The 52,847-nt window shown below is 35.7% G+C and overlaps 1 protein-coding gene across 3 annotated transcripts; it reads left to right on the forward strand.

Moving 5' to 3' along the window:
- Window positions 1-5,223: 5,223 nt before the first annotated feature.
- LOC576560 (neurexin-4) lies at window positions 5,224-51,276 on the forward strand. Of its 3 annotated transcripts, none has more exons than XM_011678751.2 (30): window positions 5,224-5,666; window positions 6,421-6,558; window positions 10,608-10,714; window positions 11,891-12,057; window positions 14,425-14,579; window positions 15,684-15,906; window positions 16,858-16,942; window positions 17,679-17,818; window positions 18,817-18,917; window positions 21,514-21,747; window positions 24,595-24,715; window positions 25,303-25,494; window positions 26,326-26,421; window positions 27,476-27,615; window positions 28,904-29,083; window positions 29,902-30,124; window positions 31,107-31,202; window positions 32,527-32,666; window positions 33,350-33,595; window positions 34,387-34,542; window positions 35,654-35,827; window positions 37,314-37,448; window positions 38,730-38,969; window positions 39,437-39,522; window positions 40,075-40,213; window positions 40,954-41,096; window positions 42,153-42,249; window positions 43,541-43,699; window positions 44,756-44,823; window positions 46,724-51,276. In XM_011678751.2, exons 1-30 carry the CDS (start codon window positions 5,255-5,257, stop codon window positions 47,036-47,038), a joined length of 4,908 nt encoding a protein of 1,635 aa, XP_011677053.2. In that variant the 5' UTR covers window positions 5,224-5,254; the 3' UTR covers window positions 47,039-51,276. The 3 variants fall into 3 exon arrangements, with proteins under 3 accessions (XP_011677053.2, XP_011677051.2, XP_781951.4); XM_011678749.2 differs by having other exon boundaries at window positions 5,225-5,666; window positions 42,153-42,252; XM_776858.5 differs by having other exon boundaries at window positions 5,225-5,666; window positions 42,153-42,252; window positions 44,756-44,835; window positions 46,724-46,837.
- Window positions 51,277-52,847: the final 1,571 nt, after the last annotated feature.

The following is a 52,847-nucleotide window of genomic DNA, read 5'->3' on the forward strand; positions in this document are numbered from 1 at the left end:
TAGGTATAGTATCATAGAGTTGAACCCCAAAAAACAAAAACAATATGCTTACCTATTTCATGCGCACTTCACTGCCTTTCACATTTTTGAATCTGTGATATGAGCTGGAATAGTTCAAGTGATCAAGTTTGCATCATAGCAAATTATCTGTGGAAAGGCAGGAGGGCATTAAAACATATTTAGAGAAATGATTTTATGTCTGTCTGCCTTTCAGCAGATGCAATTATAGTTGTGTAATTTACCTTGTTTCTGATGTAATGGATTTTTGTCTTGGACAGAGATTTTCAAAAGTGGCTCCTTTGGCATTGACATTTTTTTTACTGAAGAAAAAAAATGATCTAAATAATAAGTGTCAAGTCTGACAGTCACGAGCATTGTATAATAAACTATTATTTTTATTATTATTTTTATCATAATTAAATCATCATCATCATTATCATTATCATCATCATCATCATCATCATCATCATCATCATCATCATTATTATTAATATCATTATTATTATTAATATCATTATTGTCATTATTATCATTATTCTAATTATTATTATTATTATTATTATTATCACTATTACAAATTTTTATTTCTAGCTTGAGTATGCCTGTACCTTTAAGGAAACTACTACTACCACTCGCGTTTTAGCTTATATCATCCTGACATACTGAAAATTTGAGTGATTCTGACACTTATCTAGAAAGCAGACTGGTGATTACTTTTCTTGCACACCTGTCATAATAGATGCAACAGTGCCTTGAGTAGAAAAAAGGAGCTCAGTCTCCACAATTTGAGTGTGTGACTAATGACCATGCTGCACATGAAGTTTCACATGTAGCTGTTTGTAGCTGTTTGTAGCAGCAAAACTAAACAAAATGGAATCCATCATTCATGTTCAAAACATAGTCCTGATGAATAAACAATGCTAGCCTGATTTTGGCATTCGTACAAAAAAGAAGAAACAAAGAACCAATATATCAGCACCTTTGCATGTTTAGTCAAATCTTTCAATTCTGTGTTTATCCCTAATATTCTCCTATCAGTGCGATGTGTTCCCCAACTAAACAAGGGGCATTCCAGGAGGAGGAGAGGAGGGGTTATCTGCACTCCAGTCAGAAGCATTTGTTAGAAAATTTTGATTTCTTTTTTTTGGAGGAAAATTGATCAGCTTTTTTTCTTGCTTGGAAATGTTTGGCTATCTTGTCAGTAAACTTTGTCCTCAATGTGAAATTGCCAACATTGTCTGATTATAAAACCTCTATTTGAATTTGCTATCTTGTTGTGAATATTTTTCTTACCCCCCCCCCTCCAATTGATATTGACACCCTCATTTCTACTGACTCTCTTGTCTGCCAATTGGGTTCCTCCGAGTGAAGTTGACACCCCTATTAACCCATTTTAAATTGAAAACTATTTATGTAAATTAGGTCCCCATCTGAAATTGACACCCTAATTTGTTAGTGACTCTCCTCCTCTTGGCAAATTCAGCCCCCCCCCCATTTGAAATCAACACCCCTTTTCAAAATGCTTTTTCTGTAAGTTCACTCCCTCCATTCAAAAGTGACACCCAAATTGAAGAGGCTATTTGGGTAAATTTATACCCCTATTTGTGAATGACTAGTGATGCCCCTCCAGATACAAAGTCATCTCCTATTGGTCGAGATTTGATGTAACAAGTGCTAAGAGACCCTCTGTCATCATCCCTAACGTTCTCTACACCTTCCAATTAAGCTCCCGACTATCCATCTCCCTCTTTCCCCTAAAGGCCAACAGAGTTTATGCCGTCACTTTTATTTATTTTATTCCCCCTGCCGCCGAGAGAGGCGAGACCGAACTGTATACGCAAACGCAAGCTGGATCGCGATGATTCCGATGCGCTTCACGTGCAGCAGTACTGGAATGAGTTATTGTAGCTGCATGCCACACGTGTGTGTTATGTATGTATAGAAGGCAGTCTCGCTTTACATAATGCACAGGTATTGATGTCTGTTCTATTTTTACTTTCAATCTCGCATATAAAAACATGTGCGTTTTTCAACTCCACCTGGCTTTGCCATCAGCTTCAAACAGAGAAATGTGCGCAATTGGAATATTCATTAAAGGATTTCTCAATTTGAAATATAATTGATTTCATACATAATGATTATTCTTTTTTCTTTAATACAAAGAAGTAAGAAAATGTATGGAATGCAAAAGCCCTGAAAGTCCAAAATTAAACTCTTCTGTTCTTCCTCTGTTCTGTAGAGAAAGATGAAAATCATAATTTTCTGATTAACTGGAAGTAAAGTTAAAAGTTATCAACAATTCTAAAATGTAGGACAGTATATGTCTCTTTGCTCTGCGTACAACTTTAACTGTTTACTGCATCACTAAAACATATTTTACTGATGCAAATCATTGGTCGAGTAAACTATTCAGTCAAGTGAATTAGACAGAATTCTTGTACTGTGTATATTTTAATGAAACATCCGTATTGACTTCAAGAAATTCTAATCTCTATGTGGAGTGGAAAGGCCCCACATAAGTTCAGTTCAGTTCAATTTATTAATTCTTCTCAAGGATAAAAACAGTATTATGATATATACACAAATGGCAAATAAACATAGTAAGAGAAAAAAATGGAAACTACAATTGTTTTAATGAAAACTTGTATGGAGTAGCTAATAAGCTAATTGAACATAGGAAATTACACATTGATACAAGGTACAACATGGAGAATTATTTGATTCCAAACTCTTCAACTAATTCATATCTCATAAATCTGTTTGGAGCCAGAAGGACGTTAGAGAACGTGATTTAACCCCCTCCTGGCTGCAAACAGACAACATCATAATGGAGAGAAAATTTGTTTTTACCTTGCAAATATGTGAATATATTTGTTTTAAATATAAGTTGGAAAATTTTACTATGGCATTACCAAACATTTATGAAATTATGTACTGAAACAGGCTAACAGCAGATTGTCACTTCACATCCAGGAGGCATCAATGCATTCTACATTCAAAGGCTTGAAAGTCTGTGCCCGTGTTGTCAGATTAAATGCCATTTATATTATGCTTTGAATGCAGAGAAAATGTAGATTATATGTGCCTGGATAGTACTTATAGGAATGGGACCTCAGGGAATTACCCTCATAAATAGCTCTTCTCGTTCATACCTATAATGCTCATTTCCACAAATCGATGAGGTACGGTGGAGAAGATCTAATTTGCAGGATATTTTGAAGTTCTTGACCTGTGTAGGGTCATTTACACCACAAGCAAACAACCTGTTTTTTTCTCACGTTCCAAAGTTCTGTCACAAGTTGCTAGGCAACTATAAACACAACAAAAAAACCCACCTCTAGGAGTGTGGTGTTCTGCTGAAACTTATGTGATAAAACAAAAATTGTAACTGGTCGCTCTCAAAATGCTTGTGAATCATTCTGGTTTTTGCTCATGTGACCCCCCCCCCCCCCTCCTCCCTTCCATGCTATTGCGTGAAGAGTGGCGACAAGGCATGCGCAATATACTCACATACAAAAAAAAAAAAAAAAAAACAGTATTAGCAAACTCTGATTGTTTTGTATGTGTTTTCTGCAGTCGTGTAAATGGACCTTGTATTTCTCTCTTTCTCCTTACAACTGCCCCAAGACACACATGTGACCTCTTTGAAACAAAACCTGAGGACAAAAGTCGAGGATACCATATTGGTGATTAGGAAATACCTTGTCTTCTGGCGAGTAATATCTCTTGATTCCTGCTCTAGTTTCGGCGAGAGCAAATTAAAGAGAGGTTTCAGATCTGTAGCGGCAGAAGAAGGCATTATGGCCCAATGGTAGAGCAGGGGTGTTTCAAAAATGGGAAGAAGTGGGTTAGGGACCAATTTGATGCCCTATTGCCAATCGGTAAGGCATTAATCATAATTACAATGTCCTTAGGATAGGCCTATATATGTGTAGGTCCCCCCATTAAAGCATTAAAGCATAATGAGTAAACAGTTAGCAACTAAATTATTTACACCTTTACCAAGTTTTGTAAACTTTTTTATGTGGACAAATAATTGTCCCAATTTATGTTTCTCAAGAGTTTGACAAATTGAAGCTAGAAGTATTCAACAAAGGCCCTAACTTAACAAGCCTACTTTTATTTCTTGAGTTATGAAAAAACACTTAAAACATCAATTTCACAAGGTGTATGAATTTGTTGTACTATATTTCATGCTAAAAGCTTTTTGGAATGTACCTTAAAATAGAAGGCAAAGAGGATCACATTATGTTCCATCAGTGCTTTAATGCTTTTAAGTCGGCATGTGCGGTCTTTAAGCATTCAACCAGCGAAACATCTATTTGTAATGGCTGCTGGCGAAGAGCAATCGTTTTTGCTTGATTCACGTTCAATCTTGTCACTAATGCATCAAATAGCCTTAATATATCCTCCTTGCCTACGGGCACCAAGCTTTCATACTATGGCCCATTGGAGAGTGTAAGTCATGGGGAAACTACGCGATTAAAACCTTCAACGTTTATAATGCCTCTTGGAATTATAATGCATGAGTGTAAATTATGTGTATGTGGAAACAGTCACTTTGTCCCTATTTTCACGAAGTGACGGTAGTGAGGAAAATCGCATACAACTTGCGTGACGATTTTCCTCACTACCGTCACTGCGTGCTTTGTTGAAGAACAATTTTGCATGAAGTAGGGTATAGTGATGCAAAGGGATAGTTAAAGATATGGGAAGAAATGATACTAAACCATTTGATTGAATACTTCTACAAATACTGCATTCCTTGAAGAAAAAGGAGCATACAAAATAGTGTGCATTTGGTGCCTGGTTGTAGAGTATTTTTTGTAGAATAAAAAAGAAATATTTGAAAAGTATGAATTAATTCTCAAATGAGCTCTCTGTAATACTGTTATAAAGCAAAGCCCCCTCTTTCTCCCCAAAGTCCACTTAGGGAAGACAGAGAGAGAGAGAGAGAGATTTTTTTTCTAGGTAGGAGGTTTTTATGTTCAGGTTCATGTTGTCTTTATAAAGAGAGAGAGTGTCTTCCTATATAAGAGTCCTATTTAAAGCAGGTTTGCCTGTATTGCATCAAGCAAACTATGAAAATATTAAATAACAGAAATGAAATCTAAATAAGAATACATTTACATGTAATTCTGCAGTTGGTTATTTGTGATACAAAAGCATCTACAATGTAGGTGTTACAGTTATTTATTGCAACCCTCTAATTTTTTTCTTCTCTTCTTGTTTTATTTCATCAGGTCTCCCATCCATGGATATATCCTCGATGCCACGCAGCTACGACAGGCTGATGGGTTGCATCGCTAACGTCCAATTCAGCTGGACCTCCTCCAGCTCCACCCCTGCTGCCGCCAACCCCATCCAGGTCACCACCAGCCCCCCTCAAGGCACCAACCAGGCCCCCACTGACCCCCCTGCCACCGCCGACACCAACCCCCCTGCCGACACCAACCCCCCTGCCCCTGACACCACCGCCCTCCCTGACATTCAGCCACCGAGCTCAAATGACACCAGCGGGAACGTGACGGCTTCGGGGACCAGTGAGACGAGCGGGTCGCTACCTACTGAAGCCGCTGCGACAGAGAGGAGTGGATCAACAGTCGGCAGCGGCGCTGAAGCAACTCCGACGGAAGCAGGAAATGATGTGCCCATAAGTTACAGAGGTAATAATCATTATTTTGTAAACCTATAATAGGTGCAAAGTCTTTCATCTAATGATATACATTTATGCTTTGAGTTGATTTAAAGGGGTCATTAAATTTCCTTTTTATCCGGTAGATTAAACAAATTATAAGTGATCAAGGCAAGGAAATGATTTCATTTTTAGCTATTATAGGGTTGCCTCTCTAACCCTATTGGGAACGGTCCTGCGGAAATTCATCCAAAGATGATTTTTTCACATTTTCCCCATATTTGATGACCAAACCTTTTTTCCCTCTCATAGTGATATGATATGATTCAACCAATTTATTTCATACCAACATATTTAGCATATATCCTTAAAATTGGTGTATCCTCAATGAATGTACATTATGTAGGGTATATTGCGCATTGATCAATATATTTTGATTTTTTGATGATGGTAAAAAAGAAATGGAAGGGGAAGGGGGGGGGGGGACAGATTAAAGTTAAAGTTGTATAAAGGAAATTTGATGAATTGTTCTCAGTATTAAACTCTCGTCATGAACTGAAGAAGTTGCCAAGCTCCTTGAATATACCGCCTGTTCAGAGCCAGAAGGATGCTAACGCTGTGTTAAATTATAAGTTTAATTAACGCTCTCCTATAGCTACAAAAAGACAATATCTTTAAACAATTTGCTTAGATATCTTAATCATGAATCTTTACTACCCTGTAACTTCATGTTCTGTTTATAATCACTTTTAATGTGATTATTCTCCCTCTCTCTTTTTTATCAGTTCGCGTTGAGGATGGGTGTATCAATGGTTGTGAGACTGTCAACCCCTGTCAGCATGGAGAGTGCATCAATGACTACTCATCCCTGTCCTGCAACTGCTTCATGAGTGGCTACGAAGGAGAGAGATGTGAACATGAAGGTAAGAACATTCTCATCATTTCTTGGTTAACTTGGTATACTTGGTTGTTGAGGCTTGAAGCATCGCTTATGAGCCCATCTTGACAATCACAGCATTAGTGTGGTGATAAAGGGGTATATTTGTTAGGATGGTGATGCTAATGCTTTTCAAGTTTAGATTTAAAGCTGTTAATAGATGATGCTTGGACTGTCGATTGGGGTAGCCCGTTCCAGTTGTTAATAGATCAAAAAGCAAGGGACCTCTGCCTAGCACCTAGCTGTCTTACAATGTGGCTTCTCAATTTTGAAGATATGACCTCTCATAGAGAATAATACATCTCTCTGTATATCTTCTCGTCGAGTCATGATCTTATATAGTTTAATTTGGTCAGCTTTTTGCCTTCGATAGGATTTTTCAAATTGAAACTCAATCCTGCTTTCTATGTATTTGATATTAACATCATTCCTTGCAATGAAAACTATTCTTGCAGACTTCTTTTGGGTGTCTGTGCATATATATTCTAGTGGACATAATAGATCTAGCACAAATCAATTAAATTTCAAAACAAAATTATACCCCCTGTTTGGAAAGGTTTGAAGACAGTTATATATTAAGATTAAGAAAATTTACATGTGCAACATTCATTAGAATACAAGTCAGGGTAATTGCCAATTTAGAGCTTCTGTCTGATTACAGGCTCTGACAGCTCTCTTTTTTAGGCTTCATATTATACAGAATATGTTACTGTTAGGCTCCAAAATTCTTGGGTCTCTTTTCAGGGTAATTGGATGAACCTCAATGGTATCCCTGACAACTAATTAAAATATGTGTTTGGACAAAAAGCAGGCATCATTGTAATTATTTAAATAATACAAATATAGAAAACATCAGTTTAGTCGGGAGTACACATATCAATTAGACCACCTCTACATTCAGTTTTCTATTTTAGTGATGACTTGACAATGTTTCACTACTGTTAGGTACAAAATAGTCCTTAAACCACAAGACATTTAGCGCTGGGGGCTCGGTGCATCATGTGCAGTCTCGCGAGCTCACAGGAAAAAGTTTCCCCTCCAATTATAGTATCTAGATAGGAAACGGGGGTTGAAACAGAGGGCAAAAAGTCCATGAAGATTGGGGGTGAAGATTACAAATCGGAAAAGAGCTTTCGCATTTATAAAAAAATATTCTCCAGAACATTCCCCTTATGATATTTTGTTTTAATACTTGCGTGGGTTCCTCATAAGTTTCAGGTTGTAACCTTCCATTTATAGGCATCCATTTTGGTCTTTATTAGCAAAACAGCTCTTTCTAAGTATTGATATACATGTATCAGATATCACAAGAATTGTATTTCATTTCTTTTTTGATTCATTCCTATAATTTTAGGCAGGGTAAAAAGAGGTTCAAGAATGATTAAAATAATTATACAGGGAAGTTTTTTCTTTTTATGGAACTAAAAAAGAATGTACTATAATTGTTTTCCTTTGATTTAAGTAGGAAAGAGATAAAGAAATTAGGAGGGTCAAATAGTCATATGATAACAGTTTATTGAGGAAATACCTGAATTACAATATATTTGAAAAGGTAAGGGAAATGAGTACAGTTTACTTTTTAGCTCAGGTGGAAATCATATTAGCATAAACTATGACTTGCAAATAGGTTTTGGTATTGCATTCTCATGTCCAGATGCGTTAGAGAACATCTTGCAATTTGGGGGTTTCTAAGTAGGAGAGTACAAAAGAAAATGGCAGGAACAATAGGGATGGTTGCATTGTGTTTTAAAATAGATACTGATCACATTAAAGTGTCTTTAAAGCCTGTCTGCACTAGTTTGGCCAGGAAGGATTAGACCTCCATGCGTGGTCACTGGCAGGTGGTTATCACATCAAATTAGCTCTCAATTATAAGAAAAAAGGGACTATGGGGAACCAATGGGTACCGCTTAGGCATTTGTGGATATATAGAGGGCGCAAGTAGCTACAAGTAGTGCAGTCCCACTTTAAAGTCAGGGAGAGTTGGTTGCAATGTGAACGGTTCCTGCAGGCCTGCGGAACAGAACACGTGAACGGGTAATTAGCGGTTGTCAGCTGACTGTGAGTAAGGGGCCTGGGCGCTCGCTCGTCAGCTGCAGCGTTCTTCTGAGTCAGCTCCAATGGGATTGGCACACGTGATGATTCAATCAGCTACCTGTTCAGGGGCAGCTCCAGGATTTTGTAAAAATATAGAAGGAAGTGGGGAGGGGAGGGGAGGGGAGGGGAGGGGAGGGGAGGGGAGGGGGGGAGGGGAGGGGAGGGGAGGGGAGGGGAGGGGAGGGGAGGGGAGGGGAGGGGAGGGGAGGGGAGGGGAGGGGAGGGGAGGGGAGGGGAGGGGAGGGGAGGGGAGGGGAGGGGAGGGGAGGGGAGGGGAGGGGAGGGGAGGGGAGGGGAGGGGAGGAGGGAAGGGAAGGGAGGGAAGGAAAGGGAAGAGAGGAGGGAAGGGAAGGGGAGGGAGGGAGGGAGGGAGGGAGGGAGGGGAGGGGGGAGGGGAGGGGAGGGAGGGGAGGGAGGGGAGGGAGGGGAGGGAGGGGAGGGGAGGGGAGGGAGAGGGAGGGAGGGAGGGAGGGAGGGAGGGAGGGAGGGAGGGGAGGGGAGGGGAGGGGAGGGGAGGGGAGGGGAGGGGAGGGGAGGGGAGGGGAGGGGAGGGGAGGGGAGGGAGGGGAGGGAGGGGAGGGGAGGGGAGGGGAGGGGAGGGGAGGGGAGGGGAGGGGAGGGGAGGGGAGGGGAGGGGAGGGAGAGAGAGAGGGGAGGGAAGAGGAGGGAGTGGAGGGAATAGGAGAGAGGGTAGGGAAGAGGAGCGAGGAAAGGGAGGGAAGAGGAGAGAGGGGAGAAAGGGGAGGGAGGGGAGGGAGGGAGGGGTTCAATTCTCCCCAATTCTGGCTAGCAAGCATAATGATTAAAACAAATCATCGGGCAAGAACAAATCAAAAGGGGGAGGGGTGTCCAACACACAAGAACAATGACAAGCAATAAAAAAGATGAAAAAAGGGAGGGGGTGGGGTGGCTTTGCTGGATACACTCCGCTGTATGGGGCATGCTGTAGTCTTGTTAGCAACATAATCAGGGAGAGAAGTTGATTGCAGGCAGTACTGTGGATGTAATGTGCCATGTGGGACATAGTTCTCTAGTACTCATAAAGATGTGTAGAGGAGCTAATTTATAAAGCTAATTAAAAAAATTTCCTTTAGGGACCAAGTGGTCTGTACTCATATACAGTGGAGTTGTGCACAGGAGAGATAACTCATTCATTATTTTAAAGCAGAGCTAAGGAAGAGGTGATTATCAATATAAACCTTGACAAACTGAAAAGGGCTGTTCCATTGTGTCCAGTATGGCATATATGACACCTATTACCGGTATCCATTTCTTTCATCCAAAAATTGAAAATTCCTTGATATGACCACTGAATAATTGGTTCTTCCTGTCATTAGTAATATTATTAACTAGTCATAACTTATTTTCTATTTTTTAAAGAAAAAAAGACCAGAAAAGAAAATTATAAAAATTAATAAAATAATGTGTATTTAATTGTTGATTACAGTAATCATGATTTGGGAGGATAAATATTTCTCAAAGAGAGAAAAAGGATGTGTGATAACAAGTGATTTATCACCTTTCTCTTGATGTCATGTGCTACCCCAGATAATTACTGTGCTATTCTGCTGACAGCTATAATCAAACTACATATTATATATCCAATATTGACTCATATTTTGTGTAAATTAATACCTTTTGAGACAGTAGAGATGAAGAAAACAATTGTTATTGAACTTGGATTTTTATTTTCTTTGTGATGACTTCTCAATCTTATAATGGGTGCTATTTTACAACTGTTTTATTTTCGAGGTTCCCCATATATTGCAGGTGGTGATCTACTCTTCCTAAAGTTCTGTACCTGATTATCAAGTCTCAAATACATTCTTAATCTTCTGATGATTATGGTGATGTTTAATATTTAAAAAAAAAATGAATAATGTGTGATTACCAGAGAATTATCAGTTTGTTTCCTTAATTGTCCCTTTTTTTTATCAGGTGCTACCCCAGTTACTTTCGGAGGCTTCCAGTATCTCACCTACACACTGTATCTGGGAAACCAAGAAACTTACAGTGCTCAAGACCTAATCAGTATGAAGTTTAAGGTCAGTGATGTTTAATTTTACGTTTCATTTGCTCCATATTTTCTTACAATGTATAATATGTTATGTGTATACTTTTTAAGGGGTCATTTTCAATAAGCCAATCAGTGCTTTTCATGACCCCACCACTATTATTCATTTGTATTGATTTGTAAATTGTTTTTAAAGTGGAAATAAATTGAATTGAAAACAATTAACCCAGCGGCTTAGAGTAGGTTTACGTGTGATGAAATGATTTTGCTTATAAACCATGAGGCTTAATACGAGTTTACAGTATGATTTAGGATTAAACTGTACATCTGTGTGGAGTTGCCTTCATTTAATATTTGTAATATTTGGTAAAAGTTATGAAAGTAAAATAAACATGTAGATAAGGTATCGAATCTCAAAGAAGGTCTTATTTGACAAATTCTACCCTCCAATATGGACATGTTGTATATAGTTTCATATAGTTTTATGTAATAATTTCAACTAATAAGGAGTCAATGTGCAATTAACCTACTGCAAATATGAGAGCAGTCAGTAGGTAATAGGTTAAGATATAAACATTTAATTTTTTTTAGTCTGGCCCACATGCATATTCAAGCACAATCTAAGGAAAATTTAAAACAAATTTTCTGATGAGTGTTGTATTGAGTTGCATTTGGCAAAGTATTTTGGGGCAAGTACGGGTATGTCGTAAATACAGATTTTTATTGCAGCTCTGTTTGTACCAAGCTTTTTTTCCAGTTTATTCTTATTCAAAATCAAATTCACTTTGATTGAAATCCCATGATACTGGATTCATTTTCAGTAGTTATTTTGATTAATCTGTACTTGAATGGCTTGTGCCAAACTAATGAATGATGTATGAATGTGATGTCTTTAATTGACATTGGTACTGATGAGCTAGCTAATTCAGCATGACATGATGCTTTGTTAGTGGGAAGATGATGATGAAAACATCTGACAGATGTATATCCCAGTTTCCATGTATTTACGAGCAGTCAAGACATTAATTGTACACAATCATCTCATTATTTCATATATGTGGCAAAAGAATAATAATGAGTTGTGAGATTTATTTCTGAAGAAAAAAGATTAACTACTTGAGTTACCATGGGAATGATAGATGTAATCCACCCAGATTGATAAGTATCACCCAATCACGATGATTCTTTAATCCACCTAACCACACAGATCAATCCAACCCACAAATCAGCAGTCTTGTACTATGCAGTGGGAGCTCTACCAACCCAGACCTACCTAGCTGTGTTCATCCAGGCTGGCAAGCTCTCTGTTAATATCAAATACAGCACACAGGACATCTTGGAGTTCTTGGAACTTGGTGTCGTCAATGATAATGTGTAAGTTACTGTCAAAAAAAAAAAAAAAAAGCCCGGCAAGTTGTTGTGATGCTGATATCTTGAAATGATGTAGGTGTTGTTAATTATTATGTGCAGTTATTATACAACATCCTTGAACCCTTTCAACCCCTTCAACTCCTTCAACTTCATCTTTGTGATAAGGTGCATAGCTTAATTAGAAGAAGAAGAAGGAGGAGGAGGAGGAGGAAATGAAGAAGAAGGGGGAAAAGAAGGAGAAGAAAAAGAACTAAGTGGAGGAGAAGAAGAAGAAGGAAAATGAGAACGAGTATGGAAAGAAGAAAAAGATAAAGAAGAAGAAGAAAAAAAGATGGAGAATAGGAATGAGAAAAAGATTGAGAAGATGAAAGATTGAGAAGATGAAAAAAGGAGAAGGAGGAGGAGATGAAGGAGGAGAAGGAGGATAAAGAGAAATAATGAAGAAGAAGAAAAAAGAAGAAAAAAAAAGTTTATCCTAGAGATTGACAGTTATGCATGTTGAGTAGTACTTTTGAAAATACCTGTATAATTTAGGTACAAATATTAACTACATAAAAATGGAACAATCGAAACATACATCAGTCTCATATTATCAAGTTTTAAACATAGTTCATGTACATGGAGTATTATTCCCTTTGAAAATTAATGGGTGCACATGAATTTGAGATGCATCTTGAAACAATTTGCATGTTATTTCTTCAATCTCTCCCGTAACCAACGCATAATTCCTTGAAGAGAAGTAGCGTACGCCGTACACAGGATGTTAGAAGATTAGTGTCATTATAATCATGGTTTAAATGACAAATATTCCAGACTCCTGCAGCTCTCATTCTGAACTGTGAAGGGACATAGATTTCCGTTTCAAATTATTCAGTCTGGTCGACGGTGTATCTTGATCCCGACATCCTGAAAAGAATGCATTGATCTACTTGATAGCGTTTATGTCAAGAGAAAATTACTCTTACTGGTTTTTGCATTGTAAAAAATAATTCATTTATTTGCATTTGTTTCATGAAAAGAAGGTACATTGAAATGAAAAGGATTACATTGAGTGGAAGTTTGTCATTTATTTCTAAATACCAAGAATTCACTAGTGACAAATGACTTGGGGAAATCATTGATTTCAAATTTTGAACATGACTTTGTACAGTCTGTATCACCTGATTATTGAAAATAATATAAACATAATTATAAGTGTAAGTGAGAGTATGGGATATCAGTAGCATGATGTCATATTCAGTGATGCGTTGAATTGTTAAAAAAACCTCAGCAAACTGATATACATTGAGAAATATAATTACCCTAATCAGGTTCATATGAAATTGGGTTTAACAAGGGTGGAGAGAGGGATATGTGCTGTTTGTGCCCCCTTATCTGTCACTGCCCAACCTTCCTTGCCGTTTTTTGTCTTTGTTCAGATGCATTTCACACGTAATTGATTCACTTTTATCTTTCAGTGCAAAAAAATATCCATAGAATTTGTACATATTGAAACAATTAAACATGCAGTTCCATTTTATATATTGCATACTACGCATATATAAATTGGCCAGTAGGAGTGAGAATGTACTTAACCAGTGTAAAGTGTATTTGAATAGAGCATATACTGAAGTAGCCTCAACTACATAGATGATTGGCATAACTATCTAATTACTTGTCTAGCTATCTGATGATGTGCAGGAAAATAGAATCATTGACCATTTCTTGTGTTAGGAAGAGGTCATCTGCATAGGAGGAACATTTGAATTTAGCAAAAAGGAAGGAACATTTGAAATTGAGCAAAAAGGAAGGAACATTTGAAATTGAGCAAAAAAGAAGGAACATTTGAATTTAGCAAAAAGGAAGGAACATTTGAATTTAGCAAAAAGGAAGGAACATTTGAAAATAAAGCAAAAAGGAAGGAACATTTGAATTTAGCAAAAAGAAAGGAACATTTGAATTTAGCAAAAAGGAAGGAATGAGGTTTAAAAGGTCCAAGTCGTGTTGATATACTTAATTAAACATGTACACTATCTAAAAACTAAATGCACAACTACATAGACTAGATATATTTTCTCATCACTCTTAAAAATAAGTTCCTGTAGTTGTTTATCATATGATGAGCCATACTTGTGTGTAGTTGTTTATCATATGATGAGCCATACTTGTGTGTAGTTGTTTATCATATGATGAGCCATACTTGTGTGTGAGCCATGTTACTAAAAGCACTCTTATCACTTAAGCTTTCTTAATCACCTGCATATGAAATCCAATTTGTTTTCTTGAAGGAGTTACATTTAGCAAATATTTTACAATCAATAAACTTCATCTGCAAATTCAGAGATCTAATTAACACCTCTCTTTCATTTTCTCCACCACTTTAACCATCAGCTGGCACTCCGTCTCGGTCGCTCAGAATGAGAGGGTCGTCACGGTGACCTTTGACAACTCCACCATGAACCACACCATCACAGGAAGCAACACTGTTTTCACCTTTGACCCTGTCAGTCATATCGGAGGTGGAGAGGGTCTGGATGGATATCCAGGTAAGCTCATTTGCATATTGTAACCTTTGACCCAATTGGGGGTTAAAGAGGGTTAATCTTACTAAGATGTGAAGCTTGTTATTAGGCAAGTTCAAACTGTGTGGTTCATTTATGTTTTTTAAATCTCCAAGTACATAACACTACTAACATGAGGGACAAAGAAAGAGGACAAAATATACAGTTCCTCATTCTACCCTCAACAATTGCTGTGGTAGATAAAGGAACATACCTTCACTGCTATTATGTAAAAATGTGTAGAACAGGTGAATATGCATGTGACACCTGTTCTTCACATTTTTACATAATAGCAGTGAAGGGATGTTCATTTCTCGTCTACCACAGCAGTTGTTGAGGGTAGAATGAGGAACTGTATATTTTGACCTCTTTCTTTGTCCGTCATGTTCATATTGTAAGCATCAGAAAGTATTATTTTGCTTGATAATTGATGCGATGTATTGCACTATTGGGGTCATGAACTTATGAACCCATGAGGTATACATGTACTTGATGCATCAGTAACATAATGACAAACATGTGATAGCTTTGACTTGCCCATTGAAATAATCTTACACAATCTGCTAATATTCCAAAGTGTCACTTGCCTGTATATTTCAAGTATGTGAATCTCAGCCCAAGTAATGGAAACTTCTGATGAGTGTCATACCCTTAACCCTATCACTTTGATGACACACAATATTGAATGCTTGAGATTATTCACGTATAGTACCTGGATATATTTCTAAATTCCATTTTAATTCAGCTTCATAATCTTTAGATTTTGTGAAGAAGACAACTATAGGCCTATTTAATTTTCTCACATCAAAAACTCGTTTGAAAATCATAATTTTCCCGTAATTTCAAATTTTCAGTTTTATGTAGGTGGCAGCACTAATAAGGCATTTCCTTTCTAGCTGTCTCCTCATTCTCATAAATACTCACTTTCCCCTATATTTTGTTCAGATTACCTTTATGATGTACATTATATGATTATCTTTGTAATGTATGTTATTGTTACTTTATATCTAAGTGATATTGTATGTTATTGTATTTAAATGTTTTTTATGATGAATGAAATCATTTTTTTAATCTATCTATCAATCTAAGGTCTTCCTGTAAGCACCAACGTTGTCGGATGCCTGAAGGAGGTCTATATCAATCGTTTTGACGTGACCAGCGCCCTCCACGCCCAGTCCTCCACCAGGGTCTTCTTCATGGGCGGAGCCCCGTCTTTTGAGTGCCGCGACATCGACATCGTCCCGGTGACCTTCCCGACCCCAGAATCCTACATTCATCTGGAGGGGTGGCATACATCTGACTTGAGCCTAAGGTAGAGTTTAACTTAGTAATTTGTTAAGGTTATTGATGGTAGTATAAAGCTATGTCTAACCCTTGAGCTACTATCATACGCATAACCTTATCAAACTACTTTCGGAGTAAGTCTAGATCAACACGTTGCATTTTAATCTTATTGTAAGCAATAGAAGTTTTGAAGGCTGTAGTTCACCATACACTTTTCTTCAATTAGCAAGGATTCAATTTTTTTTTTATTTACAACAATATAACAAACATGAATTGAGACAAAATCAATGGAAAACATAAAAATATTGCAATAGCAGGTGCATCCGGTCAAGCTGCCCGGGTATGGAAATGGTTAACCTAATAACTATGATCCGTAGACCTGTATCGGTATTGTAATTTTTTTCATTACTCATATTGCCATTTGTTGTTGCTGATATACACTGTACATGTATATGTATGTCCTTGCTCTAGCAATGTAATACATTTAGATTAGATACTTTATTTCTCAATGATATATATCGGCTTGGTTGGATCTGCCAGGAAGAATAGGCTCCCGCCAACATAGCCCTGGGGGCCATCAAGGCATGTACGCAAGTTTTCCTAACACAACAAGCCAGAAGCCCCATCAGGACAGTATATCATTGAGAAATAAAATGTCTAAACAAATTTATATGTGGTCAAATGAATGCTTGGAAAGACAAGTCTTAGATGAGATTGCTGGATTATAAAGTGCAAATTACACTTTATACAGTAGGCTTGAGTCCTGAAAAGGACTGTTTGTGTAATCTTGAAAAAGACTGTTGGTTATCTTTCTTAGCTTATAGTTCTAAGGAGAACTATAGCGCTTGGAGAGGATGGGTGGCGGGAGTGGCTCGATGTTTCAAACAGGTTGACTATCCGTTGTCAGCATCTAAATTGCAGTTTGTTTATTGGTCATTTTATTCATTCATTTGTTTCTTTATTTGTTTGTTTACGACAGATTTGCATTCAGGACAGCTAACGCCTCTGCTCTGATCATGACAGCTCATGTCTATATGAATGACACACACCAAGGAAGGCTAACCGTAAGCATGCAAGCTCTTTACTTTATGCAGATTGATAAGAATGAAAAAAAAAGGAATAAGGGGGAAAAGATGATGATTTAAAAAGTGGATACCAAAAGAGATCAAATAATTTTGAATGTAGCTACATGCACAGGGCTCATTTTGTCTTTTCTAATAATACTTCTATCTGGTAATATAAGATCCCCAAATCTGGGCATCACACATTGTTTTTGTCAAGGGAAGTTAATTGAAATCAATTTTATGTTCTAGTCAGATATCATCTTCATCATTATCTAGGTCTGTTACAGACATTGGTGGTCATGGCCCTCTATTTTTTGTCTATTTGCTATTATTAAAAAGCTGGTATTGCTGTTTTCATTTTTTGTTGCCCATTGCAAATATGTGAGGCGTTGCCTTCCCCTTTCCTCTGTCAACATGCAGACTCTTAAAATTCCAGTATGCAATTCTTGTTTTGGATTTTAATTCACAATGTATTCAGAGACATCCAATCTTGGAAAAAAAATTGCATTATAACTTTCTTCTCCCAGACCTGGGCCCCGACTTACAAAGAATTGATATCAATCATAACTTGTTTGTGATTGATATCAATCGAAGCTTTGTAAATAAGAGATAGGAGACTGCAAAACCTGCAATTGATTGGAGGACTTGCGATTGATTTGGATCGATCCTACCTCTTTGTAATTAGTTTATCATTGTGTTATGTAAAGCTAAAACTGAATTGCTCTCTATTGTACAGTTGGATCTTGAGGATGGTGTTCTGATGGTGAAGCTAGCGACCGATCCTCACATTGCTCTCACTCTCGATTACTCCACATCCGTTGGAGCAAGGCTACACGATGGTTTATGGCATGAAGTCAATCTTACAATGGCAAAGAGGTAGGGACTTATTCATCTAAATAATTAATTTCTCAAACCAATTCTATAGCACACATTTCTGCTAAAGTACATATCCATGAAAAATATTGGTTATGAAAGCACATAAATTAAGCTGGATTTTGATTTGTTTTTGTTACACGATATGCAAACATTTTATCAAAATCATCTCTAAAGTGGATTAGTAGAATAAAATCAAATTAATTTAAAGTTGTTTCTACTGCATAAATGAGTTGTCTAAACATGATTTTGTTAGTGACATCAAGCTAAAATCTTTTGTTTAGATGAATAAACTTACAGCTATGTTTAAATGTATTTGTTTTTTTTAATGGATATTTCTATTTTAAAAAAAGTATTGAGAGAGGGGTTAATCCTAATACCACCAGACCACAAAAATTGATAATGCATAATCTTTTTACAAAAACTGATCATTGTGGAATAAGTGTAATCGAAGCAAATGCTAATATTCATCAAATCCTGATGGTTTTAATTATAAAATGGAATGAAATCTGCTTGTTGATCGTAGCCGGGCCACAATTTAATGATAAGGCACAATCTTTGTAAACAAACTGATCATTGTGGAATAAGTGTGATGAAGCAAATGCCAATATTCATCAAATCTTAACGGTTGTAATTATGAAATGAAATGAAATCTACTTGCTCATCGCAGCAAAGCAGTGTTGGAGCTTCATAATATTGAGAGAGGGGTCAACCCTCCTACCTCCGGACCAAAATATATTGATAATGCACAACATTTTCACCCAAATCAATCATTGTGGACTAAGTGTATGTTAATATTCATCAAATACGGATGGTTGTAAGAATGAAATGAAATGAAATCTACTTGTTAAAAACAGCCAGACCACAATATAATGATATTGCACACTTTATAAACAAATTGATCCTTGTGGAACAAGTTTATTGAAGCAAAGGTTAATATTACTCACCAAATCTTTATGGTTGTAATTATTAAATGAAATTAATTAATTTATTAATCGCAGCAAAGCAGTGTTGGAGCTGGATGGGGAGTCTGCATCGTTCATGTTCACAGAGACTCTAACACCGCGCGGAACAGTATACTTAGGAGGTTGGAACGGCAAGGGTGAGTCTCCAAATTGTTTGGGACATACTACAGTGCGTCCCAGAAAAAACGAAACCGAGAATCATCAACGTTTTATCATAACTTAATCACAATGGGTTGCATCAAATGAAAGAAGAGGATCTAAGCTTGACAAATATGTGTTAGTTATTCATTATAATGTTGATCAAGTTATGATAAAACATTGATAATTCTCGGTTTCATTTTTCCTGGAATGCACTGTATAGTAGAAACATGTATGTAAGGGATGTAGAGAAAAAAATAACAGTACATTTTAGATAATGTCTCCATTTAACCAACACAATAGCAAAGACGAGGAAGCGATTGATTTTGCTTGTAAATATTGCCAGATAATTTCTATGCCATCGCACACATTTCACCTTCTCAAACCAAGTTTTATGATGAAATTGACTGATTATGTTTAAGCCTGTTTCTTAAAGCTTATTTCAAGATATCACTGTATGGTATTTAATTCAATGATTATATTGGTATTATAATCTAATTCCAAACACCCATTATTGTACAATATTGGTGATGTTGTTTACAGTAGTATTTTGTCTAAAATATTTTAGACATCGATTGGTGACACATATATAATTCTGCAGAAGAAGGGGAGCAGTGGAAACTGATGTCATATTTGAATCAAACTTTGTATCCAGTGAGGATGTTTCCTTCTATCTCATTCTATGCAACTTCTCAACTGGCCTTGATTCTCAAAAATCTAACCCTTATCAAAGCTTTTTCGCTCAAAATTGTCTGACACCCGTTTCTCTGCATCTCTACCTTAATCTAAAGAATCCTTATATTTAGGGGAGGGGGGAGGGGGGGGGGTACGAGTTCTCTTCCCTTTCCTACATGTCCCTCTATAAATGCTGTAGCTTTAGGTTTGTCATTCTTTTAAATCTTAGCTTCATTTTCACAAGTCACAACCATTCATATTCTCCAGCTTATCACTTTCGTACAAACCCCCTTCTCAATTGCACTTCATAAATGACGTCGTTCCTTACTCTATGTTATCACTCTAAAATGAATGTTTTCTTGTTTTTCCTTCAGATTTATCATGTCTTGATTACAGTGGAGATTGCAATGAAAATGATATCAGTAACTGGAATAAATATGTACACTCTTTTCCAGAAAATTAAATCAAAACTTTTTTTAAAGAATTTGTGTACATTAAGAATTTATATTGAATTTTTCTTGTTAACAGAAAAAAATTGATAATTTGACAAATATGTGCAGAAAAAACAGCTGACTTGAATATGTTGCAAATAATTGATCTCCATTGTATATTAAGACTTTGTCACTCTATAATTCTTACCTTTATAACATATCTTGTTATTTCACTCATCTATGCATATTTTAACACATGCCTTTCCACTTTTCTATTCCTCTCACCCGGTCATTTCATTTTAGCCATTTTGTTTTCTTTAATGCGCTGTCCCAAAACTAACGCTCTTATATTGAATTTAATACATTTTGCATAAATTTTCGTTATATTAATGCTTGCAATAATAGGATCCGGTATGAAATATTTCAATTTCAGTTAGTTAAGATGAAGAGCTAGATAGAAATTCTCTTTCTGGGCTTTTAAAAAAGACGTTTAGTACTGGTAAAGGAGAAAAATTGGAGACTAACATTTTAAGAGAATGTATTTGGCCAAATTAATGCACGGTGAAATATTTTTCTACGTATCTGGAGCAAATGTATATGTAGTTATACTGTCAATATGTTATCTTTATCTGATGAGCTTACTAATTATGCTCCATACAAACAATCTGAAACTATAACGCAGTTTTAAGTATGATCCTGCCTGCTAAGTCTTCAAAGCTTGCAATTTTATTTCATTTTAAAGAAAGATGCATTAATTTAAGTTGTTATGTCATAGATTAACATGTACAGCAGATAGCCAATGCTTTATTTTATTGCTGTTTTTGCTATAATTTCATTTGATTTGATTTTCTATCATATATCCTGCTGTCAGTACAAATTAATTTCATTCCTATTCATTTCATTCATTTACAAGCATTTACTAATTTCTGTTATTTGTGCTTTGTCTTGTGCTAAACATGCTTTTAGATCCATGTTTCTCTCTCTCTTCTTCTCCATCTTTTAATCCAACTATGTGACTGTATGTGTGTGTATGTGTGTGTGTTTATATCTTTCTTTCTATGTCTTTCTGTCTTGCTCATTATTTTTTTTCCCTGTTCATTTTTTTTGGATAACATTTTTTCCAAAACTCTTTCACTTGCTTTAAACTCTATAATTCTATTTGTTATTCCTTTTTCTTGTGAATTTTAAGATTCTGACACATTCTTCTATTTGCTTCATTCTTTTACCGCTGTCTCGATGTCTAATCTTTGCTTGTTTATAATTCTACATCTTAATTAACCCTGCATCTCAACTCTTCTTCCATTCTCCATCCTGTGAATGACCCTTCAATCTTAACCCTAACCCTGACCTGTGAATGACCCTTCAACCTTAACCCCTGACCCCATGGCTTCCATTACGCTCTTAATCCAATCCCTCACCCCAATTCCCATCCTCTTTGGTTCCTTTCTCCCTCTCTACCTCTCTCTCTCACTCTCTCTCTCCCCGCCAGGATTCGAGGGATGCATGCAGAACATCTACATGCAGGAGGAGATGCTGGTCCCTACCGAGGTCTATGGGACCCTGGTCATGAGGGGGGTGACCCTGGATGGTTGCCCCCTCCCCGGGAACCCCTGCGTGGCCGGCGAGGTTGAGTGCGCCAATGGAGGCACCTGTGTGGAGCAGGACGGGAGACCGGTGTGCCTCTGCACCGACCCCAAGTTCACCGGCGTCCGTTGCCAATTTTGTAAGTGTGTTCTTAAAGGTCGTCTGTACTAGTTTGGCTAGGAGGGATTAGACCACCCAGGGAGGTCACTGACAGGTGGCTATCTCATTAACCCACCTCTCAATTAACATAAGAAAAAGAGGATAATGGGGACCACTGGTCACCGATTAGACATTGTTTTCTATATAGGGGGAGCAAGTAGCTACAAGTAGTACAGTGGGGCTGTAAAGTACTCTGTTTATTTGTCTTCTTGATATATTTTACATTTTGCAATAGGGTGATCTGTCTATGTCAACAGGTGTATGAAAACCATTATTAAATGACTTTTAGGAGTCTTATCTTAAAAATAACTCCTTCATTGTAAGATTGGGCAGATGATATCATTCGAAGAAAATTTATTTTAAATATGTACACCAGCCAGTTCTAAATCATCAATAGACCAAGCTGATCTCAATGGCTTTCAGCTAATAAGTAAATATCATAAAGATACACGTACAGTTGAATTCTTCATTAATTCATCACACGTCAGTTTCATTATGTTTTTATTTAGGAAAGTGGATAGACTCCAAAACATATTTGTAGACTGTACATTTTGCATGTGATCTGTATTCTTATAGAATCTATAATATACTTCAGGTTATAAAAACAACCTGATTGTGGTTTTTATAAGATTTTGCTTTCAATAATGGACAACTTGGTTTTATGATTATGATTTTTGTCATAAGCATCACTATCAGTTTTAAATCATTGCCAATTTTGATCATGTTTATCCAGCTTATAATTTAAGGACTTTCCATGAGGTAAGATTGATTCTAACATCAGTGAGTTGTATTGCTTCAAATGAGGCCAACTCTTCTAACATTCTCCTTCCTACTTATATTTCACTATTTTCTAATAATTCATTTTTTGGCATAATCATGATTATTTTGAAACAAGCAAACAAGAAAACAAGCAAACAAGCAAACAAGCAACAATGAAACAAAATTGCACTCTCGATGCCAATTATTTATAAAATATATCTAGGTTTACACTAATGCTGTATACTGGCTTTAGACAAAATTTAAATGCAAATTCCACATTCCAAAAGTTTTTATTGCAAAGATAAGCATAATATTCAGAAAACTTAAATTTTTCAATAATTGCTTTACTATCATATTCACTTGGTTTCTCCTCTCTAAATGTCTAACATTTTTCTGTGAAATAATGTTGCTTTGATCTCTCTCTATTTGCTTTTATCAGCATTAAAAAATTATCCTTATGTTATAGCTTCAAATATGCAAATACATGTGGAGTAAAATGCAAATGATAGATAAAAGTAAATGTCTTTGAATCTATATGCATTCCTTCTTAGTTGTTTGTAATAAAAATCATAAAATATATTTGTAGTGATAGAAAAAAGCCTGGAAAACTTCAAGCGAGTCATTGATATTCCTAAAAAAAGAACGAAAGTAACTGTTACTTGTTTTTTAACAATATTGTACTGTTTAGATGTTGTTCTTTATTGTTTGTGTATTGTTGCCTTTTATAAAAAAAACATATTTTGCTACTTTCTCATTTGTTTATGTTCTTTATTACAATTTCATAGCCATAAAGATAATTAAATTAATTAAATCATCTAGAAGGCTGTGAAAAGATTTGAAGGAGCTAATGTTTGCATACTTAACTTTATTGTTTCATCTAAGTTGTTAAACATGCAAAGGTGTTCACAAAATTCAATATAATCTAATAAAACAAATATAACCCATGTACTTAATCACCATGATATTAGTAACCAATTAACTGAAGACATTTTTACTACTAATTAAACCTGGTATGGAACATATCAAGATGAGTGTAATTAAAGGCCCGGTCACACAGCCTTTCGCGTCTGTATCGCGGGTAAAATTTCGCGATTTTTTTTTTGCCCGCGGTTGCCCGTGGTGGAAAATGTGCAAAATTGGCTTACCCGCGGTTTACCCGTGGTATGCCCGCGGAACAGACGCCGGCGACTGTTCCGCGTCCTTATCGCGGGTGAAGCGCGGCGGTACCGCGGCCTACCACGCTTACACGCGGTACACACGCTAATGCACGTGATAACAACGCGGTACAGACGCGGAACAAACGTGCTATGACCGTGCTCCACCCGCGATTACCCGCTAAAATTTCGCGTCCAATTCCGCGTGTAACCACGTCTTAACCGCGGCCGTAGCACGTCCTAGCACGTTCGTTCCGCGTCTGTACCGCGTCTTTACCGCGTGTGTACCACGTGTACCGCCCGCGATTACCCGGCGGTCTAAATTTTTGGGCAGCCCAAAACTTTTTCGCGCGGCCAACCGCGTGTGAATTTCTTACCGCGTGTAACGACGGGTAAAGTACGGCTGTATCGCGTCTTTATCGCGACCTCAAAGCGTCCAACAGCGTCTGCTTCACGGGCAGAAATTTTTGGCCGTGATTCGGCCGCGATACGCCCGTGGAGGGCTGTGTGACCGGGCCTTAATGAGTAACCAACTCATTTAATTTGTTAACTCATCAAGTTAAAAACATGTATTGTATGTGACATGTCTTGTGGTATAAGCATTGTATTCAAGCATTTTTTTCTCCTGAAGCTTTTTATTCTTAATTACAACAAAAAAAGTTTGTGTACAACTTATTTTTCTCAGAATATTCATGATAATTGTAATTGTATCACACTAATGATTCAAAGGAAAAATGTCTTCACATTGAAAATCCACACAAATATCACAATTGCAGTTTGAGATTATGGTTTTTAGAATTTTTTCCTTTAATAGTTGATGAACTTTGATATTGAAACATCAAACACGTTGTCAAGCTCTATGTTAAATTGTATAATCTTTAATATAACCTGTTTTAATTATCTTTCTTTCTTAGACACCTACAAGAGTTCCTGCGCAGAGTATTTCTATTCAGGCGACACTGCATCTGGAGCTAAGCTCATTGATATTGACGGTGCTGGACCATTTGAACCGTTTTACATCAACTGTGATTTCAGGTAATAGTCCCACCTAACCTAGTCCCACGTAGTCTCACCAACAATTGTGCATTGTAGACTAATAATGGTTGGTTGGTTTGTTTGTTTTACCTGACTGCTAAGAAAGAATGCTTGTGCTTGTAAGTAAGCAATCAGGGGCCTGACGGTTTTGCGTCCTCTCTGAGGGACTTGGTAATGAGAATTAATGCCTTACAAAAGGGTACTATAGTGCATTGAATTGGTTCAAAACCTGGGACCTCTTGGCTATGTGACCTCTGCGCTACCACTGCGCACCCCACAATGTCTTGCCATTTAAAGATGTAAGACCCATGGCTTGGACTTGAAACACAAATCTATTGATCCAAAGTACATGTATGGTACCTTATCCACTAGACTGACACACAATGGCTTAATATTCCATGAAAGCTTTCTTTAAGGTTGCATGTGTCTTCTCTACCAAGCACTCATGAACACACAGCCTTTGAGATCCCCCTGATTCCCTTTACATCAAATATGACTGACACATGCATCTACAGGTGCATGTAAGAGATATATTTTCCACAGTAGATTTCTTACTTATTTGCTTTCTTTTCTTTCTGTCGTACCAGTCAAGGAACAACAGCTTTTGTGATCCCTCACAATCTTCAGCCCGAGACGCTGGTCCGTTACGCTGAACTCCCTCACGTTGAGTTTGACCTAGAGTACCAGTTCATGACCAATGCCATGCTCCAGTTCCTAGTCGGAAGGTCCACGGGCTGCTCTCAACATTTTAACTACCATTGCTTCGAAGCACCCCTGAGGTAAGTTAGCACATACTAGAGTATTTTAGAATCACTTGAAACTCGATCATTGGCTGTTTAGTGAAAATATAAAGCTGGATTTAAGCTGGTTGAGCTGTACAAAGGAACCTAGGCTGAGGTCTAGGTTTTATCTTGTTTTTTTGCTACAGTGAAACCTGTCTATAAAGACCGCTGAATTAGGAAGACAAGAAAAAGTGGTCTTTATAGGCAGGTGGTCGTTAAGTACAGGTTGCTTAAGTACATGTTTCAATGAGTAACCGTTTTCAAGGAAAAAAAAAATTGGTCTTTGTAGACAGGTGGTCTTTCTATACAGGTGGTCGCTAAAGCAGGTTCGACTGTATATGGATCAACTCAAAGTATATGTTGCCTTTTTTCAAGGTCTAATACTTACCGAAATAATATGCTAATAGCTACTACTTTTCATCGGATTGAAAAACTAATTACTGTCTATGCTATAAGGTTATATTAAAATATTATAATTATGCAACAACGATTTCTTGAACGAAAAGCAAGGCAAAACAAAACAAACAAACCATTCTTTTATCACGAGGATACCAAATCCTTTGTATATAATTATGTTTATACATGTTCTTACTTATTGTTTATTGCTGTTATAAATTGATGTTCAAGATTTTGTTATTAATATTATTATCATATATATATTTATTAAACTATAATGTACCTCATTATGTTTAACAGAGCCTCATGGAAGACCACCATTATTAGTGATAATGAGTCACCCTGTCTAAATGTCAGAAGTAAATAAATAAATAAATAAATAAACTGTTGTCGATCATAATAGCTTTTGTTCTGCTTCTTTCCACTTACCAGGCTAGGCAGCGGCACTATCATAACCACTGTATCGGGCAAGCAAGTGCAAAGAAATGCCATGCCTTTCATAGGAGACTGCGACAAGGGACGCTCAACGTAAGATCAAGATTATTGTCATATCTTCTTCAAAGGCCATATGTGTTCTACTCACAAGTGTCTTGTACACATGCTTCACCTAATATGGAATTAGTTGCCACAGTTTATTTTTCACTATTCTATGTGCAGGTTTCTTTGAAGAGCCCTTGAACTCATCTGTTTAAAATTGCTTTCAACTAGTTCTATTACCATTTCCTTTGTTGTCCCATTTTTATGTTCTTACTTTTCTTTATATTATCTTAATTATTATTATTATCTTAATTATTATTATTGTTTATTATTATCATCATTATTCTTGGTATACTTTGATGTTATTATTATTATTATACTATACTACTACTACTATTACTACTACTACTACTACTACTACTACTACTACTACTACTACTACTACTACTACTACTACTACTACTACTACTACTACTACTACTTCTACTACTATACTACTACTACTTCTACTACTATACTTCTACTACTACTACTACTACTACTACTTCTACTACTACTACTACTTCTACTACTTCTACTACTATACTACTACTACTACTACTACTACTACAACTACTACTACTACTACTACTACTACTACTACTACTACTACTACTACTATTACTATACTACTACTACTACTTCTACTACTATACTTCTACTACTACTACTACTACTACTACTACTACTACTACTACTACTATACTACTACTACTACTTCTACTACTATACTTCTACTACTACTACTACTACTACTACTACTACTACTACTACTACTACTACTACCACTACTACCACTACTACCAATATTACCACTACTACCATTACTACCACTCCTACCACTACTAATACTACTACTATTAGAACAACTACTTCTACTACTACTAATACTACTACTACTACTACCACTACTACTTCTGCTATTACTACTACTACTACTACCACTACTACTTCTACTACTACTACTACTACTACTACTACTACTACTACTACTACTACTACTGCCACCATTAGTACTATTAATATTATTTACAATACACTAAAATCCTTTGTTGTTCTCTTTCAGGTGGATGAGAGATAGTGGTTACATCACAAACATGTTCTATCTACCGATCACCAAGCTGAGTTTGAAACCGTACATTCACACTGGAGAGGATTTCACCAAGGGAACTCTGACTGTTGGCCCACTCCGATGTGAAAAGACACGTAAGTACAAATGTTAAAGTAATGGTGTATTGGGGATCCGTTCATATTAGATTAAAATCAGGAGTTAAACGTTGGTTGTTGTTGTGATACCATCAAGTTAGGATATACAAGTTAACACTGACCCTCACCCTTCTCCGATGTGAACAAAAATGGTGCAGTGGAACTACAAATGTTAAAGTAATTGTATATTGGGGGTCTATTCATATTAGATAAAATCAGGAGTTAACCGTTGGTTTTAGTTGCGATACCATCAAGTGAGAAGAAACAAGTTATAAACACTGACCCTTGGCCCAATACAATATGAACAAACATGTTAGGTCAGTGGAACTACAAATGTTAAAGTAATTGTACATTGAGGGGCTGTTCATACTAGAAAGAAAATCAGAAGTACAGTGAACATTGGATGTAATTGCAATACCATGCAGTTAAGAGATTGTCATTCACTACCAACAGTAAAACATACCATGATCAGCACATTTAATTAAGCAACTAGATTCCCAGATTGAATCGGACGGGATGTTCCTGGATTGTGCTACACATCGTAAATCATTTGGTTTATTGTTCTGTTTATGACTAGAACATTGAATGTAGTGTCCTTTCACTTAACAAAATTATACAAACACTGCATTGATATATCTTACACTTACATCTAAGACAAGCACTTGAATGGATAAAAAGCATTTAATAGAAATATGAGGAAATGGTGAACAAATCAGTTGTTATACTAGTGAGTAGGTTTTTAGAGACAAGGAATGGTGATGGTTCTATTTTTAAAATGACATACATATTCAAATTCAAATTCAAATTTATTCATGTTTCCAACAAAACATTACAAATCAATTTTAAGCATTTAAAACAAATTTAAGAAATACATGTTGGAAACAGAGGGGTCCACTAAAAAGCAATGCTTGTACAAGTGTGAACACCTCAAATGAAACTTAGGAATAATGAGTAATTAAATTATCTAATATTTAACTACAAAAGGAACTATAAAATAGGGGAAATAAAAGGGGAATGCCAACAGAGACGAGAAAGGGACAAGACAATACTTTACACTTTATAGACATACATGTAGCTGTTTTTGAAGAATTTTATTGCATATAGATCAATGTGTAACCAGAACACATGTACACATTATATATGTGATGCTGCACTTCAATATATATCAATATAGATTTCAGTTAAAAACAAAATGATGCAAGCTTTGAGAGCTGTGTGCATCCGTTTCTATGGGAACTCCTCATTGTTATCCCATATTAACAACTGTTCTGTCTTCTTTTTCCTGTAGTGGGCTACACTCATCCATACACCGTGTCTCTGTTGAACCAAGAGCAGTTTCTGCCCATGGAGGGATGGCACTCCGGAATGTTCTCCTTCAGCTTCCGTACCCACGACCTCAACTCTGTACTCTTCCACCAGAGGGCAACGTGGAGGACGCACAACTTCCTCATGGCATCTATCACCGGACGTAAGAAGACAGCTTTAATAATAATAATAAAACGTTACTTATAAAGCACTTACCACCGAAGTCTCTAAGCGCTATGACAAAAAAAAATAGAACGATAAACAATTACATATTAAACAAAACAAAAAAGTGCAAATAAACCTACAAATTACAATACTTGTATGATCTAATGCAAGTTAACATTTAATATTTTTTAATCTTAAGTATGTTGAATATTAATTTAAATTATTTGTATGCGCCTTGAGCATTTCTAGAGATGGATATGTTGCGCTTTATAAATATTGTTATTATTATTATTATTATTATTACATATGAAATACACATCAATGTGAACAGAGTAAGTTAATCATCAAAAGCAATTTCGCAAAGCTAGTTTTGTGTTTACTTCTATATTTGATTGAACTGGTTTTGGAATGGTCCACTTTAAAGGCCTTACCATGCAACTTTTTTCTGTGTGTATAGGATTGTAGAAGATATTTAGTTTATTCTATTGTAGCCTGGTTCTACCTGAGGCCATAGCCCTGGGTTTCAACTGAGTCGTTTTGAAAACCAAAGACAGTAAATAATTGTCAATATACTTGTGACTTGCAAATGCTAAAGAGTTGATGTTAATGGCAGATATGTAGATAAGAGATAGGGGACTGCAATCTTGTGATTAATTAGAGGATTTGGATCAATCGTGAAAGACCGGGCCCTGGACTAAATGTACTGTACATCACTGATAATCAGAAAGATAAAGAGATTTCATTTGTGGCAGTCTCAAATCTGCAATCAAGGAGTGTCTACTCTTAAGTTTAATTTTAATTTGTTTCGTTTTGTAGCAAACACCCTGAAGATGGAGCTCCACATGAACCATGACATCCAGACACACACCATCACCACCGAGAGGATGATGACCGATGGTCAATGGCATACGATGACCCTTCAGAAGACCACCCATGAGATCCATGTGACCATTGACTTTGACCGCTACTCTCTCACCCTGCCGGTCGGTCAGAAGATGGGCCCATTCCATGGGCAGATGCATCTCGGTGGCAGTGGAGTGTAAGTGTATATGTGAATAATGGAGTTTGTTCGTTCGTTCGTGTCTCCTTAGATCAAGATTAAATTATCTTGATCTTCGAAGTTGTTGCTACAACTGGCCGTGTCAGACACGTTGCCCCATGGTGCGAGATAGGACTCTTGTAGCATGCCCCCATTTAACACAATTATGCAATAACAATTAACATAATAATGGAGTAGAAGTCCCACATAGACTCTGTGCTAGAGTTTTTTAATGTTACCGGTATTCTTTATTTTTCCTCATACTCATACTTACCTCCCCCATTGAATGCTGGGGAAATGTTTTTGAATTGATTTAATAAATATATATTCACTGTAGTATCGCTGCCAACAAATTGTGTTTGTAGCTGATAGGTCACCTTGTATGGAATTTTCTATGGCTGTGGATTTATTCATCAGTGAATAAAGCAGTATTAACTCTTTGGTGTATCAAACTTGCAGGTATAAAATCAAACTCTGAAAACAAATGTGTATCTCTTTGACAAAATTGATACGTTGCTCCAAAAACAGCAAAATCGCTTTTGATTTAGTACCTGAATATTAGTCTTGATAGGTTTTAATTCTATGAATTGGTGTTGTCTTTTACATAGCAAACATGCACACATGTACAGTGTTCAGTGTACTTATACATTTATTTCCACCATTTATTTCCATAATTTCATGACCACTGTTAGTGTAATCACTGTGAATTCAGCTTGTCAATGTATTAGTAATGGTACATGTACGCTGTTGTATGGAATAAAGGTTTTAATGAGTGCAGTTATTATTAATAATTATAATAATAATAATAGTTTGTTCTTACATGTATATAGCCGCATTTCAGGACGACAGGCCCTCTCAAAGCGCTTTACAGATATATCATTACCCCGGTCATGGGATTCAGACTTACCTGCACACAATGTATGCACATTCTCCACTCCCTGGGGAGCATTCCATTTAATTAGCTTCTGTTCTTTCATTTCAGTCTTCCATCAGGTTTCCATGGGATGAGTGGCTGTCTTGCAGGAGTGCTCATCAATGGCAAATATCAATTCATCTATGATTACTACAATGAGTATACGTAAGTGCACTTTGTGCTTTCATAGAAATCTATTCATTAGTGCTAAAGATAAAGGTGAGTTCTGGTAAAAAAAATAAAAAATTAATTCTCACAGAATCAAACAAAACTTACACTGAATGTTCAAGATTACAAATAAATGTAATTTGCCTAACAATTTTGGTAGAAAATGTATACTGGCTGAGTAATGAGCATAGCTAGAAAGATTAGAAAATCAAGGTTAGTAGCCCCATATACATCTTTCTGTGTACAGTGCTTGTTACTTTACCAAGACTGGGCCAAATTTATCATGATTTTGATGACTGCAGAACCTTGCAGTACACACCTATACTTACAGTACATGCTACATGATCAACTTTTCCTGATCCATTCCACACCTTTTCTTTCACATTGCAATCGGATGACCAGAACTCACCTTTATTTTTATGTTGCAAGTGAAGTGGTGCTTATGAGATGTTGAGCTTGATTTACAAGTAGTGTGTCTCGATCTGCAGATGTACTGACCATATAACAGAATTTAGACAACTTGAAGACTTTGTAGTTGTAGATTTCATAGCCCTCCTTTCTTTCCCCGTGCCTCTTCTTGCTACCGCTGTTCCAAGGGGCCTTGACTGCTTTCTTGGACGTTTTATTAGGATGTAAGCTGAAGAATAAATTAAGTATACTCAAAATGTATAAATCATGATGGAAAAGTCATCTAGTTCAAATATCATGAAAAAATGAATTATTGCACAATTCCTCCCAGGGAAACATGCTCTTAGCAATATCAATCCAGGGGTTTGTCATTCATCTGAATTTTTTTTTTGTATAAGTACATGTAGAAGGAAAAGGAACAATAACAAGTAGTTGGAAATAACATTTACAATTGTTATGGGAATGCTGCCTTATCAGACATTAGAGACAAAAAGAACTTCACTGAATAAAAAAAGAAATATGTCTTAAGTGTACAAGAAGGAGAGCAAGGCTGCCATTACATTCAAGCTGTAGCTGATGGTAGTCTCCTGCATTCTTCAAATATATATATTCTTGAAATGATTGGTCAACTATGTGTTTTTTGAAAGGAATAGTTATTTAATTGATTTATATTATTATATGATTATACATGTATTTTTACTTTGCTTAATAACATATATGTACCTTATTTGTATATTACTTGATATTATGTTGAAAAATGCAGAAATAAAATTAAAAGAATTAAAAGCAATTGTATTGGCATTACCTTCATACCATGGAGGTACCTGTCTTATTCCACATTATTATTATTATTATTATTATTATTATTTTTTTAAAACACCAAAGTTCTCATCCCTTTTGTTGTTTTTAATAGGAACGAGTACATGAAGCCTGGCTGCAGCAGTGCATGTGATAAACAACCCTGTCAGAATGGAGGAGAGTGCCTGGATGAATGGGGTTCATTCATGTGTAAATGTACTCATCCCTCATTGCTTGGACAGACCTGTGCAACCGGTAAGTTGACCATATACCCAGGAGAGTGTTTCACAAAGACTAAGATTGACTTTAAGTTGGACTTAACTATGGCAGGCTGTTCATGCCACTGTTTGTTCTCACCATTTACTTGCATTGGTCTCTTAAGGGGCGTACAAATCCTAATCAGAAATCTACAGAATTTACATTTTTTGATAATTCATTATTGTAGAAAAAAATATTATCTAAAGATCATGATGGTGAGAGCAAAGTGTGGCATAAACGGCTTGTCTTTGTACATGTATTTTAAAGGCATCTTTTAACAATGTTAAATCTGAGATGCATGGCTCTATGTGTTATCAGTGTCTGTGAAATGGTGTAATATTGAAGCCCTACAAAACTTGCCCTTCAAAATGACCATGAAGTGCCTCAAAAAGTAAAATCTTTGAGTGACCGGTTTTACCATACTTATTTTCCCCGATAGACTGTAGTGTTATAAAAACCGTTAGGAAAACGAAAAATTGAATTTTGATTTCCAATCATATATATCTTGATAATCAGGCAGGCGATCAGCTTGTAAAAGTAATGGGATTCCTGACTGACCTAAGTTTAATGATTATGATTGCAGCATGAGCTAAATCCAGGATTTCGTTTCAGAATCTGAGGCAATGTTACCGAGTCACTTTAATTTGTCAATCCTTATTATGAATATTCGACTCATGTAGACAAGAGGATGGACACCCTCACCTTCCAAATGGACTCCGCCTTCGTGAACCTTGACCCCAAGGACACTGCCGTCCTGACCTCCGACTTCCATCTTGGGTTCCGTACCTTCCAGACCGATGCCCTCCTGTTCTACGCCCACGACCAGGTCGGAAACTTTGTCCAGCTGGACGTTGAGGGAGGAGACTCCCTGGTGATGAAATTCAACAAGGGCAAGGAAGTGGTGCAGATTGTGTCTAGGATGAATGGTAAGGTCTTAGGCCATTAAAAAAAGTATACATGTTTAGCGTCCCCGACCGCTTCCTTTTTGGGGGCCGCCTCCTAATTTATATTTTGTTGGTTGACATTTTTGGATTTTGGGGGGGATTTTTTTTTTTTTTAAGAAAAAACACATGAAAAAAACACTGCTAAAATGGATCTATTTCTGATTTAATTTTTTTTTTTATGTCTGCGGCCATCTTAAAAAATAGCCCAACTGTCAGGGAAAATGTACCGAGTGGCCATTTTGAGTGGCCATTTTGAAGAAGAAAAAAAAGGGCCTCCTCCTTCCTATTTTTCAAAAGGCAGGACGCTAAACATTTTTTTTTTTTGGCCTTATAGAAGATTATGAACTTATGAACTTAATGCACAATTTAAATCGCTGCTCTATCTACCAAGATACTGTAAACGTTTTTTTCACATGTTATTTAGCAAATAGGTTTTACCTTGAAACACTTTTTGGCGTAATTAAGATAGATGGATATGATAAAACAGAGATCCTGGGACTATTCTAAAGTCATTTTTACACTGGTAATATTACGTGATAGACCTCATTTATCTTATCTGTTGTTGAATTAAATTTGTTTGAGTGATACTTTTTGTGTTGAGTGAAACTAGAAATATCTGATACTGTATGTGATTTACATATGTTTTTTTTTCTATTTGCAGCTATCTTTTTTTAATACATTTACATGTATGAGGATTTATAAAGGACTTTTGGGGTAATTCATTATTCTTTTTGAGATAATATGATTTCTTTCAAACTTTTCATTCTATACAGCCTCTGCTTTAAATGATGGTTCATGGATCGATGTTTCTGTTCTACGAGATGAAAGATCAATCAAACTGGTCATCGATGAGCAATACTCCTCCTCCATGGATGGAAATGCAACACTCTTGACAGAGAATGATGGAACACCTTTCACAGGTGTACCAGGTAAGCTTCCTTCCTTCCTTTGGCTTGCACCCAGTAAATGTAATTTATAACAAGTAAGACAAAATCCCCAAAAGCCATAAGGACAATAGCTTTAAATATCTGTCCTAATGGCGGACTAATGAAGTTTAATAAGTCAGAATGAATCAGGAGAGTTAAGGTATTTGTTTCTAGCTCATTGTGATTGTGCCATGGACCAGATATGGCCCAGTGGTAGAGGCGTTGCCCAGCAAGCAGTAGATAGCAGGTTCAAATCTCGCGCTGGTTCCAAGAATTTTTCTGACTTGTTTTCAATTACAAGATCAAGCACGCGATGTTTATTTATTGGGTGCAAGCCAAACATTTCTTTACAACAATGGAAATATCTCCTGGAAGCGTAATATTTAAAACTGTTGTGTGGAGTAAATTAGTGTTGCCACTGTCTGTATGACAGTTAATGATTCTGAATGTTGTTAAGGTGGTGACCTTTGACCCTGAATGTAACATTTATGGTAGTTACAATTCACAGATGATCTTTATATTTCAAAATTTAGGGTATGTTTCTCTGTGTGGTGATGCTAATGATAGTTTTGATTTTATGAAAATGACGTGACTGATTGAGATGATGATGGAGATTATCACAATAACATTGCACTTATTGATATGTTGTTGAGACTATGGATTGTTATTAATAAAGTTATGAGATATATGAATATTTTTAGTATAGAAATTGACACATAGGCAATGTTATTGAAATGTCTGTAATAAAGGGCTAAGGATACAAGCAAAAAGCAATATCAAGATGTTGTTGCGAGATGATAAAAATTGAATAAGGCAGTGCAAAATTATGCAAACATATTTGAATACATAAATTAAAGCTAGGGTAGAAATTCCTAGTTATTCATGAGTAAAGTATAAGACAAATGATATATAATTTTTTAATATTTTAATAACATATACCTGAATATAATTTTTGATCATAATATCTTAATTACTGTTCCTCATTTGGTTGTTATGATTTGTATGCTTCTTTTTTTGATCGATTGTGTCTGTAATAGCACTGAATAAGAATCAATTATTATTATTATTATTATTATTATTATTATTATACCCATATTCATCCTTTCATTTCCAGCTACCGTCAGACCGCTGCTGCCATTCAGTGGGCCTTCAGAATCCTTTGTTAAGATCTACGTCGGTGGAGTACCAGAGGGTACCACAACTGTCCCCACCCTGCAGGGCTGCTTCAGGGGGCTCGTCATCAACGGAGAAGGATTCAACCTGCAGGAGAAGGCTGAGAATGAGGAGGGTAAGATCAATTTTCTACTTTTTTGTGCACAATCTCCACTCACTGGGGAGCATTCCAGCCGGGCGTTACTTGACGCTCACAAGCTGTTTGACCAACAATGACGGCCGCATCCTACCGGGTACCCATTTGACACCTGGGTGGAGAGTAGCAAGTGCCAAAGGATATTAGTGCCGTGTCGGGATTCGAACCCTCAACCTTTGCATCTCCAATCAAGCGCCTGAAACCACTCGACCACGACACTCAAGTTCCTTCTCTCTGTCTCTCTCTCTCTTGTTGTTGTTGTTGTTTTAATTTATAGGCGTTTTTCATTCAGAAGTGAATATTTACGCCTCTTCTCTCAGGATTTTTATTCCTTTAAAATTAGATTTACTTTTTTTGATATATAGATTTGGATAAATTGGATTTTTAAAAGCTAAACTTTTATTTAATGATGAAGAATTCAGTGGCTGGCGAGCAAAAGGCTTATCGGCTATATAGGACGCCCAAGGACCAACTCGGACACGGTACGTAGTGACAAGCTTCACAACTCAGCCTAATGCTGAGCCTAGGCCCTCCGACGTCCACCAATATGTCTAGTCGTCTCCATCGTGTTTCTTCAAAATTTTGACCGAAAACCAAAAAATAAAAAAAACAGATCATGATACATGAAGATTTTAAACGTTAATATAGACAGTTCTCTCTTCTAATTTCTTTTTTTCTTCTTTTTTTCTTCTTTCTCACTCTTCTTCTTCATGTACATGTATACTCACTATAAAAGCGAAACATATTGGGCTCAAATAATTATGTGCGGTGCAAGGTGGTTAGTAGGGGTACAGGTGTACCCTTTTAGATCTAACTACGAAGTTAACTCTCTCTCTCCTTTGTAGCCTTTGATGATACAGAAGTTTTTATTGTTTACAATATTTGTAATACATTTAGATTTTGATGTAATATTCGAGAGTTTTATTTTGTTTCATTATGCATGATTTATGGTTGTACATTTTAGTCATTCATATTTTGATTGTTTATTGTGTTGTACATTGACTTTGTAAATTGAGCAATATCAGCTTTCCAGCTGCATGTTCTCTTACTGCAATAAACCAAATCAATTCAATTCAATTCAAAAGTATAACAAATATTTTATTTTGTTAATAAACTTGTTTGCATCATTTCATTACTTCAGATAATAATCATTTTGACTTGTAAAAAGTTATGGAAATACATGTTTGAAGATAAAATCTTTCATGGAAACTTGTGCAACAAGAGGCAATTTGATCAAATCTTTTAGCTTGTGAAGCAAATTAAAATTTTTAGAAATCGAGCTATGCCCTTGTGTTATCTCAACATAATGTACTTGTATTAATTATCAAATTCCTACTTGGATCATGACATTTCCAGATGTTATATACTGTTTGCCAAAAAACATGGTATTTTTACCTCATACCTAACTAATGTACACTTCATTTCAGGAACTAATCGATTAAATAAATGATTTTTTCTTCTTCAGGTATTTCAGCGACGTGTACAGATAACTGTCTTCCAAACAACCCCTGTATGAATGGGGGCTCATGCTCTGAGAAATGGGACTCTTTTGAATGCAATTGTACAACTACCTCATACACCGGCAAGACTTGTACTGAAGGTAAGTAATGATATGTTGATGGATTGAATGCGTGAATGGACGGATGTGGGAGGGATGGAAAGATAACTGTATTCTCAGCAACCCCTGTATTAATGGAGGCTCATGTATGAAAATGTTGATTATTTTGAAAACAATTGAACAACTACCTCCTTCACTGGAGAGACTTGCACTGAAGGTAAGAAAATGATATGTGGATGGATTGAATGCATGAATGGACAGATGAGAGAGGGATGGAAAGATAACTGTATTCTCAGCAACCCCTGTATGAATGGAGGCTCATGTATGGAGATGTTGATTATTTTGAAAACAATTCAACAACTACCTCCTTCACTGGAGAGACTTGCACTGAAGGTACAAAAATGATATGTTGATGGGTTTCTGGAGATATTAACCCTTGTATGAATGGAGGCTCTCGTGTGGAGATGTTGATTCATTCCAATGCTGTTGTATACCTACCTCATACACTAGAGAGACTTGCACTGAAGGTAAGAAAATGATATGTTAATGGATTGAATGAGTGAGGAGAAGAGAGAATGAGATATAGTTGCATTCCCCCTCGACCCCTGTATAAATGGAGTTTCTTGCATGGAGATATTGGATTCCTGTGCAGGCAATCGTATAACCACCTCTTACACTGGAAGGACTTGCACTGTAGGTTAGAAAAGTGATTGATAGGTTGATGGGTCGAGTGAGTGAATGGGGGAAGGATGGAGGAAGGACAGAGAGAAGAGGAGGGAAAGAAGGATAGATAGTTAGCAATTGCTACCTCATATGATGGAAGGACTTACACTGAAGTCAAGAGAATGATCAATTGATGGATGGAATGAGTGAGCGAGTTAGTTAGTGAGAAAGTGAGTTAAGTGGGGAGGGATGGATGAATAGATAGAACATGTGAACCACCCCTGTGTAAATGGAGTCACTTGCATGGATAAATTGACTCATTTAAATACCATTGTACTACTACCTGTACCTTTTATATACACTAGAAAGATTTGCAATATAGGTAAGAAGAATCATGTATTGATGGATTAAATTAGTCCATTGCACTTGTCATCAGTAGCGACAGGCGACAAAGATTTTACAAATTACAAATCCGTTTATGACAAACAAGATGCACATTCATTTTGTAAGATACTCTCGTCCCTTGCTTTGTGGAAATATAAAAACTAACCTTGTGAGATAAAAAATGTAATTAAATGAGTACATCACAAATGATAGAAATTCAAAAAAATTATAACAGCAAAAATTACTCAGTGTATAATTTCATTTTTTCTATTTTAGATGTTGGTGCGACCTTCAAAGATACCACCGCCCTCCTGTACCCCCTTATTGCTACTCCTGACCAGCCAGCGGACGTTCTGGAGACAGATGATCTCCAGTTTGGATTCAGTACAACCTCCCCAGATGGAACCATCTTCTATGTTAGGAACAACTTTGCTGAAAGCGCTGAACAGAATTACATCAGTGTCAGCTTGCAGGGGGGACACCTCAAATTTGTCTTCAGCTTTGGCGCAGAATTAGGTGATTATTGATAAATCTACTTTTGGTTGAACATTTTTTGTATCGAAGATATATTGTATATTTATTTTTTACTTCTGTCTTTCTTTTGAAACAAGAGAAAGGATAAGAAGATTCTGGAGAGTATTAACCTTTTATCAGTCAGTGATGAAGATGCTACATTTACATTATATTGATTTGAATTATAAATATGGTAATACAAAGGCTGTATTCATGATGGATTTGAATGTAACATGTGTAGAATGGAATTTAACATGGAATATATTATTATTTTAAATTATTACCAATTAACTTATTGCAGTCTTGCCAGATTATCTGAGGAAAAAAGTTATTTGGATGCATTACAAAAATGTTTTTCATGAGTTCTTGTTGGAATAATTTTCTCAAGTTTATTCATTAGTAAAGCAAGACAGAATAGTGACTTGTTATTTATTCAAAGTTCATGTGTTTTTCTTTGTTTTGATTTTCAGTTGAGGTTGAGAAAACTGGACCATACAATGATGGATTCCGTCATGGAGTGGTTGTGAAGAGATTTGGAAGGAGGATCTTGGTTGATGTAAGTTTATGCTCATTAAGTCAACTTGAATTTTGTATTATTATGATTATATCCAATGCAATGATACTCAAGTAAAGTCTAATAAATGAGACTATTTTTGTCTTTAGACAAACCGAGATGTAGACATGTATTACATGTATGAATAATTCAAATTTATTATTTGTTTTGTAATGGAAATTGGGGAATCTGTGCAGAAATGTAGAATTTAAATTTGGCTTGTTATGTATGCAAAAGAGATGACAACATATGGAGTTGTCATGGTAAAGTAGTTCTTTCACTTGACTCTCAATCCATAAGTTGAATGTTTGAATCTCAGCCCAGCACCAACTTTGTTATTGGCAAGGCATGAATCCATTTATGTTATTGCCATTGTTTCCCGGCTATATTTATGGGCTAATGGCAATAATTGCACTTTTGTTCTGACAAAAAACTACCAGCACAGTCCCAAGGTTTGTGAACTGATTATGTGTCACCTCAAGCATAAAGAGGCAACTCTTCGACTTTTTAGTTCTAATGTTCACCTTTTTACCTATTCTAATTTTCTGACCAAAGGTCGATAACCAAGGGGAGGATTACGTCACCCTCTTGTCAGCACCACGCCCGTTCCAGGGCAGGGCAGCCATCTTGGTAGGAGGTGTAGAAAACAACATGAGTATGTTCAGTTCTGGTGGATATGAGGGGTGCATCTCAAGTAAGTAAAACATCAGAAATGGAAATGTGGCAAAGACTCTCTGTTGTATTCAATGTTTCATGATTTTATGCCAATCAATTATATTTTACCTAATCTGGGGGTAATCCCTCAGTCACACCGCCGACCCGACTCAACACCGACTCTAAACCGACTGACTTTCGGCCACTGGGATTAATGTAATTGGTTGATTGGTATGTTGTCGGTCTGGTGTCGGCTCCGAATAGTGTGACTCAGGTATTATCTTTATACTCTATTCTTGTGAATCCTGCTTTCTGAAGAACAGTACTTGAAGTGATGCATCTGTTTCTTTTATGCACTTGTCACCCTACGTTCACTTGAAACTCAAATCTGTCTTTTAATGCTGTATTATTTTCTATGTCTGTAAAGATAGTATTCAAAACGATTTTATGATGTCATGATGGCAAATTTTAATGTTTTACAAGCTCTATATTATAGTATCGGTATGTTTGACTGATATATAGTGATCTTTCAAGAATGCCAGTTCTTTATATCCTGCTCATTACTTATTACATAAATGCTTTATAAACATGCAGAAAGAACAAATTTCAACTTTTGTAATAAATCAATTTTGAATTGAGTAACCTCACAATTTGATCATTTTGATTACATATATAGTTAAACATTCAATTCAACTAATTCATTAAATGTATGTGGTTTACATACAAAGTATGAAATTCAACTATTTCATTAAAACAATTTGTTTTTCTCATTGTGAACAGGCTTATACTATAACCACAAGACCCCTCTTGATCTAGACATCAATGGTTTAGGTATGAAGAGGGCAGAGTGTGCTGCATTCAAAGCTGTCTCAACCACCAGCACCATGACCACAGAGATGCCTTCAAATCCATTGCTCAATAAGGTAAGATCAATGTTTGATTTGATTTGATTTGATTTATTTATTTATATATCATATTTCAAACATAAATATTTAAAACATACATAATGTCCATCAATGTGATTTAATTTATGTTTCAAAGTACAATACATGATACTCATACTGCATAAAACATAGACAATACATAGGAGAACATTACTCACTTTTACAAATAACATGATATATTGTATCATGGAAGTATATCTGGGGGGGGGGGAAGATCCTTTTCATGGTGTGTACTACAGCTTTAGACTTGATTGTTCATCAATGAATTACTTAATACAAATGTATATAAATTACTTCATAAGATTTAGTAATGTACTTTAAATTACGTTTGACTAATACTTACAACCATGTTCCTGATATCTTAGGTGTATTCTGACCTAATGTATGTATTTTGTCCTAATGTATTGTTGTTTGTGTCTGATGACAATCCAACCTTGTGAATTTGTATCAATAAACTTCAAACTTGAAACTCTGTGAATTACTGTAATTATACCATTCTTTGATGGATCTATTGTCATTGATCACCCCTCTGTTCTTTAATTTGATTGGTTCATGTTTATCAATCATGCCTCATTCTGTAACCTGATTGGATCACAGCTGGTGACCATACCTTCATTCTTTATCCTGATTGGTCTAAAGTAAATAAACAAGACACTTTGATTGATATACTGTCAATCATATTTTCATTCTCTAACCTGATTGGATTACAGCTGATGACCATGCCTCCATTCTTTATCCTGATTGGTCTAAAGTAAATAATCATAACTCATTGATTGGTCTACTGTCAATCATGCCTCCATGCTCTAACCTTATTGGATCACAGCCGATGACCATGCTCTCATTCTTTATCCTGATTGGTCTAAAGTAAATAAACAAGACACTTTGATTGGTATACTGTCAATCATGCCTCTATTCTCTAACCTGATTGGATTACAGCTGATGACCATGCCTCCATTCTTTATCCTGATTGGTCTAAAGTAAATAATCATACTGCCGACAATAACAACTGTATTCTTGATTCTGATTGGTCTACAGGTGATGACCATGCCTCCATGGAATGTGGCCAGGGCCAAAGGTCAGGAGGTCGAGTCAGAAGGACCGGTAGAGAAACCCCGGGATATCCTTCTCATGGGTAGTGAGTATATGTTGACCCCTGTCCCCCCTGTCAGTAACCCCTTGTAATAGTCATTCCATCTAATATCTCAATATGTATTAACCCAGCAGTCATAGCGTAGTTTTCGGGCCTGCTTGTAGATGAATCATTTTGGGGGCCATTCTGGGCCTTTGTAGAAAATGAATGTATATTACTCTTGTCCGTTCATTGTAGTAATCAATTGTAGAAGTTTAGATAAAGCTTTCATTTTTTACTAGTATATCATATAAATAGAACTTTGTACCTGATCTGTTTCCTTGTTTTGTCTTCCTTAGTATCCCTTTCAAGGTATCCCTTTCAACTTAAATCATTTCTTTATTTTAAAAAGTTTTTAAAAGTTTTGCAGTTGTTAATTTGACAGGCCACTCAGTATTTTTCAGACAAAGAATTGTTAATTTCATGGTCAAAGTTACTTGACTCATATTTTAATGATAAATATAAATATTCTGTTTATTTTCTGTTAAATATACATATGATTTATATTAGTAATGATATACATACATACTTCCAAGCATTTTCAAATAGTTAATTTCATGATCAAAGTTACAAGAATAATATTTTAACAATAAATATAAATATTCTGTTTATATGTGTGAAATATACATATGATTTATATCAGTAATGATATACATACATACTTCCAAGTATTGTCAAATAGTTAATCAACAATTCATGTAGCTCAAGTCGAATCATGGATGACTTTAGTAGTTGTTTAACACTTGAAGCCATATGGGAGTGAAGCCTATACAAAAATGATGTGATCTAGTAGATAATGCTTACATGTAGGTCCTACCTAATCGTTGTCAGATGTTATAAGAAGTATAGATGTTTGTCTATAAAAAAAAATAATTGCAATCTTTAAACCAATGAAATCCTTTCAGTTGTACGGGGTAAACTTTTTTAATTGATTCAAGTTTCTTGTAAATAATGAAACGGCTTGCAATGGGAGATGTCTAAATGAACTGTACATATTTTCTCATTCTTCTCTATCTTTCTAGAAGTTAAGATACAAACCTCCTAATTGATAAAAGTATCTGAAAAAGAAAATTATTGTTGAATGATGTCTGATGATTTAAATTTTCTTTTCTCGTTTTCTCTTCTCTTTCTCATGAAACGTACATCTTTTCCTATTCATCTCTATCTTTTTCGATGTTTAGTTACAAATCTCTTGATTGATAAAAGTATCTGAAAAAGAAAATAGCTATTATCGAATAATATCTAATGATTTATATTTTCTTTTCTCATTTCCTCCCTCTCTTTCTCTTTCCAGTCATCATAGCTGTATTTGTAGTTGCCTTCCTCATCCTCATTGTTTGCATCATCGTCACGGCGATAAGTATAAAGAACAGCAATAATCAGCAAGCAGCGGCAGCAGCTGCTAAAGATGGGGAGCCTAAAGAAATGGACGGCTTACTGGAAGAGGGGAGGGGTAAGTAACCATGGTAACCAGTTTTGAAATGTGATGATTATCTTATCCGAGTTTATGAGTAGATATCATTGTTCCTACTTGCAGAACCATAATGTATTAGCAGTTTAGAAAGAGTTGTACATTATGTGAAGAGGACATTTAGAATTAGAACATCAAACACATAAGGTGGATCTTTATTTCTATCTTCTTCACAATATAATATATTTACTTATCGTCTTCTATTAAACCCTTAACTGCAAATCTGCAATATACTTTTGCAATTGATTTTGGGCTAAATGGTAACGGAAGCAGAATTACATTACAAATAACTCAAGATAGATGTAGATTGAAAGCTTAGATCGCCAACAGACAAGGCACCTAGCAAGCAAACAAGCAATGAAGCACATCAAATTCCAATGTCTAATGTTCAATTGAACTAATATTTTATTTTGAAAAGTACTGCAAACATTTTTAATTTTTTTTCCTTCAATCAATATGCAATTCACTTCAATACACTAATGTTTTTCTTTCAATACTGCTTTAATGCCTTTGGCTAAAATGTTCATAGTAACGAAAATATGCAATCAATAAATATTTCAAGCTGCAAAGTATCACTAACAATCAACACGATTTCACTCATTTACTTGGGATGGAAAGTTAGAAAATTTAAATATAAAGGTTTCGTACTGTATATAGACAATATATGATTAAGTTCTGTACACATATAGATTTGGGTATAAAGATTAAGGGTGGTATTCTTGAGAGCTCGAGAGCGGACTAACTTTAGTCCATGGTTTAATTTACTGACTAAGTATGGAACGCCAAGTGTCTATACGAATATTTTTTTGAATAATTTAATCTGTCACTAAATTATAATAAAATGTAATAACATAATTAATAAACAACAATATAACTATGATATAATTATTCGAAAATATATTCATATGGACACTAAGCATTCTATACTTAGTCGGTGGATTAAACCATGGACTACAGTTAGTCCGCTTTCGAGAATACCACCCTATACGACATGGCCTTGGCAGAATGGTGATATGTATTGTTTTAATAATAATGCAGGTGGCAGCTCAGGGCGAAGTGGGAAAGGAGGCAACCCCTCTCCCGGCAAACGACCCCCCTCAGCTGAGGTATATTGATGAGTAAGAGACAACTTTCATCTGGTATTCCATGTGTTGGCATGTCTTTGTTTCTTGACCTTTTACCCTTGACCCCTCCCATGAGGGTCATTCCTCCTTTATTTTTTTAATCCATTTGATTTCAAGTTTTATTTTGGTTTGCGATATTTTTTGACTAACCTTAATGGTTCCTTATAAGTTTTGATCTTAGATGATATAGAACCTTTTTCCCTTACATATAGATCCCTTAGTGTAGAGTCATGTATTGTTAGCTGCCACAACCAGAAGGGGATTAATTCGAAGTAGAAAGATAGGAATCCTTAACAAACTTCAGGTTCTAATCAGGCACTACACTTATGTTAATATCCATTATACTCCAATATAATTTATCAGACCAGCCTATTTTCCTCTTTTTTTAATTGCTCAAAGTTAGCATTGCAAAATTAACTCAACATTTGTAATTTAATGTATAAGTTTTACAGCCAAGATCTCAATAAGAACTGATATTATTCTTTAACTAGCTATTTCCTCTCACTCTCCTTTGCAAATTGGTCAAAACACATTTATAAAGGGACGTGTGGGGGAGGGGGGTGGGTGACCTTTTCATTTCATGTACATTTATCACATCGTGTAGAATAGTTTGTCCTTCATCACTTTAGAAGTACTAGATTTGTGTTCAAATGTTTGTATGTTCCCATAACCAGTGGTTTTGACAGAAGGGTGATTGAAAGCTTGATTATAAATTGTAATAAAAATTGATTCAAATTTTACCAACCCTTTTTGTATACTAGCATACCATCATTTGTGAAGTTCTTATAAACAGCCATTTAGAAATTAGCATCTGTAGACTCATTATGCCTATAGAAAGTGTAATTTAGATATAGTGAACAATTACAGTTTCATTAGAAATGTAGATATATGTGTAGTTACTGTTAAAGTAGTACATGTATATGTGTTTCCTACACATATAAACTCAACATTTTAGAAATCTTAAGTAGTTTGTGACATGTGGAAAAGGGTTCTCTGTCTCGTCTTGCAAACTTATATAATTTCAAATTTGAAGCCTGCAAAAATATTATGTCAATTACACTGAACACTAATCCTTAAACTTTTGCCAATGCATGTGAATGTCAGGATATAAGTTGACTCTTTATTCTTTTCTTTTCTTGAAAAATTGAAGCTTTTTAATCTTTTAAAATTGTTTATGGGAATTGGTTTGCTCAATGAAACCATTAGCACTTCTTTTGAATACACATTGGTGTTGGAATTGTATAAAAATGTTAAGCGCCTTATGAAATGATTGCAAATGAATTTGTGCACTTGTAGATATTACTTCACAATTAGAACTCGTAGCAGAACTAATGATTTCAAATTTAGAGTAGAAATTAGAAAGAGAAAAGTTTCAGACAAGCTCATTTTTATTTATGATGCATGGATTTTGTTTGAATGCTAAGAAATGCTAACCAGACAATCAGGATTAATTCATTGCTATTTTAGAGTGTTATCAAAATATGAGATTGCAGATTTTAAAATGCATCGCAGAAAATTGATGATAATAGTTAGTTTGGTAAGTTATTTTTTCTCGCTCAGGAGTTGATTGAAACCTGCGCATGAGATTGTGCATTGTGATTGAAAAAACTAGTGACTACCGACTTACTAATAATTTATTCTTTCCCTTCTCTCCCCTTCAAATTCATCCGTTGGCATTATGTACATTCACATTTTGTTCGTCCATTGATCCTTCATTCTGTCATTATTTCACTCAATCATTCCTCTTACCCATCATTCCTTCAATCCATCATTCCCTCAATCAATCATCCCTTTCCTCTATCATTCCTTCATCCCATCTTTAATTCCCCCCATCATTTCTTTCACTGCATCATCCCTTCCCTTCATCATTATCACCAAACAGATAAGCATTAAAGAACTAGAATGGGACCCGCAGATTGAGAAATACATACGCCAGCCCGAACTTGAGTGGGACAACACCTCGTACAGCAGCCCTGACACGCCCCTAGCTGTCACCCCTGATGGGCCCTCCCAGACCCCATCGGAGGCACCAAGCACCCCTGGGACCCCCCGATCCATGCCCAATAGCCCCTCCCCAACCCTACTCCAGCTAGCTGCTAATCATAGTCCGCACTTGTATAACACTAGCTTTCTAGACTACTCAACTAACAATTCAGATCTTGCCAATCTGAGGCACATAAAGGATACACCTGTATGAAAATTAAAAAAAATCATCTGAAAATTAGCAGAGTGTTGCATGTATATTCTTATATTAAAATAAGAACAAATTATGACAATACTTTATTCTTGAGATGATTTCATTAATGTTACTCAGTTAGTTAAAAACTGAGGTTCATTTTGTGTATAACATTGATATTCAGGTAAAGATATACAATTATATTGTGATGCGTCTATGTAGGAATCTATTGACATAGGACAGTCATTGTTGTATAATGATGTGGCATTATGATGTAAAAGTTCGCATTAATATTTGGTCATTCTCAAAAACTATGCAGAGATCTAACAATTAAATTATACTGAGATTTTATAATACAAATAGCTAAAAAAAGATGCAAGTTTTATCACGTTAGTTGGGCTGAACTTGATGATGTTTTGCATATGAAAATATTAGTTTAAAATATTAAATATTAAAGGGGTTGATAAAGTCTGTTTGAAACCGTTTTGTTCAAAACATATTTTGTTCCTTTCATGTAATATATTGTGGAATTTGAATCATTTGATGACTTTAATTCTTTGTCTTATAGCATTTGCAATATATGTTTTTGTTTAAGAAAGTTAAGTATGTTCTGGAAATCTGTATGATAAATAAATTTTAAAATATTTCATAGTTAAATGGATGAAAATATAACTTCATAACTTATTTCCTATTTTCAGGATATATGCAATGCTGTTGTTTATTCAATCAGCAAATAGAAGGGACAAAAGAATTAAGTTAACATCAAATTTTAATCTTTTCCCACCAGCCAATCAACTGAGAAAATCAGCTTGTGGAGAAAATTTCAAGCTCGAGTTTTCGAACCTCCACCGTCACTTATAAACCTATTTCCTGCTGCTGCTGCTGTTGAAGATGGCAATAGAACTTTATAGTAGGATTAAGGAAAAGTCCTGGTAACAGAACTATCTGTAGATCTCATTCTAGTAGAGAATAATGATAACGTTTTTGAAATTGTCTTGTATCATGTTTTGACAGCCGAATGGCTTTGATCGTTTGAATTCCTCATGCTGTGTGTAAATACACCAACAAGACCAACACCAAGGCCCCGTTTCACACAACTCTTTATCAGTAAAAGTTACAGTGACTGTTATAAGCTACTGAAATCGTGGCATTTGATTGGCTGAGAGCAAATTTGTCATAGGAATTCAGCATTTGTTACTGATAACAAGTTTTGTGAAACAGGGTCCAGACTGACAATAGACCAAATAAAAATTCCATAACCCAGAAGGCCAAGATTGATGTTGTCATTGATCGGTCGATTTAGAGTCGGTTTGTTAGTGGAACTTGGTTTTTTACTCTCATAAAACTTGTACCAAAAAGCTAAAACACTGCATTGTGTCTGCTTGGAGCCAGATGGGGGTTAACTCTGTGTGACCGTATATAAGTTACCGCCTTTCTGATCCCAAGCAGACAATTTCACATATACCAAGAGGCCTTATTGAATAGAAACTGAACAAATGATATTCCACGTTGCCAAAGTGGGTATCACTTGTCTTGTATGTTTTTATCGTAGTCGTATGTAGAAGTCCAGATGTTTTACAAGATCGTTGTAAAAAAATAAGTGTTTTTGTAAAGGATGTTTATCTGTGTACAGCTCCTGTATTCAAATAGTTGATGAAAAATGAAAGTTTGCTGGGATGCGTATGTTCTTACTTCTTTGGGAGACATTTCTATACAATTTTGAAGGAAATCATTTCGATCTTCCCATTCTACATAAATTTTTGTATAGAATTTTCAATTCATTCTTGATGAAAGAGTGTGATATTTTCTTGGAGCTTTGATAGTAATCTCCTTTTGTGAAGATGGGAGATATTGAGGTAAAGAAAAAAAGAGGGAGACGTTTTCACAATTATTTTGAATAACATGGGCAAACTTTATTTGGTTTTCGATTGATTGCATTGATAGAATCAAAATGACTAATTACTGTATTGAAAAGTATGACAAATATGTGCAAACTTTATTTTACAGTTGGAATAATCATTCCTATCTAGTTTGATGAACTCTGAAATACCGCCTCACAACTCAGGATATACAAATATTGTATTTTCTGTATGGAGTTTTAGTTTAGGAGTTAAGAAATGTTAAGTGAAAGAATTTTAAAAATTGATCTGAGAAGTTTAGTAGTTTTTTGCTGAGTTTGTGATGGTATATATGGGATTTATCGGGGATTTAATGATGCGTCTGAACTAAGTTTACAGTCACTTTCTTGTCTTATAACTGTTCATTTCTACTTCGGTTTCAAACTGAGAAATAATGTAAGGTCTTGCATTTAAAGTGACAAGTTAATGACGAAAATTATTCTTATAGCTGTCAATAAACTGTAAGAGTATGCAATGTGGTGATACAGCAATCTCGATAATTTATGTTTATTTTACTTTTACTGTAACCTCGTGATCAAACACATATATATTTGGGAATGTGACAATATATGAATCATTTTGATGTTTTTGTTTTTATCACATTGGTAATACGTGTTCCATAATATCACTTTAGATTTCAGGTAGAGCCATATATTTTGTATTCTGAAAATTGTGTGACTTTTGAAATATTTTTCATACATCCATTGTGAGTATTTACTTTATTTATGTTTATACAATTTCGATGATTTCTATTGACATATATATTAATTTATTTATAGTTTTCCATCTCCCTTTGGTTGAAACGTTTTTGTTTTGTATATATTTGCGTTTATGTAGAGGTTTTATGACAATTGTGATAACGGTCAATATCTTGCCAAATGTATGAATATCATAGGTATTTAGGAGGAATGTCAGAACATTATATACAAAATGAAATCAAAGGCCTATTCCATATCATAGTTCATTATTTGTTTTCCAATTAACTTTGAATGTTAGTAAAGTGACCAGGAATCCCCAAAATTTGGCAAAGCACTTTATGCTTGTGTGGGCTCCTCAGATCGGTGCATGATCTGCAAGAGATTTGCCTGGAAATAAGGAAAGCATTTTGATTGTGGAAAACAGCATTCCATTGCCAGACTAAAAATGGATCCTGTTCAACGTTAAAGTTTTTAAATGGTGATTGAAAACTTCCACTTTTTAACAGCATCGTCAAAGTATTCAGATTATCCACCAAATTAACAGAAAAATATTTTTCCAACTCTCTATCAGGCAGTATTTCAAGAGTATTTATTCCAGAAGGCTTCCATATTTTGAAAAAAACTGTCGGTTGTGCTATGTATTTCTGTGATTATTTTTTTTCTTGTATTGTGGCACCATGCAACCAAAAATAATAATCAGTGTTAAATACGTGGGAATATCTGTTGTAATGTTTCAATCAAATGCTCACTAAATCATATGTGATCATTTATAATGGCATTTTGCAGTTTTTGTGTGTCATAACTTTTACTAACCAACCAAATGGAAGATCATTGTTCAAGTCATAATTTTTTTTTACATGACCCATTTTATTAGGAAAAATGAAGAATCTGTGTCATTTATATGATTTATTTTGTAGAAGTGATTTAGTATGTATGCCACGTAATGATAAGGTAGTGCAATTAACGATTCGGTGTATTTGTTGTATTTATTATTTTGATGTCTGTTAGAAAATAACATTCCTTTATTTGCAATTTACTTAATGTAGAATAAGTCTAGAAGATTTGAGTCACGTCTTGCATTTGTGATTTCTTATTCATGTTGACCAAGCCATTTTTATATCAGTGGATGTTTTTTCAGAAGATTTTATTCAGACCCTCCTCGCGTGTTTCAGTGTTTAATACATACATATTTTCTTATGACTCTTAAGACACCACGTTCTTGAAAATTAGACTTCAGATATGGGATTTGTAATTGAAACAAAGGAAATGCAATGGATTTCTTTTTAGGGTGGGGGAGCTGAGAGAAATAGTTTGATAAAGTTGCCCCAACCCTTTATCTTGGAGTTAATAAACGCGGAACAATTTGTTGCCGAAGTATATAGAATGTCTGGCCACCGCTTGACTATATTATATAGAATCATAAAGACTGAAATTTTTTGTCTGGGCACGAACTGAGAGGGCGCTTTTTTGTTTATAGATGATTTCTGCATGTTTAATTATGAAGACAGTTGAAAAAGGAGTGTCTATATGTATGTTTCCACCGTAACTGTTTGAGTAAATTGTCTTTCACCTGACTTTTGCAGTTTACTACTATACTGTTGAAACAATGAAATAAAAAATGTAGCATTTTTCCAGCATCTGATGGGAAATGAATAAATCATGAGATTGCCTTGCACATTTTGTTATTGCTACTGTTGACAAATTACGTTCTGATGATGATGTTAGTTGGTTCAACGAAGGAATGTAGTAATACAATTATGGTAGTCCGAGAAAAAGAGTCTAGAGATGTAAACTTAAGAGATGGAGAGGAAGAGAAAGAGGGGAAAAAGGAAGAGTGAAAGAGGGAGAGAAAGATTAATTAAGTGTGAGACAGATTTAGAAGATAATGTGACCAACGGATAGAGAGAGAGAGAGACACACACACAGGTAAAACGTGCCAACTGGGGATATTTATCCTTAACTATCTTTAACTATGATATTTGGTGTTTTTAAAAAGATTCTTTTTCTTTGACGAAATGTAATTCCATTTATTTATCTGGCAGCCAGATAATTGAATAAAATTACATCTTGTAAAAGAATAACAAGAATTTAGCCTCCTGTTGTTATGTAAGAGCTTTAACAAGGCGCTGTTCATTTATCAGAATTTAAAAAATCGCAGAAGATACACAAAATAGCGCCCGAAAACGTGGCGTCTTTATACTATGAAAATGTGGATGTCTTGGAACTCTTGCAGGCAATGGGTAGCAGACTCCTCTCGGGTCACTTTTACCAAAATTAGCATAAAATAAGAAAGTTATCAACTGGGGATATCCGCAGTTGCCAGTGTATCCCCACTTGGAATTTATGTATACACATGATTATCCCCGTTTCACACGTCTTATAAACCCGCACACACACACACACACACACATAGGGCAGAAGGAAAGAGAAGGGGGAGGGGCGGCTATTAGGCAGAAGCTATAGACAGAGTTGGAAGCACAAAACTAAGAGTGCACCAGTGTCGGTAAATTACCGTTACGGATTATCCATATACGCATATTTATGCCCTTGAAACCAAAAAGTATGGTATGTCCAACAACTTTCACTTTATTCACTGAGGTAATAAACAAAAAAATACAATCATAAATTTCAAAATATACCCAATGTCTTTCTTCCTTTTATATAACTGACATAAACGGTGAGGCCAAAATATGCACTCAGATTAAATAATTTGTATTTAAATTTTGTACGAAAGATATATATTTTAAAAAGTGTTTCAGTAAAACTTTGTGATAGTACCTTGTGACGTTTAAATTGGTTTTTATACAATACCTGTAAATATTAATACATAATGAAACTCGATGCGCTCACAAAATAACGACTTTGTGGCAAGGACACGCGTAATGTATAATGCGAGGGGCTAAATAAAATGAGACAAAACCTTCTACTTTCGAGGCTTGCTAGATTCAATCGAATTATTAAAATTGATGATGATAATAATAATGTTAATAACAACGATAATGATAATGATGATATACAAATGTAATGGATTCGACGCATAATAGGGGATTAATTTTACACACGAATAATCCACATGTGTGACCCGTTCCTAATAAATAGTGGGAACACTTAAACCCTGGGCATATTTGTTTCTACATACTCATATAGTTGACTTCAGTTTGATATAAGAAAATAATACAAGACATTCTCTTGGTTGCATTAAGTTATGAGGCGGGGGGGGGGGGGGTGTCACCC

The sequence above is a fragment of the Strongylocentrotus purpuratus genome, unplaced genomic scaffold (genome assembly GCF_000002235.5).
Source record: "Strongylocentrotus purpuratus isolate Spur 01 unplaced genomic scaffold, Spur_5.0 spur5_scaffold_13, whole genome shotgun sequence".
Lineage (NCBI taxonomy): Eukaryota > Metazoa > Echinodermata > Echinoidea > Camarodonta > Strongylocentrotidae > Strongylocentrotus > Strongylocentrotus purpuratus.

Excerpts from the sequence above, each read along its gene's own strand:
- LOC576560 (XM_011678749.2), top strand. The coding sequence starts at position 5,255 with ATGGATATATCCTCGATGCCACGCAGCTACGACAGGCTGATGGGTTGC. Across the intron at positions 6,559-10,607 it reads AGAGAGATGTGAACATGAAG|GTGCTACCCCAGTTACTTTC; the intron begins GTAAGAACATTC and ends TTTTTTTATCAG. Across the intron at positions 37,449-38,729 it reads CGGCAAGACTTGTACTGAAG|ATGTTGGTGCGACCTTCAAA; the intron begins GTAAGTAATGAT and ends TTTCTATTTTAG.